The 57,517-nt window shown below is 41.6% G+C and overlaps 3 protein-coding genes across 5 annotated transcripts; 2 read left to right on the forward strand and 1 right to left on the reverse strand.

Moving 5' to 3' along the window:
* The first annotated feature begins 659 nt into the window (after positions 1-659).
* psmd14 (proteasome 26S subunit, non-ATPase 14) lies at positions 660-4,353 on the forward strand. The gene is made up of 11 exons (XM_085280884.1): positions 660-818; positions 1,600-1,662; positions 1,911-1,982; positions 2,072-2,191; positions 2,356-2,426; positions 2,629-2,779; positions 2,936-3,043; positions 3,592-3,666; positions 3,750-3,875; positions 3,985-4,047; positions 4,177-4,353. The coding sequence occupies exons 2-11, from the start codon at positions 1,615-1,617 to the stop codon at positions 4,273-4,275; spliced, it is 933 nt and encodes a 310-aa protein (XP_085137010.1). The 5' UTR covers positions 660-818; positions 1,600-1,614; the 3' UTR covers positions 4,276-4,353.
* A 24,557-nt stretch (positions 4,354-28,910) lies between these two features.
* On the forward strand, positions 28,911-47,864 carry fn1b (fibronectin 1b). Of its 3 annotated transcripts, XM_085272642.1 has the most exons (46): positions 28,911-29,259; positions 29,472-29,597; positions 29,804-29,935; positions 30,178-30,309; positions 30,643-30,780; positions 30,864-31,010; positions 31,109-31,276; positions 31,472-31,654; positions 31,830-32,006; positions 32,394-32,549; positions 32,659-32,787; positions 32,923-33,066; positions 34,268-34,389; positions 35,136-35,304; positions 35,394-35,570; positions 36,210-36,338; positions 36,429-36,518; positions 36,608-36,802; positions 37,606-37,884; positions 37,993-38,256; positions 38,360-38,454; positions 38,689-38,857; positions 39,074-39,160; positions 39,328-39,519; positions 40,223-40,501; positions 40,713-40,904; positions 40,989-41,078; positions 41,629-41,895; positions 42,018-42,134; positions 42,223-42,384; positions 42,472-42,627; positions 42,740-42,856; positions 43,037-43,306; positions 43,400-43,587; positions 43,666-43,753; positions 43,847-44,026; positions 44,112-44,201; positions 44,774-44,962; positions 45,060-45,149; positions 45,534-45,970; positions 46,052-46,190; positions 46,283-46,444; positions 46,531-46,656; positions 46,753-46,859; positions 46,952-47,044; positions 47,176-47,864. In XM_085272642.1, the coding sequence occupies exons 1-46, from the start codon at positions 29,118-29,120 to the stop codon at positions 47,251-47,253; spliced, it is 7,359 nt and encodes a 2,452-aa protein (XP_085128768.1). In that variant the 5' UTR covers positions 28,911-29,117; the 3' UTR covers positions 47,254-47,864. The 3 variants fall into 3 exon arrangements, with proteins under 3 accessions (XP_085128768.1, XP_085128752.1, XP_085128759.1); XM_085272626.1 differs by lacking the exon at positions 40,223-40,501 and having other exon boundaries at positions 28,912-29,259; XM_085272633.1 differs by lacking the exons at positions 29,472-29,597; positions 40,223-40,501 and having other exon boundaries at positions 28,912-29,259.
* Positions 47,865-48,223: 359 nt separating this feature from the next.
* On the reverse strand, positions 48,224-55,810 carry atic (5-aminoimidazole-4-carboxamide ribonucleotide formyltransferase/IMP cyclohydrolase). Its single transcript, XM_085272654.1, has 15 exons — positions 55,628-55,810; positions 55,312-55,438; positions 55,045-55,188; positions 53,695-53,783; positions 53,437-53,588; positions 50,924-51,080; positions 50,719-50,844; positions 50,520-50,627; positions 50,329-50,414; positions 50,149-50,238; positions 49,767-49,892; positions 49,601-49,693; positions 49,337-49,519; positions 48,709-48,864; positions 48,224-48,588 (listed from the first exon to the last, which is right to left on the reverse strand). Exons 1-15 carry the CDS (start codon positions 55,644-55,646, stop codon positions 48,469-48,471), a joined length of 1,776 nt encoding a protein of 591 aa, XP_085128780.1. The 5' UTR covers positions 55,647-55,810; the 3' UTR covers positions 48,224-48,468.
* Between the last annotated feature and the right edge of the window lie 1,707 nt (positions 55,811-57,517).

The raw sequence follows: 57,517 nt of genomic DNA on the forward strand, positions 1-57,517 counted from the left end.
AAGTGGATGGAAGAATAATAATGAAGGGCTACCTCCAAATTCTTCCACTTCACCTCAAATCAAATAGCATCAAAAACAGTGAGACAGTTCAAACTTGGTTACTGTTAGTTTGGGTTGACTTGATGACTAGCAAAAGCATCTGGTCAAGGTGCTGCTTGTTGATAGACATTTTAATATAAGTTGATGTGTATGTTTATATCTGACCCTGTGTGACTTAGAGAAAATGCAAAATAAATTCAAGCCTGTACACCCAATTATTGTTTCTTGAGTCACTAAATGTGTAACCTGTACAATCATTCCTCCCTGGAAAACTATACAGCATACACAAGGGCCGAGTTGTCCAAAATTAACATGACAGTCATGTCCATGATGAGGGTATGTAAATGACTTCAAAATATGTATATATTGACAGAAAGAGCTGATATATAAGTACCCATAATTCAACTGGTTAGATTAACAGAAAAGTTAATACAAATAATAAATTATAAAGACTTTTGATATAAATCTGGTTCTTCTTCTTCTTCTTCTTCTTCTTCATCTTCTTCTTCTTCTTCTTCTTCTTCTCCTTCTTCTCCTTCTTGTCGAATTCTTTACATAATCGATTTGTTGTCCTAAATGACTTAACATACATAACTGTGGCTCCCTCTAGTGTCTCAATGTTGCAAATGCCAGTCGGGCTCCACCAATATACGTCATTAGTGCGACAGTTACTCTGTGGAAAAAAGACGATTCTGGCTGATTCATTGTAGCCGGGTGGTTTGTTTCGGCTACGACCAGAAAAACAAACTCTTCTGAATACCACACAGGTCTGACAGCAGGTAAGTGGAGGCAGACGTTCAACACAGCTCACAGAAGTCATTAAATCTGATGAAAGGGGATTACTGTAAACAATTTGTTAATCATTTTCTTGTACTAAACGGTGCAGGCTAAGTTAGCACAAACAGGCTAGCGCTAGCATCACGCTAATTGTGTCCGTGAACTGAGCTAAAAGCAGCTCAAAACAGTAAACAAGCTAAAACTATAGTCATCAGCCACAGGCATGTAATGATACATTAACTAAAACATACGAGCCGATAATGTTTTATCAGGCTTATGATGTTACCGTATTGCGTTTGACGATTATGGGTGAATTAGCACATTGAAGCTAACTGTCATTAGCCTTTCTTTGGAATATGGATATTTGATTAATTAATGTAATTTTTTGTGTTACTGGAAGTGCAGTTTAGCTCATTTTCTGCACACAGAGCTTAGAAATAGTCCGAATTTTCTACTCGAGTTTACTCGTTAGGCCTACGTACACTGTGACTACACATAACGTCTAATCTCATAAAAACAAAATATAACCAAAATATTAAAATAAAATATGCATAAGGTACATTTATTTTAATGTTAGCAGTTAAATATAATTTTAAATAATGTATAGGGTGATCTTATTAATTTGGAGATTGTCCAAACAGAGTAAAATCTGATCTCTATAAGTTTTCTTTGAATAAATGTGGACTGAAGGAACTATTACATATAACTCTGTATCTTCACAAACCATGTCCTGATCACGAGTTTAACAAAACTTTTTTTTGTTTGTTTGTTTCTGTTTCACAGTTAACACATCTCAGTATGGACCGGCTGCTTAGGCTCGGAGGTGGAATGCCAGGTCTTGGCCAGGTAACCTAAAGATAACCAACAGTATAACTACATTACATAAAAAATACACTTGCTAAAGGGGAGTGCTTGTGTGCTGCAGGTTTTATCAGATGGTTACTGCCATTAAATAAATATTAACAGAAAGAAATATAATGCTTATGCACATTGTATGCTCTAAAATTCTAACTGATACCTGGAATGTGGTGATTAGTAAAAGCTGCTGCTGTCTTACAAAAGCCTGAACTAATAAAAAAAACACTGCTCCTCAGGGTCCCCCAACAGATGCACCTGCTGTGGACACAGCAGAGCAGGTGTACATCTCCTCTCTTGCCCTGCTCAAGGTAACACCTCTGCACCACATCATCAGCAGTAAGTATGTGATGTCCATAAAAAAAAAAACATCTCGATGACTTTTCATGCTATTCCTCAGATGTTGAAACACGGGCGTGCTGGTGTACCCATGGAGGTCATGGGATTGATGCTGGGAGAATTTGTTGATGACTACACAGTGCGAGTGATTGATGTGTTTGCCATGCCGCAGTCAGGAACGGTAAGTTCATTTGTCCCAATCTCCTCCTGTAGATTACCAAGGAGTGCACAGTTGGATAATAAACACCTTGTTTGTATCATGATATGACCAATTTTGAAATAAATTTGTGATGATTAATGTTGACTTTATACTTTTTCACAAAATCACAATTTTGTGCCTCACAGGGTGTGAGTGTCGAAGCAGTGGATCCTGTGTTTCAGGCCAAGATGTTGGACATGCTAAAGCAGACCGGCAGGTAACACTTGAGACTATATAAAATGAATAAAAACTCATTTTCAAAAGGATAGTTTGATCAAATACCTGCTTAGCTAGTAATTGATGCATAAAGTGAAGGCTTAGAAGAGAAAATGAAAAGTTTTTATGAAAAAATTTACGTTAAATGTCTCTAAAATCATATTCACATATGTCTGCTGTCCTCTTCCTGTGCTGTTTAACAGACCAGAGATGGTGGTGGGATGGTACCACAGTCACCCTGGGTTTGGTTGTTGGTTATCTGGTGTGGATATCAACACACAGCAGAGCTTTGAGGCTCTGTCAGAGCGAGCTGTCGCAGTGGTCGTTGATCCAATTCAGAGCGTCAAAGGGAAGGTAGGGATGAGTGGGTACCAAGGAGAAACCCTCTAATCAGCCTCTTATTATTTCAAGTGCAGCGCACAAGATCAGTTATTAAGTGAGAATTCATAATGAATTAGTGATGATGATCGTTTAATTGTGAAACGGTTTTTCCTCCACTGTCATCTTCAGGTTGTTATTGATGCCTTCAGATTGATCAATGCCAACATGATGGTGTTGGGTCATGAACCAAGACAAACCACATCCAACCTGGGTCATCTGAACAAGCCTTCAATCCAGGTAACCTGCTGTTTGTGTTCTTAGAACATGGGTTTTTTCTTAAAATCTCCTAACAGATGGTAGCAACGTGTATTGTTATCTCCAGTTTCTGAACATCATATGCAAAGTAATAGTCACTCATGCTTCTCCATAAAATTATGTTCAGCGTTTTCTTTGAATATTTGCAGACAACACCAGCTGTTTGTTTTGTTGTTAGTGTTCAGTTAGCCTCAACAATCAGCTTGTTATAACATGAACAAACACAATTCAGTTAACTTTATTTACATGCAGTTAAATCGTTGCATAACAGCATATACCTGAGGCAGTTGGCACTAGTAAGGTTGCATTCAGAGAGACGTGAAGAACAGGAACAGCTGTGTGCCCTGCCATTCATCACACTTCATTTCCAGCCATTGTATTGAAACTAAATCAGTGTAAAAGATCTAAAGAGGATTTTTTGTAAAAATTCAAAACAAATCCAGTGTTAGAGATTTTTTTTGTGCAATGTTTGCTGACATTATCCAAAAAGGAAAAAAAAATGCTAAACTTGATGTTTCTTGTGTTTTCAGGCCCTGATTCACGGACTCAACAGACACTACTACTCCATCACCATCAATTACAGGAAAAATGAGCTGGAGCAGAAGGTTTGAGTCTCACAACCTATTAAAGAGTTAATACTTTTGTTAATTTGTGGTAGAACATATGACACATGACTTTTCTTATTCAGATGCTGTTGAACTTGCATAAGAAGAGCTGGATGGAGGGTCTGACCCTGCAGGACTACAGCGAGCACTGCAAGCACAATGAGACCATCGTCAAAGAAATGTTGGAGCTGGCTAAGAACTACAATAAGGTGCGACTTGAAATAATTCAGCAGCAGATAATTTTTTTTAAATTTTTAAATTATTTTTTTTTACCATACTGTTCCACAATACTGACATACTGTCATATTTCCACCTCAGGCCGTTGAAGAAGAGGACAAAATGACCCCTGAGCAGCTGGCAATCAAGAATGTTGGAAAACAGGTAGATTTTTGTTTGTATTTATTATAAACTTTATTGAAACCAGGGAATTCTCAAAAAGGATCTGAAAATCTTGACCCTGTGTTTTACATTTTTCATCTTTTTAAAACTTTTTTGTTATTTAATCTACAGGATCCCAAGAGGCATTTGGAGGAGCACGTAGATGTTTTAATGACATCCAACATTGTACAGTGCCTAGCTGCCATGTTGGATACAGTAGTTTTCCAGTGATTGGGCTGTGTGTGTATAACTGTTAATATTACAACCCTTGTTTTCTTTTATATAAAATAAATGTATGTATGACAGTAATTCCTGTGCTTGTGTCTGGACTGACTTGTAGTGAACTGAACTTGTTAACAGTTACTGGAGGAAGTTGAACCACAGCAAATACACCACAGGGAGAAATCTAGTTTAATTAACGCAGGGCACTTGGAAAAGCTTAATCCAATACAATGTTACAAATATAAGAACAGTAACCTGTCAGATGACGCGACGCAAAAAGTGCCCACTTGTAAATAAGCAAAAACATACCCGACTATTTATTGGAAAGAACCAGAAACGTCAGATTAGGTTTTATAGCTGATGTAATCTGTCAGAAACTGGAGTCCGGTTGACTGTTTGCACCAAGCAGTGCAGTCTATTAATCAGTTATTCTAAAACAGATTGTAAAAACAACTCTGAACATTTGATAAATAAGTGCCAGCACAATATACATGACCACCTTACTCCTGATGGTCAACTGTAGCTTTTACAGAACATTCAAGTATTAGCAGCCAGATGTTTTCCGTTGTTGGAGGTTTCAGTAGCTTAAAACAAAAAGTGGAAAAAAAAGCTACCATGAAGTTACCGCTTTTATCAGAATATATTTTACAGACATCGCAGAGAGCAAACAACTTTGTTCTTTTGTGCCAAAGCTTCTAATATCACTGAGCTGACTCAGCAGGGACTCTCTATGTTCATGTAACGCCTCTCTTGACCATTAGATGGGGACAGGGTTTCATGCCACAGGGCCAATAGCCCCACCTTCAGTATTACAGTTTTTCTCGATTGGTTTGGCTCATTTCTTGAAACCGAGATGACATTCTCAAAATAACATGGACAGATCTCCAAACCACCTTGCAATTGTTCACAACAGAATGTCATTTCTCATTGGTTTTATCAAATTGCAAATGCTTTAGTTCATGTCTCAAGTGACTCTGTGCTTCTTTTCAAAGGATTATGTACAAGTAGCTACAGTTAGCACAATGAGCCCACATTTACGGTGGCACGGTGGTTAGCACTGTTGCCGCACAGCAAGAAGGTCCTGAGTTCAATTCCAACATCAGGCCGGGGTCTTTCTGTGTGGAGTTTGCATGTTCTCCCCGTGTTTGCGTGGGTTCCCTCCGGGTACTCCGGCTTCCTCCCACCGTCCAAAGACATGCAGCTTGTGGGGATAGGTTAATTGGATAATCCAAATTGCCACTAGGTGTGAATGTGTGAATGAATGTGAGTGCGAATGGTTGTCTGTCCCTGTGTGTTGGCCCTGCGACAGACTGGCGACCTGTCCAGGGTGTACCCCGCCTCTCGCCCTATGACAGCTGGGATAGGCTCCAGCGCCCCCCGCGACCCTGAAAAGGAGAAGCGGAAGCGAATGGATGGATGGATGTATTACTAGACCTTGGTATGAACTGAGAGGCTGCTCGAACTGTAAAGTTTACAAATTACATGGCTGAACATATAGCATCTTGACAAAGACCTCATTCTCAGCTTATGCAAAGGCATGTTTATGTGTGGGAGAACTCATTTTCTAACAGCAAAAGCTGAGCCTAACAGCCGATGCTCGTCTTAGTTCATTAAAAAGGGAAAAAAGACACAATGGGTTCACAGGATCTCAGCCAGCCAAACAACATATATCACATCAACTCAAGTGATGGCGAAGAACGTGGAGCATATGGTCTCGCTCCTCTCCATCTAATATATACTAACTGGACAGATAGTTATGACAGACACGGTCTCCTGCCCTTCTGTCAACCTTAAGGTATTTCAGGCTACGTCATTTTTGCTCCTCACCAAAATCTCTGCAACCCAAAGCTGTGAAAAATGATTTTTTTTATAAAAGGGCTGTTCAATTAAACAGCACACTCAAAGACATTTGGAAATGACAGAGCAAGCCCACACATAATTCAAAAGAGTTTGATATCAAAAACATAATATTCCAAGATATATTTTACAGCTGTGCAGATGACTGGAAAGCATCTGTTTTCTCAACTGCTCGTCCAGTTCATGGTTGCTGGGAACTGAAGCCTCGTCCAGCTGTCATACAGTGAGAAGCATGGCACACATTGGACTGGTCACCAGGTCATCATAGGACGCACGCACGCACGCACGCACGCACACACACACACACACACACACTAGTTGACCTAACTGAATATCTTTGGATAGTGGGAGGAAGCTGGAGTACCCTTTCAAGATCTTTGACCTAAATTAATGAAAAATTAATGAAAAGCCAACAGGAAATCAGTAAAAGCCTGGCGTTCTTAATAATTGATAACGACTCAAGCTGTAGCTTTGCGAACATCAAAATTATCAGTAACATTCTGTAAATGTATAAAATTATAAACATTTCAAAGTGTCAGTTTATGTAACAATGTGGAAGGATGATAATCCCTGGTTATAAACGTTACCTTGTCATTCCCTTCCTGAAATTCTTCATGGGGTTATTTTGATGCAATCACACACTCAGCACTCTATTGAACCGCTTGTTAATGTAAATATCAAGTTAGCCGATCACATGGCAGTAACTCAGTGCAGTTGATTTAAGTGACTTTGAACGTGACGTGGTTGTTGGTACCAGACCGGATGTTCTGAGTATTTCAGAAACTGCTGATTTACTCAGATTTTCCATCATCTCTAAGGTTTACTGAGAATGATTTTAAAAAGAGAAAATATCCAGTGAGAAGCAGTTGATGAGGGTCAGAGGTCAGAAGAGAATACCCAGACTGCTTAGAGGTGATAGAAAGGCAATAATAACTGAAATAGACAGAAGCAGAAGCAGATGCCATGACCATCTCATTATGAATGCAGATTATACATATTGATGGCTGCTTCCCATAGCATAGAGCATCCCATGGGTGCAGTTGACACACAGTGACTGTGTGATGTTGTCATGTCAATATGGACATGGATATGTTACCATCACCTTACTGAATCTATGCCTATCTATCCCTTTGCAGAAATTAGGCTCCATAAATGCTAAAGAGGTAAGTATTATTTCTCAGTTACAGTGAATAGATAGAAAATAAACGGTAGGAAACTAAACAGAAGAAAGAAGAAGAGAAATAACAAGTTAACATATACCAGTGACACAGTCCAGGGCCTGATCAACCCTGGCAGGGCCTCCTTGGATGAGGGTGTCTAGTGACAATGGTCGAAACACCCGATGAATACAATGTCCACTACTGACGATGTGTCCCAAATTTTAAAATGATAAGCTAGATCAGATCTCTAATCCCTAATCCTAACTAAGGAAGGAAAATGGCAGATTAGCCTGGGTAAAAGACTGAAAGTTGAGGCACACAACAACGTGCGCTGCTGGTAAAGTTTCTGGGCTGCCTTTCCTCATAACAGCCATCCCTCAAGAGTCTCTCCATCTAAAGCAATGCATTATCAGGGACTGTAATATCTAGTTTTTTTTTACTGAATGTGTTTGACTCTCACGCTTTCATGTAGTGCACCATTTTTTGGAACTCAACCAAACATCTTGACAGCTTTAGGGTGAAAGATTTCAGTTGGTAACTTCCTTAGTGCTTGGAGGATGAACCGTAACATTACATCAGTGATTACTGACGCAGATTCTCTCAGATCTTTGATGTCACCAACAGGCCAAAATGTTTACTTTTTGTGAAAGATCTCCGTAAGAGACCTCCGATGTAAGCTACACTGTGAGGTTCATGTTGGTGAGCTTTTATCTTTCATCAGCTATTAGACCAACAGAGACCATCTTGTAAAAATATTATGTTTCCACACCCAATAAAGACATAGTTATAGTTCCAGATAACAATGTTGTAAACCACAGTGTATTTACACCACAACGTACATTCAGAAACAAAAATACAAGCCTACAGAAGTAGCAATAAAATGCCTAATTACTATTTATATAAGTCATAGAAGCATAGCTTCTTTTGTAATATTAGTTCAAATGTATGAATATTGCATTATTATCACATTGTAATAACATGTTTGCATTTCAGTGGAGTTTATTATAATGGATTCTCTTGTATAAACAGATGGATATCACCATATCTCAAAAATAACTCATGCTTCACTTACCTAAAAACATAGTCAGCATGAAGGGCCAATTCACATGCAGCAAGTCTGTGTATTTAGGTACAAAGTGTACCTTCATATTTCTAGTGCTGAATCATGCTAGCTTGCACTGGAAGCATTTTCAGACATATTCTTCTGCAAATGTCAGGAGATGTCTCCCTGAGATTACAGCACAAAACCAGTCGTGCGCACGGAGCAGCAGCCATAACAACAACACAATGTTATCTTCACCCTCCAGAAACTTCCAAACTTCAAGTCTGAGCTGAACGTATTTGTTGTTGGACACTTTTTCTGGGAATGAGAAAAGTCTGCTTTCTTTTTCTTAGAAGACTTGGGAAGTTTGCTGCCTCTCCATGTTTGAGTATTCATGCAGCTGATCCTTCGTGGTCAGACATCATCTTCTCTGCCTCCTCAAATCTAACAACATCTTCTCCTGCAAGGAAACTGAAAAGACACCATCTTTTGGTATCTCTCATAAAAAAGTGTTTTTCTCCCTGCTTCCAAAGGACTTCCAAAGAGATGAGCTAAAGAGGGAGGCGTAAAACAAGGCAGGCTCTTTAATAAATGCTGGAGCTGTTTGGTGCGGTTCAAGAAAACAGATTACTCCCATGGGGCCACGGCCAAGCACACAGCACTCTGCTCCACCTTAGTGGACCGGAGCCAAAGGATGACAGAGTTAAAGCTTTTTAATTGCCCGGTTCTGCCGGATGGACAATTTAAATTATAGCAACAAAAAAAAAGTTTTTGTGAACAGTTTAAAAATTCTTAAAATGCTGTTGACAAATAAATCAATAAATCACATCTCATAACTTTTAACTTTTATTAGGTTTGTGGAGGTTTTCATCATCTCATATGATCTTCACCTCGGTTTTTTTTAGCCATACTCGTGAATGGCTCTTAGGATTTTTGTTCAGTTACTCACCGCTTTGATCCAATCAGAAATATTTTGACAAATATTTGATTGCCATAAAACTTTGCCAAAACCATCTGCAGACGATGACTCCAGGGACTTTTCATCCAGCCAATATCAGGTCGAATGTTTTACTGATTCTGGAAAATTGGGAAAAATCTTGATGAATGGGCAAAAACTGTGATATGGACATATTTGGTTTCCAGATAATAAATCTGAAATACCTTTTTCTCCAGCACGACTAAGAATTTCTAGTAAAATATCTCACCAGCTTGGCTGCTATTAAATTTAGTGCACACATTCAACAATAAATTGCAATAAACTTCTTGGGCTTTTGATCTCATGCCAGCATTGGGGAAGATTTGACTTTGCTTAATACTTTTAGTTTTTCACTGGTGCGATAATGTCTGAGTGCAGCTGTTCTGTTTAAATGAAATTATTCAGTTCATGATCTGAACGTGTTTCTTTTCGATAAATGATCATATTTTATATGTTTTAGAAACCAAATAGATCGTCTCAGAGTTTATATAACATTATTGATTTATGTAAGCAGCATTTCTTGCACTTGTGCCGCCTGAGTTTGGCAGCTGTTTTCAATTTAAACATGATTTTACTTGGACACATGTATTAAGGCTCGTGACTGGCAGAAAGAACACACAGATATTTACGGTAAGTTGATGGTTTCCCAGATTTACACTGCTTCTACAACCTGAGAAGCAGCAGGGTATTTTTTTTTAATCCATATTCACAGAGTTCTCTCTATGATTTTTTTTGTTTGTTTTGCTTCATAATAAAAGTCTCATGTTTATGGTTGTGCCACCATGACATTTGAGGACATACAGTGATGGTCAACATTAAATTATCTCAATATCTTTAGAATTAATATTAGTTATAATATGGGACTATTTTAACAATAAAAAAATCTGAGAAGCAAAGTTAATTTGTGATCTTATATTTATGGTTTTTAGATAGCAAAATATAAAACAATATACATTATTTGCACTGAAAATATTTTACACGTTTTAGAACCTATATAATTATGCGTTCAGACACAAAAATATCACATTATTGATCCATATATACTGTGTACATGTGTACAGGTTTATTGAGTTAATTCCTCCTATATCACATGCTGGTATGTTAAATTGCACAATCAGTTAGCACGGAGGTTGTGACTGTGTCATCTATTTTGAAATGTCCAGTTATTTTCAAACACTGCTGAGTTTGCACCAATGTGAAGTTTTAGGTCTTTTTATGCCTGGAAGTTATACTTCTACCACCTCCACTGTTACACAGTGAAATTCTTTTAGCATCATACAGACATAGGCTGCCAGGGAATTCCCATGATGCATTGAGTTTTTCCTTTCCAGTCACCTTTCTCGCTCACTATGTATTAACAGACCTCTCTGCATTGAATCATATCTGTTATTAACCTCTGTCTCTCTTCCACAGCATGTCTTTATCCTGTCTTCCTTCTCTCACCCCAACCGGTCGCAGCAGATGGCCGCCCCTCCCTGAGCCTGGTTCTGCCGGAGGTTTCTTCCTGTTAAAAGGGAGTTTTTCCTTCCCACTGTTGCCAAAGTGCTTGCTCATAGGGGGTCATGTGATTGTTGGGTTTTTCTCTGTATCTATGAAGCGCCTTGAGGCGACTTATGTTGTGATTTGGCGCTATATAAATAAAGTTGAATTGAATTGAATTGAATCATGTTGCTTCTTTTGGTATTAGGCTGACATTCAGCACAAAGTGTTGCGCAGCCTTTGTAAAACCTCACAGAGCTGCTAGCACTAAGCTCTAAACTGAGTTACTTTAAGTGCTCGGACAGAAAAGCATCATTTTCCTTTTCATGACAAACAAGAAAAACTCCAGAACAGCCAGCGATTGAAGCTTTGGGTGATATCAGGGCCCTCTCTCTGTCTTCCACATGTGGAGATCTCCACAATATGCTGAAGGTGTGAATAAATATTTCTACTTGTTCGTTATTGCACGAAGCTGTGAAGTTTGGCCAGTGGTCTGCACATCTGGAGGAGCGTCTCTTTGAGGCGATAAGGACCCGCCCGTGAACCCAGATCTGATTTTCCAGAGTCTTCCTAGAGCAATCCCAACTGTATTTCCATTTTCATCTTTTAAATGATTCAGAGTAAATGTGAAACATTTGGACGTTTTAAATGCAATGCAATCTGTCAGACAGCTGTGGTACGTCAGCTTGGTGTCTGTTCTTGTGCACCCTGCCCCTCCAGGCAGAATGCCCTTAACCTGCAAAGGTCCTTCCCTTCTCAGCAAATCTGTTCAGCCAAGAAATAAACAGAGCCTCACTCTTAAATCATCCTGTTTAGTTCAGCTCAGGCTGCTTTGTACCTGCAGTGTTCTCTCTCAAACATATACAGGATGTGATAGATGGTACCTGCCACTGTTAGAACAAGGCATTACATCTCTGGGCTATACTTTATGGACTTTAAGCAATAATGTGACACAATAGGCAAATAAATAAATTAGATCTTTGACTCTAATGCGTCAGTGAAAAGAAGCAGAAGTTTGAACCTGGCTTCATCCAACATTCTGACAAAGCAGACATCAGTGACTTCTGCTAGTGAAATTTCAGCCCTGTTTATCTTCCTCTTAAGCTTTTAATTAATCAAAGTCAGAGAGAAAATGATCATAGTTTAAACCATCAGTTACCACCTGCCTTCTAGCCTCTTTCACCAAAACGCATAAGAGAGATCAAATGAATTGCAAAGATGGAAGCAAGTAGTTATTCTACCTCTAGGGATTCATGTTTTATGACTTTATTCGTCCCTTATTTCTTCCAAATTCTGACCTAACTATCCAAATGTTGCAGGGGTAACCCAGACTCTTCAGATCAGCCAAAGTTTTTCTAATGCTCAGTTGAAAAATTTTGCTGAGTCTGTGTAAATTGTAGCCTCAGTTTCCTGTTCTTAGCTGACATTAGCAGCCAGTCTGGTCTTCTGCTGCTACAACGCATCTGCTTCAAGGTTCAGTGTGCTATAAGTTCAGAGATACTGTTTCGCTTTGCTTGGTTGCAACAAGTGGTTATTTGAGTTACTGTTGGCTTTGTATCAGCTTGAGGCACTCTGGCCATTCATCTCTGTGTGCTTTTAGGGTCATTGTCCTGTTGGAAGATGACCCTTCACCCCAGTCCAAAGTCCACAGTGCTCTGGAGCAGGTTATCATCAAGGATGTCTCTGTATATTGCTGCATTCATCTTTCCCTCAACCCTTACTAGTCTCCCAGTTCTTGCTGCTGAAAAACATCCCAACAGCATAACGCTGCCACCACCGTGCTTCACTGTAGGGGAGGAATTAGCCAGGTGATGAGCAGTGCCTGGTTTACTCTAGAAATGATGCTTCACATTCGAAAGACTTCAATCTTTAGTTCATCAAACCAGAGAGTTTTGTTTCTCATGGTCTGAGAGTCCTTCAGGTGCCTTTTGGTAACCTCCAGCTGGGATGTGATGTGCCTTTTACTGCTTCTGACTGGCCACTCTACCAGGCAGCCCTGATTGGTGGAGTGCTGCAGAAACATTGGTGACTGGAGCTCTGTCAGTGTGACCATTGGTTCCTCGGTCACCTCCATGTCTGACACACTTTAACTTTAATCACTCATACTGGAAGAGTCCTGGTGGTTCCAAATTTCTTCTATTTACAGACTGATGGAGGCCACTATGCACCGAGACTCTGGGAGACTCTTCTCTATACACTTCCGCAGATCTGCACCTTGATACAATCCTGTCTCAGAGGTCTACAGAAAATCCTTTGAACTTCATGGCTTGGTTTGTGCTCTCACATGCACTTTATGTAGACTTTTCAAATCATGTCCAATTAACTCAATTTACTATGGGTGGACTCCAGGCAAGTTGAAGAAACATCTGACAGATATCAGTGGAAACAGGATGCACCTGAGCTCAATTTTGAGTGTTGTGGCAAAGGCCATGAATTCTTAGGTAAATGTTATATGTTTGTCTCTTGGTTTTAATAAATTTGCATTATTTCAATCTAACATTTTTCACTTTGTCATTATTTATTAGTATTTTGTGTAGAATTTTGAAGTGAACAATGCATTGAGATGCTGCCGTTTGATTGGCTGATTAGATCTTTTCATTAAGGACTGTGAGTGCTGAATGAAATCAGATAGATTTGCTTGTGCTCCTGGTACTATGCAGAACATTGGTTAAAATAAGAAGGAAAGTAAGGCCATAGTAGCAAATGATGTGAATGTTTCAAGGTTTAAAAATATAACATAAAAAATGCTTCAAGTGTTATGCCAGACTCAGTGTAAACACTGAATTGTTTGAATTTGTTCTCTTTTTAAATATACTTATCCAGTAAATGAAGCTTCTGGTCTGTATTTAGTGAAGTGGTGTAACAGCAGACCAGACCAAAAGGCAAACATGGTAATTATTATGTTTAACCATCTGTGTTAGAACTACGTCACATTTAGAGACTAATTTTTGGCTTAAACTTTTTGTTACTGTCCCGATTTGTTTTCGTTCTACTTTGATGGGGAATGCTTTGTCCTCTGGGCTTTTTTTAAACTGCCAATTACCTGGAAACGGAAACACTGACTAAGACTTCATTTGTGTTCAGACATGTGCAAAATAGATCAGGTTATACTCATAAGATTAATGGCCAAACTTAAAATTCACAAAGGGAGCCTACATACCTACTCCTTCTTCTAATAACGTGAAGTCATTTCTCCCCTTGATTACCTTCTTTGTCAGCGTTATGCAATGAAGCCATATGCTTCCAATCCACAGGAGAGAGCGAATAAGTGCAGGAATTTACCAGAAACTGTTATCTTTCAAGGCAGATAAACACATCAGGGAATAGCTCACCCCCACCGGAGTGTTTGTTTAAAGGTGCCTCTCGAGATACTGGATGGACAAATGATTGTTAGGGAGGGATTCGATAGTGAACAAGTACACAAAAGCCATCCGGAGCTGTCATAAGAACATGCAATTAAAGCAGCAACGATGATTCGTTTCTAGATGGTTTTATCATGAAGCAAGAAGCAGTGAGGACCTTAGAGGCTGCATTTCTGCACTTTGTTTGTGTACGCTGGTCCTTAGGAGGACGGTGGGTGGGGGTGGGGTGGGCACGTGATTGGTGCATCTTGCAGTCTCTGCTTCCATCTCTGTGGTACAGCAATGACAGTAACCGTAGTGTGATGTCGTTGCCTGGGACTATATTTCCACTCTCTGTCTGTAATGTTCCTCAGTGGTCTCGGAGTGATGATGTCAGCGTCCACAGAGTTTCCACCACAGCACAGAGCCTGCAGAGGGGAAGTGAGTGGGTGTGCGTGGGTTTTGTATGTGCAGTCGGACCAGCTGCATTTGCACAGAGAAGAGGGTCTGCCGAACAGAACCACAAAACAGAGGTGCTGTTTTTCATTGGTCTAGCCTTCAGGGACTCACCGTCTGGGCTGGTGTTATTTAAGTCAACAATGAACTTGTGACATATTCCCGCATATTCCTGCACACACACACGCACACAAGTTTCTCTTTTAAGATATCAGTGGAAGTACAGCCAAATAAAGAAAAGTCCTTCTGAGTTAGATGCATGAAATATTGTAGTTTTTATTATATAGCTACAACACAAATGCTACGGCAAGGAGGAGTCAGGACGCCAGGTCAGGGGGGAGATATCATCACCCCCACCCGAGATTGGGTACATAGCCCCAAGTGCGATAGGAGAAGGATCGTTGAGTGCGAGAGGAACTGACCTGAAAAATAGGATCATGGCCAAGCTTGAAACCTGGATCCCCCGTAGCCGGTTACCAAGATTACGTGAAGTTCCCTCAGAAGGTCTGCTAGATGATGTTAATGCAGCACTACGGGCAATACCTACAACCACGATTACCGACACTAACAAGCTGATCTACAATACGGCAACAGTGATCAGTGAGATGCTTGGCTACAAGTTGAGGGCTGACCACAGCGACCTCCCTGAACAGGGTCCAGTAACCATCACAGTGGCAGATATCCAAGAAAGGGTCTCCAGTATGAAGAGTTGGACAGCACCAGGGCCCGACATGGTTCACGCCTACTGGCTGAAGAAGCTGACTGCACTCCACGAGCGTCTGGCAGCACAAATGAACCAGCTGCTAGTTAACGAGAGACACCCGGATTGGCTAACTGAAGGCCGGACGGTCCTGATCCCCAAGGACCCCAAGATATATATATATATATATATATATATATATATATATATATATATATATATATATATATATATATATATATGCTGCATGCATATATATATATATATATGCATGCAGCAAAGATGTAGTTTTCCATTTGCAACTTCAGCAGTGTTTAGGTCAAATGTAGTTCAGCCTGAATAACTGTGTCGATATAAACACAAGGACAAAAGTTTCTTTTACATGTTGGAGCATGTGCTGATCACTTATATATGACTTATTACCTGGATCCATGCTTCACACCAGTCTAATGTGTGAGAAAGTCAAGATGTTCCAACTTTTCACCTTGAAATAAATAACATGACTCATGGTCAGATGATGTTAACATCTGCTGCTTGTCTTCAGGAGGTACAAGAGCTGTAATTATAGGAAGTAAGAAAGGGAGAGAGACATCAAACCGGTGCAAACAAACGAATGCATGCGCATACACGGTGAGATGATGTCACGCTTTTTCCGAGCTCCTATCTTCATCTGTTTAATAGCCTTCAAAGCTGTGCAGTGGGACAGACTGTGAGTTTGTATTGTGTCTGAAAAATAATTGCAAAGTAAGGGAGGGTGGATGTGAGGCAGGGTTCAGATGTTGTTAGGAAGGCCTCTATTCGTTTGTTCGTTTGATTCATTGTGTTGTTGCTTGTTATAGTTTCATTATGAAAGAATTTCCTTTCCAAGAGAGTGAGGCTTTTTAAAGGGCTTGTAACTCCACTCTGCTGTGGTGAAGTGTAGTGCTGTGTCAAACAGGGAAAGCTTTAGGAAACTCTTTTCATTTCATTCTTAATGTTTTCTCCATGCAAAAAATTATTCTGCTGGGAAATAATGTAATCAGGACCGTCAATGTGCCCGTCCACAGACTGTGAGTCATTCTCCCGCAGCTTGGCTATGATTTTGCCATGCTGCATTGCCATACACGTGAGTCATAGCAAACCTGCTGCAGCTTATCGTTACCCAAATGAAAGTTTATTATTACAGTAAATTTGGTTTATTTGTCTATTTAGGACATCAGAAAATGTGCTCCGGTAAACCAACTAATAGTCACAAGTACAAAACATTCTGTGAGCTCAGTGTGTTGTGGTTAAAGAGTTTGGGTCTCTGTGCCACAGACAGTAAAACATTCTGGCATTTCCTTCAGACAACAGCACTACGGCAAATGGTCAGAGGAGCGGTGCAGTCAGTGAAGCCAAATGGAGAGGAATACTCAGACTGAGACCAAAAAAGGTAAGTGAAGAAGGGAAGAGGAGAGTGGGGGATGGTGAAATTGGCAAAAAAACAACAACAACAAAAAAAACAAAACAAGGAGGGATAAAACACGAAAAGGTGGAATGATATCTCGCCCACATTAAATTATTCCCTGATGATGCTGCTGCTACTGCGTCATCACTTTCTGTTTGCTTTAGCGCTATTTGAACCATTGATGGTCTGAAGGACCATTTAGGTCGAACACTTTTCCTGGCATGTGTCTGCGTGGGTTCCTCCTTCCTTCCTCACACAGTCCAAAGACATGCATGTTAGGTTAACTGGTGACTCCAAATTTTGAATGTGAGCATGAATGATTTTCTGTCTCTCTGTGTTAGCTCTGTGGCAGACTGGCAGCCTGTCCAGGTTGCACCTTACGACAGCAGGGATAGGCTTCAGCTCCCCCACAACCCATAATAGGATAAGATGAAGAAAATGGATAGATGGATTTAAATGTCAGAAAGGGGCAACTTATGTGGCTGAAAAAAAGAAGCTTGTGAGATTGTTTACATCACTTTGACTATAATTTTCTTTCCCCCCTTGTTTCAGCCAATCAGCCTCCACTCTGTATACTTTAAATCTCTCTGCTCTTCTGTCATTTTCCCTTTCAGGCTCTCATTTGTTGAACCCACCTCCTCTCCGCTTCACCCTGGTCACTCAGAGCGCCATCCAGGTCTCTTTCTTCATCTTCACCACCACTAGCGCCTATACTTTGAGGGTGTTGTCCTAATTCCTGTCACCGCTGGGATTCTGTTCTGATGTGATGGATCATCAGTTTAATTTTTTAAACTGATGAATTTTTTATGTCAATAAATCATGCCCAGTTCTTCCGAAGCGAATCCAGTAAATCCAGTTTTCTTTGATTTAATACTTCCAAATATAAACTCAGAATCAACTTTCGGATCACTAAATCACTACAGTTATCATTACTGTTTCCCCGGGAATGTAGTTGCCACACAAATGTACGAAATGGATGAAATGGTGGTCTTAAGCCCGCTCAGCAAATATTGTTAATACTGTTGTTAGTACCAACATCTTCAAACAAACTTACCCTCTTAAAATATGGACCGATAATTTCTTAAAAGTATTCACAAAAGCACATTTCCAAAAATTACATGCATAATTATAAGTAACAGTAAGTTGAAATCACAATACAAATAATTTGAAACTGCAAAGAAATCCCTGACTCAAAAACAAGTTTATAATAAACTTACATGCAGCATGACTGCCCCACAAAGCAAACGTGAAACGTACAGCAGACCAAGATGCACTTGGTGAAATCTTAAGTATCTACCAGCTTTCATAATGTTGCTTTTTTGTGATGAAAGCTTATAACATCAGGTGAATCGCTGGCAGGACATTTAATCCTAACAAATCAACAATATCATAACAAATCAATCAATAAATAAATAACACATTTCCTTCCACCTCCAACATCCCATTAAGCTATTATGGAAAGAAATTATGTGTTCATCACCTGATACCTTATCATTATCTTGATAGTGATAAGGTATAGTCCTCTTAGAACCTTATTGTTGCATTCATGATAAATCACACATTAAGAACATGAGATTTCAGAGTGTTCTTTGAACTATTTGACGTAACGAAATTACAAGAATAAAAGCCTGGGAGATTGCTTTACGTCATATTCCTTTTGAATGTGTAAGTTAGACAAAACATGGGACAAATTACTTTCTGCTCTATAAATGGGACTTGAACCACTTCAGGGAAATGTGAACAATCTTGCCGTCTGCTTTAGTAGTTCTTTGTGGAAAGTTTTCCCCTCAAATGATTCCAGTTTCTACTCTAATTACTGAAAGCAATTCAGACTAAAAAAAGGTAACAGGGGCAATTTGTAGTTGGTGTTTAACACTGTTCCTTGTGTTGATAAACAATTAAATATTAAATACATAATTCCTTTAAGAATCCAATTAAAAAGCAGAAGGGTGGAGGCTGGGATGGTGGATAAGCCTCTATCTTCGAAGGCACCTTCTAATTTCCCTTAATCACAAACTTTCTCTGTGCATAATGCACTAACATTAACCAAGCTCACCTAAACCATAGCTCACAGCCATAATTCTTCTAGTTTAACACTACCCTAGATGCCATATCCAAATACTGTAGAAGAAAGACGTTCAAAAGTGGTGGAAATAAATGCAATAGAAATGTAGAACTGACCAAATCCGAGTTTGCTTACTCCTTTAATATTGACTTTCTGGTTTAGAAATAGGATTGTGATTCTCTTTGCATGAGAGGTCACAGTTTACAGTCCTAACATCCTCATGACCCTACCAAAGCTGAAGAGATGCCATTATATCCCCACTGTTAGCCACTGGTAAAATCACTGTGTGGGTGTGAACTGTGATCCAAGCTTCACTCACCAACTACAGCAGACTGCTCATCCACACCCTTTCTGCTCTCACCTCTCTTTAACATCTCTGAATCAAGCAGCCCACGCTGGCACTGCAGATATGGAAGCCAGTGAATTATTTCAAGTAGTGGTGTCAAAACAGAATGCAAACACTGTGTGTCTGCACAATGTGAGACATGGCTGTAGCTCAGGAGGTAGAGCAGGTCAGCTGCTGATCAGAAGGGTTGGTGGTTCGATCCCTGGCTGCCCCAGACTGTGTGCCAAATATCCTTGGGATACTAACTCTCTGATGCATTCATTGGAGTGTGAATACTACATAGAAAGCACTTGAAGCATAGAAGAAAGTGCTTGGGTGGATCAGGGAGGTTGTATAACATCCTCTGGGAGAGTAGTAAAGAGTCAGAAAAGTAAGATTACTTCAAACTAGTCCAGTTTTTGATCCTTGGGTGCAGAAATGTGAATTTATTTAGAATTTTCTCTAATCTAGGGTAAGGAGTAGACATAGAGGCTCAAATATATATGCACTAGTTTCAGTCTTTTAACAAGTGCTGCTGAAGGTTCTACAGTATCTTTTAACTTGACAAGGCCAAGGATACCTGGTAGTTTTTATTTGCCAAAAGTACAAGGTATTCTGATGTGTCACCACTTGGCCAAGGTCTGGAAAAAGACACAAACTTTGATTGACACATTTGAAATTGACTGAAATTTGCAGTTGCCCACAATAACAAGGGGTTTGTCTGGAAGAGTAAAGGCGAGGCTTTTCAATCTTAAAATCACCATACATGGTCAAAGATGGCGGTGGAAGCCTCATGCTCTGGGACTGTCTTGCTGCCAGTAGTACTGGTCCTTGCACAAACTGGATGGTATAATGAAGAAGGCATACCTTGAAAATTTTTTCAACTTTCCTGCGTGCTGCACAACAACATTGAATATTTAGTATTTACTGCTGTTTACACTTAGCTAGATTAATGCGATGGTGTTGTGTTTAGTATGTTGCTTTGGGTTTTTTTTGCTTGTAAATCCATGGACCAATACGGCAATGCCACTGCCGTATTGGTCCATGGATTTATGGACCAATACCCAATGGATTTATTTTGCCAATGGCAAAATAAATCCATTGGGTATCCTTGTTGGTCTTCAGACAACAATTCTGACAGCTAAAGAACCAAATGGGACAGGCAAAAAAAAAAAAGAAACAAAAGAAAAATTTTCAACTTCATGCCAAATCAGCATGAGACGGTTAAAACTTGGACACAGTTGGGTTTTCTAACAGGACAATGATCCCAAGCACACATAAAAACTCGTGCTTTTTGAAATGGAAAAGGCAGGTTAACATTAGGCCTTTGGAATTATGTTCTTGACCTCAGACCTATTGAAAATTTGTAGACTATTATTATTATTATTAACCTTTATTTAACCAGGAAAAGTCCCATTGAGATTAAAAACCTCTTTTTCAAGGGAGTCCTGGCCAAGAGGCGACAACACGTTGAAATTACAAAGTTACATACATATTATAAATAACAATTACATTTTAAAAACATTTTTCTCTGGCTCTCTCAATCTGGACTTAAAAGCATTTAATGAAATAAGATCTGCTATCTTCCAGTCTTTTTGCATCATGTTCCATGTGAAAGGGGCAGCATAAGTAAAAGCCCTCTTTCCCAGTTCAGTTCTGGCAAATGGAACATTGAGCAAAAAAAGATCGCTTGAACGCAGGCTGTAAGAAACAGTACTTCTCCGTGTGAGCAGATCGCAAATGTAGGTGGGCATTTGTCCAAGCAGGGCCTTATAAATAAAGATGCACCAGTGAGCAAACCTCCTGGAGGACAACGAAGGCCATCCCACTCGAGCGTACAGATCACAACAATGGGTCAAGGCCCTACAGTTTGTAATAAACCGTAAAGAGGCATGATAAACTGAGTCAATCTTATGAAGACACTGGGCGGAAGCATTCATGTACAGCAGATCACCATAATCTAAAACAGATAAAAATGTAGCATTTACAAGACGCTTTTTTGTCTCAAAAGAAAAGCAAAATTTGTTTCGAAAGAAAAATCCCAATTTTAGTTTGAGTTTTTTCACAAGATTGTCTATGTGAGGTTTAAAGGTCAGAGAATCATCAATTAAAAAGCCAAGATATTTATACGTATGCACCACTTCTATGAGGTTTCCCTCAAGAGTGGACACCAAGGGGACAGTTTGAGGAAATCTCTTCATGTTTGAAAACAACATTAGCTTTGTCTTTTCAGCATTGAGAACCAATTTCAGCTCCAGAAGTGTGTGCTGAACCACGTCAAAAGCTTTCTGCAACGATTCTATTGCCTTTTCAAAGTTTGAGCCAAAGGAATAAATAACTGTGTCATCAGCATAAAAATGCATACTAGCATTGGACACATTTTGTCCCAAATCATTTATATACATGATGAACAGCAGAGGTCCTAAAATTGAACCCTGTGGCACCCCAGTGTGAATATTCAAAAATTCTGAGCACAGATTTTCACATTTAATGCATTGAGTCCTGTCACTCAAATAATTAGTAAACCAGGAGACAACATGTCTAGACAGCCCCAAAGAAAGAAGCCTATGCTTGCAAAGCCAACCAACTAACTTGAATGAACTCTACCATTTCTGAATTTATAAATTTTGCCAGAAGCTTGTTGATGGCTACCAAAGTGTTTGATTGAGTTGCAACTTCCTAAAGGGCATTTAACCAAATATTATTATATTTGAGCCTGTATGTATAGTTTTGATCCTGTGTGGATCCCCCCTAAATTAACTTGTTCACTCGATTCTTATTTTTAAGGTCATGAAAGTAAATGTACAATCACTCCACTTGGAAAAAAGAACAGTTCAAAGAATTTATCAAAAGCCCAAAATTACCATGACATTCATGCCCATGGCGAGTGTATGTAAAGTTTTAACCAGACTTGTAAGCCAAGTTTTTGGAGCAGTGGGCAGTCATGGAGAACAGCTCCAGCACTGAGCGTATGCCTTGGTCAGGGGCACTTAACAGGCCAATTTACCTGTCATGGTTTTGATGGATACCAGAACAGACAAGGTGAGAGCATGCAAACGCCAAACAGACATACCTTCCACTGGTTGTACTTGTTTCTGTGAGCTGATAATGTTATGAGCCACAGTGCTGCATGTTATATCATGATGTATGTCGTACATTTTCCTACGTAGGCTGACTTCACCTGGGATAAAGCAGGTAGTCCTGCTTCGCCATACGGCCCCAGGTGAGCTGGCATGTCCCCGCTGTCTAGACAGGAGAGTGACTAATGGTGATGCTTAAGAAAAGGAACACAGTTAATGACATTTCCCCTAACAGGATTGGAAAGTGTGTTTGCATCATCATGGTACAGCTGAAAAAAAATCCTTGATGTTGGGTATTTATTGCACACAAAGTTGAGGGAATAGTCATCTTTATGCATTAAAATGAACATAGGCAGAGAGCAGACAATGAGAAAACACACAGAGGAAAGAGATCTGATAAGATTGAAATACTTTGTTTTTAACTTATGAAGGTACTGCAAACCTTCCTTTGGCTGCCCTGTGGGGCTCACACTGGGAAAAGGCTTTACGTGGTGGATGTGGAAAGCTTCAGGATGCAGACAGGAAACCTGGATCACTCTAAGGTGCTGAATGTTATGTATGCACCACTGGCCTACTCCGATTTAGAAAATAAAACCCTATGACTAGTAAAACACATTGTGAAACAGAAAATAGTGGAAATCTAAAGGTTTTAAAAGTAAAACAATCAGCATTTGAGCAAAATGAGCTTTTATTGCAGAATGGAATAACTATATTTACTCATTAGCAACAATGCCATCCTTGTGTTTGCCTGTGTGTGTTTGTGTGTGTTTTTTTTTCTGTCTCAGCAGCACATCTGAATCTTTCTTGGTCTGTTCAGACACTTTTCCAGGAGGTCAGTAAAAGTCCTGACCACTCAAAGCACTTCTTTGTCTGCTTCCTCCAGCATCTTCTGAGGACCTCCTTCTCCATGAGAGATGACGAAGCAAGCAAGCTGCGGCAAGCGGTGCGCACACAAACGCACATTGCAGACACACACCAAACAGTGTGAGTAACTGGTCAGGCTTGAGTGACTCTCTACCTCGCTGCCTTTAGGGCTTCCTGCAAGTCTTTTGGAAATGTGCCCTGTCCATGTGAAGATCATCACCTTTTCAGTGGCGGCAGAATCACGAGTTCATTAATGTGATGAACAAATTAATCACTATTAGCTGGTGTGACAACAGGAAAAGGGACAGACACTTTCGCATGGGTCACAAATTCTGTGCCTGTCTGTGAAGCTCATTCTTGCAACCCTAACAAAGTGGCTATTTTTTCACTCCAGTGGGTAAACAAGATGCAGACTTTTCCCATCAGCCTTATTAAAATAACGGGCACAGTCTGGGCAAATTAACCCCAAAGGAAGTCAGCTTCTCCTTTCTACGTGGAGTGATTCACATTGGCCTGGCTGTGGATGGCGTGCATGAGGACACAGGTTAAAGAAGACCACAGGTCCTCTTGATCAGGCCCAGTTTGTCTCTTACTCTCTCACACAAAGACACCAACTCACTGCCGAAATGGAAACAGACATTTGCTGCCCTGTTAACGGTGTCCTTATTTACATCTGATGTCATAGTGTAAAAAACACAGAAAAGGTTTCCACGCTCGAAAGAGAGCTATCAGGAAAGACTGCTGCCCTGCAAATGGCGGTACAGATAGGATTAAGTTGGAATTGTTGTATAAACGGTGTCTGGCCTGAGGAAACACAGCTGTCTGGAGAAGGGGAGGTGATAGTTAATATTTTAGTGAGAGTAGCAGAACGCTGCTCTTAGATTGAAACAGACCCTAAACATTCATCACCAAATACAAACTGCTTACATTTAAATGGCATCTGTTATGCAGGTTCCAGTATTTTAAAATTCATTAATCCATCGAATTTTTCCTGACTGTCAAAGCCCAAATTGGGTTGACAGATTGGGTCCACTTCTTAGACCTTCTTTGTCAAAGCTGTCAAGAGCTTCCCTCACTTTTAGCGCCTTTGAGCACAATAGTCTGATTCTTTTTTGCCCCCTTTAAGCAGAGTGTTATTAGCATTATAGGTTGTTATTGGTTGATATTTGTCATTTATGCTAGCGTGCTTGCTAACTTAGTGACAAAAATGAATGAATGACAAATGATAAATGCACCTTGCTAAGTTAGCAAATACTTTAGCATTAATGTTAGCATACTTGCTAACTAACTACCAACAAAGCTAAGTGGCCAAGTTCCTTGTTTTCCACCAGCTTAGGTGAAACACAGTAAACAGCTATCAGTTATAGCTACCTATACATGTTTTTATAATTGAATTTTTTTTGGTGTAAAGCTGAAAATCTTCACATAAGAGTCTATGGGGGTGACTCACTTTAGGAGTGAGTCTCCAGTAACCACTTGAGAAACTAGATTGTGGCATGTCTTGATGCAAGCCCTAACAGCCAGGTAAAGAAATCCCCCAAAAGTCAACTTTTTCGGACAGATTCTGGCATGTTGGCATTTTTCAGCCTTGAAGTTGAAAAAGTAAGAATGAGAAAGCATTAGAAAAAAAAGCCATTGTAGCATCCAGAAGGCTGACAAAATTGCATTTAAGTTGTCATTTGCTTATAAACTCAGTTGCTTTTTGTGATGTGTCCAACATTTTGCCTGGTCTCTTTGCTCCTCTGGACTCCTGACCATGAAGTTAGCTCATTTCACGGGCGTGTGACTTTCTTGTGTGACTCAACATATAATTCAGGCAATGAAGCGAAGTTATTAGTACCCCTCACATGTCAAATCCAACCCTCACTGTCACTCTTTAAATGACCCAACCCAATCTGGTTTCCACAGTAACTTTGCTTTGTAGCAGTGTGTTGTGGAATCTTTGGTAAGTGCTTCGTCACAGTTTGCATTCACAACCACCATCCCTCCTCACCGACCTCTAACATTTGTTCCCAGCAGTGCAGCAGCTCTTCGCATCCTGTGCAGAAAATTCTGACTGATTCAGACGTGAGCAATGACGAGGATCATTGAGAATGCTGACAACCTTAGATTATGTTGCTCAACTGTCTTCATCCACTGACTGTCTGCAGCATGAACTTCTGCATAACAACTTTGTTTTCTATGTTTCTTATATTCCTCTAGAAGAGCGGCGCCTTCTTCATGTTCAGATTTTCATTGCATTTCTATTCCAGGCAGAGAGCTGAAGGCAAACAGTGGAAGAACAGCCATAAGTGGGTGTGACAGTCAGTCAGTCAGTCATGGTTGCTGCTCATCTCCTCCTTCACTCTTCCAGTCTATAAGCCAGACATATTACCCTCCAGCTTTCTCTTTCCAAACACTTTCCATTTTCGTTTCCATCTTTCTCTATCATTTCACACACACCCCTATGTATTTCATCTCTCCAGTTTTTCCATCCAGCTGTGGCCGTTTGGCTCTCTTTCTCCAAACTGGCTGTACACAGTTTGGTGAAGCCAGGATGGAGAACCCCGCATTACAAACTAGAAGGCTGTACATATGTTACCGATTGGCACACCTTAAAACAAATTTGCCTTCCAGATTTGGAGGAGGAAACTCCACACAAAACACTTAATTTCACATTTTATACCTTTTAGTTTGAGTAGTTCACCAGAAAATAATTAGATGAGGAAATTAATAATGAAATTAACACCAGCTTTGTCTACTTAACCTAAGGCTACAGAGCAATTAACTGATAAGCTTAGCAACAAATAGTTCACAAGCTGTTGTTTCTACCCTTTGGATTTTGTATATATTTGTCAGAAACCTTCAGGACAGATTTGACCAACTCTGCACTGTGGACCTTTAACAATCACTGCCCCCTTCAATTAATGCAGTAACTCAATGCATTTAGACATGCAGACATGGTCACGACAACCTGGTGAAATTCAAACTGAGCATTAGAATAGGGGAAAAAGGTGGTTCAAGTGACTTTGAAATAGATTTTTGCGCCAGATGGACTGCTCTGAGTATTTCAGAAACTGGTGATTTGTTGGGACTGTTGTGCAACTATCTCTAGGGTTTAGAGAGAATGGTCTGAAAAAGAGAAAATATCCACCAAGTGGCATTTCTCTGGGTGAAAATGGCTTGTTGATGCCAGAGATCAGGGGAAAATGGCCAGACTGCTTAAAGCTAAAAGGAAGGCAACAGTAACTCAAAAATAGCGACTCCTTTAAACTAATGCAGAAGAGCATCTTAGAATGCGTGGCGCATTGAACCTTGAAGCAAATGGGCTTTAGCAGCAGAAGACCACACCAGGTGATACTTATGTCAGCTAAGATCAGGAAAGCAAGTCCACAATGGCATAAACGACATGAAATACAGATTTATCCTGCTCTGTATCAACTTTCAGGCTGGTGGTTTAATGGTGTGGGAGATATCTTCTTGGTGCACTTTTGGCCCGTTAGTACCAGCTGAGCATTGTTTAAACACCACAGCCTACCTGAGTATTGTTGCTGACCATGTCTTTCCCTTTTCAACTACAATGTAACCATCTTCTAAGACCAACGAACATTAACGAATAGTGTTGAACATATTTTAACGAATGCTGGCTTAACTTGAGTAAAGCTAAAAAGTATTCCAGTAATTCCAATATTGATCAACTTTCGGTAAATGTGGCTATAAGGATGAAACATATCACTCCAACAATGACTTGGGGCAGATAGTGAACAATTTTCTACCATGAAAGAGAAACAAATTCCCACGTCTTCTCACAAACTCTTGGGAATAAAAATACAAGTGAAAAAACTGCAAACACTGTTTAGGAAAGCTCAACATTTTATATTTTACAATATTGTGCAGTGCATACATCAAGGCGTACATACTCGTTTAGGTGATCTAAATCTGTGGGCTTTTTTGATAACTACAGGTTTGTTAGGATATAATGCAATGAAGATGTTCCACATCCCTCTGTCTTGCTTTCAACTGTATTCCTTTGTGTAAGAAAGTGTTGTTTTGATATCAGTGGAAAAAGATGACAGACACTAAATTAAACCAATCATACTTTAGAAAACAGTTGCAGCAGTTCCAGCTTTCAGAGATTATGAGGTATCCAACTAAGCTTTCAAATACAAATCATTCTGGGAACAAAGAAATCGTTATGAAAACAACCAGTGTGAGGGATAAATCTTTGCTGCAAAATAGATCTTATGTATGGAAAACAGAGACAGTGAGCAAAGAAGAGATGATATAAGCCAGGCAGCCTTCCAGGGGCTTTGACAGAGACAGCTCATAAATCTGACAGAGATATAACAACCCAAGAAATTAAGTCATACCCAAAATGCACCACTCTATGGAGTAAATGTTTCTCTCTTTCAAATATTTATGCGTTCTTTTACACCAGGATCATCCTCCCGAAAATGCATGAGTGCACATTCAGGAAACCTGTTGCACAGCAGTGAATATGGAAGTTGATGTTAAGTAACACTTTAAGGCTCGCCGCTTGAAACTCTCTGGTGTTTCAAGTCTCCACGCTTTGGCGCTGTTGCACATGTGGAAAGAATTCAGAGGCTTTTTTCAAACAGGGGAGATTGGTGACTCAGTTGCACTCACTGTGCTTTTGGCTTTTGCTGTTTTTCTTCCTCTGTTTCCCAAAAAACATCTGCTTGCTGTTTAATTCTTCAGTCCTCTGGTATAACTTGTTCCTTGAACCTGAGGCAGGAATTATTACAGTCCGCAGTCGCGCACACAGTAGCTGCTCTCCTGACCAGACCCATGAGTAACAGCTCATGCAGCAGGACATGTCCAAAACAGCACAATGTGCTCTGGTTTACTGTTTCCGCCCACCTTGGAAATGTTATTTCACTTCATTTTTGAGATATTTAATATGAATATATATATTTTATTTCATGTCATGGAAATTAACTAATATATATATATATATAAAGTAAAGATACGTGTGTTTTGATTCCCCAGGATCACACCAGATTTGAGGTAATTTGGTAACATTTGGGTTAACATGATTTCATTAGGTAAAAGAATGTGGTTATAAAACACCACATGTGCATCCAATGATGAATGTACTTCTTAACATTTAGAAGAACATAATTTTTTTTTTTTTTAAAAAGAAAAGAAAAATAGCAGTAGGCTTATCCATTTAATCCTTAAAGAATTCTGGTATTTTAAAGTTACTTACTTTTAAGTATTTTCGAAAAGAAGCATCAGTTTTAGGAATAAAGATAAGATTAAAACAAAATCACGTAACATTAAAGAAAAAATGATGATTATACCAGATGTTATAGCATGGACAAAAAATATACATCTGTGAACTCCGTGAGCAGACATGGTGGAGGCATAAAGTTCCACTTTTTGTTACTTATCGACTCTGTGCCAAGCTGGGTAAAATTCACATACTGCAGTTTTATTTTTTTTTAAATTATAATTTAATGTAAAATATGTTCAATCCGTAGTTTAGATCCATAGGTCCCAATAGCTGCACAAATCCATGTAGGAGAGTGGTGTGGGAATTATAGAAACTATAGCATGAGGCCATTACTGTGTAATTCTGGGATTACAGTATAACAAATGTTATGGGCATTTCTTTCTCCTTCTTCTTTTTTTTGCGGTTATGTAAGACTCGCACTGAATTGTTGCGCCTCAACGTGACTTCCCAACCCTACACAGGGCAGCACGTGTGCAGATGAACAGATTACAGAAGCTTATTTATCTTCATTGCTTGATGTTTTTTCTTCAAAATGAGGATTATAAGTATTGCTCACACTTTGTCGGGCGGGTCTTCCAGTCTCCCGTTAAACCCCTCCTCTGCTGCTGTGGCGGTCCCAGTATATAACCAGCGCGCAGCCCTCTGCTAGGTCTGGCGCACCAGCTGCGATTCGGCCAAGTGAACTGCCGAGAAGGAGCAGCCGAGGTAGCTGAGAATAAGGGGCAGGAACCAGCTCTCTCCAAGCCCTTTAATACTTCACTTGCTTTTTTTTACTTTTTGCTATTGCTTTTTTTCCCATCATCTAAGTTTTTTCTGCTTTTCATTGAAATATCCGTTCCATAAGATGAAGGGTAGCCCGCTCACAGGGTTACTGCTTGCGCTGTGCGTAAGCAGCGCAGTTCACGGCTTGCCAAAGAAGAACAAAAGACAAACTGGCCAGTATCAGGTGTATCCCGAGCTTCACGATACATCGGCTATTAATCCAGGTTGGTACAAGAACTTATTCTTGAATTCAGGGGGCCTGACTGTGTAACTTCATGCATTAGAAAGGTATTTCTAGTGCGTTTTGTGTTAAATGAAAACAACAACAACAAAGAAACACGTGATTTCGATATGTTTCTTTCCATGTGAGCCAAAGCAAACAAAAAGATTAATGTTCATTCTACTGTTAAAATGTTTAATAATATATTATTTGTAGTCGGCTGTGAGGAAAACGGTCGCTCATACAGAGTGAACGAACAGTGGGAGAAACGTTACCTTGGTAGCACGTTGGTGTGCACCTGCAGTGGAGCAGCAGGCATCAAGTGTAAAACTAAGCCTGAAGGTTAGTGCGTCTTTGTAGTGCACTATCACTTGTTTCACGACTCTTGTGTTGATCCCGACAAGTGAAAAACAAAACACACACAAAAAGCAACGAATACACGGAGAAAGGCACAGATGTTGTGCGTTTTTACGCAGCAAGAGAAGACTCTAGAACAGCTTCTCGGTAAGAGCCTCTTTAACTTTGTGCTGTTTGTTTTTTCCTCTCAGTGGAGGAATCCTGTTATGATAAGTACAATGACCGGACATACCAGGTGGGTGAAACCTATGAGAGATTACATGAGAGGATGACTTGGGACTGCACCTGCATTGGTTCCGGCAAGATCAGCTGCACAATAGCGCGTGAGTTCCTAGAATACCAAATACTAACCTTGTTGAAACAGCATAATGTGCTGGAGTGGTATGTCTTAGCATGGTAGTTTTTTCTTTGTCAAAGTGCATGACACACATGGCAATACCTCTGCATGGTTCAGTTTATTCCTGAAATTAAGTTTTAATTATTGAACCAGAATTTGTATATGTGTGCCATCTCGCATATACAAGAGGTCTTTGAAATCAGCAAGTTCACATTTTGTCATTCACAGATCGATGCCACGATGGTGGGAGGTCTTATAAAATCGGGGACACTTGGCAGAGGCCTCATGACACCGGTGCCTACATGTTGGAGTGTGTGTGTCTTGGAAATGGCAAAGGAGAGTGGACATGCAAACCTCTCGGTGAGCAGGGCAGAAAAGAAAATTTCACAAATGAACTATGAAAAGCAGACAAATGTAAAATATTGCAAAAGATCAAAGTTTATATATTCATCATACACACAAACATGGATGCACACACACACATTTCCCAGAAGCGTAACTCTTTGATACCACTGCAAATATTTGACATGAGTCCAGTCAAACAAGATAAGCGAGTGAGACAGCATGTCCTCTGATTTGCTCATCTTTCACTCCAGCTATTGATTTTTGTTTGGTTTATGTCTAATACAAATTGCCCAGTGTGATTTAGATTCTGCATATTCAGTAAATCAAAATTTGTTTATTTTTCTGCAGGGGAAAGGTGCTATGACAATAGCTTAGCTGCCACGTATGCTGTAGGAGACACCTGGGAGAAGCCATACCAAGGCTGGATGATGCTGGATTGCACCTGTATGGGCGAGGGGAATGGACGCATCACATGCACCTCAAGAAGTAAGCAGAATCCAAACATACACAAGCACAAATGCAAGCTTTTCTTCAGGGGCAGCTACTAACCACTGTTGTACACCAACCAGACCGCTGCAATGACCAGGATACAAGGAGGTCCTACCGTATTGGAGACACATGGACGAGGACTGACACAAGCGGACATCGCCTGCAGTGTGTGTGCCTAGGAAACGGCAGAGGAGAATCAAAGTGTGAAAGACACAGCTCAGGAAGAGGTGAGACTTGTAAATCAGAAACCAGTGCTCAACAAGAGCTCTGAGCTTGTCGCTGTTAACAGACCTGACGTTGGTTGTTTTTTAAAATGTGTTTACAGCCAGAGTTGTGTTGACCCCAGTCCGGCAGCTTGAGCTTCCCGCTGAGAGAACCTGTCGCACCGACTCTGGAGCCTACTACTACGATGGACAGCGCTGGATCAAAAACCAGGGCAGCAAACAGATGCTCTGTACCTGTTTGGGCAATGGAGTCAGCTGTCAAGAATGGGGTGTGTACCAGAAGCAAATAAAATTGGGTATTTTAATACAGAAGTCTTGAGGCTGGCTCAAGTGGCTCTTGGAGTCAATCCCAGAGAAATTGCAGTCTTTTGTAATTTTCTGTTGGTTCCATTCAGCTCTGCATGTTGCTCTTTGAATGGTATACTGAAGTCATTTTTCCCACCCTCCCTCCCCTTTTCCCACAGAGGCCAGGAACCAGGTGTACGGTGGGAACTCTGATGGCCAACCCTGTGTATTCCCCTTTGTCTTCATGGGGAAGACCTACTACTCTTGCACCTCAGATGGACGTTCAGATGGGCAGCTGTGGTGCTCTACAACCTCAGACTATCAGAGAGACCAGCAGTACTCTTTCTGCACTGAAAAGAATGGTGAGACTCAGGAACATAGATGTAAACGGCAACTTTGTCCCAAAAATTGATGTGCAGTTACTGTTGTCTAGCATCTTTAGTTTATCCACTCACATAATAAAGATTGTGTGAATAATTGTGTGGTTAGAGCCAATTAAGCATGCATTAACTTGTATGTGTACTTTCTTGAATCCAGCAATTGTGACAACACGGGGTGGGAACTCCAATGGGGCCCTGTGCCACTTTCCCTTCCTCTACAGCGGTCGCAACTACACCGATTGCACCACCGATGGGCGCCGTGACAACATGAGATGGTGTGGCACCACCTACGACTATGATTCAGAACAGCGTTTTGGATTCTGTCCCATGGCTGGTGAGTGTGTTTGCTGTTTTTCTCATTTGAAGGTACTGAACTGGTATATTGTTATATAACACAGCTGGGCATTTAAATACTTTTGCCATTTTTGTTCCGATTGCACAAAATGCTTTTTGTCTTCTTCTCATCAAGTCGTTTCTCACAGACGATAATGATGATTTGGTTGCAAGGTTCACTTGTAGACAATTGGGGAGTAAATAATTGGCACTTAAAGAGGTCATGGGAGAGTGATGATGCTATTAAGGCTGTTACGTAACAGTAACATACAAATTCTGGGTTGAAGTGGACCAAGAAAAACTCTGTGTCTGGACATACGCAGCACCATGTGAATGTATACATGTACCAACACACTGATAGCTTTTTTATGTTTCCTTCTGTAATTAGCTCATGAAGAGGTATGCACCACCAGTGATGGAGTGATGCGCCGTGTGGGCGACAAGTGGGACAAACGCCATGACGTCTTGGGTCACATGATGCAGTGCACATGCCTGGGAAACGGCCGTGGGGAGTGGAACTGTGTTGCTTACTCACAGCTTTTAGGTCAGAGGGCTAAATCTAACAAAACCTTTTATATTTTGTCTTCAAATACTTTGCGAATAATGTGAAAGTTTAAATAATTCATCTTCCTGTCTTTTCTCTGTGCATCCAGATCAGTGTATAGTTGATGGTTTGACCTATGAAGTTAACCAGGAATTCACCAAGCGCCACGACCAAGGCTACATGATGAACTGCACCTGCTTCGGACAAGGACGTGGATACTGGAAGTGTGACGCTATTGGTACGTTCACGGCTCGTTACTGATTGGCTTTTTGGGGACTAAATACTGAGAACTGCTGCAGCTTCAGAAAAACAACCCCGCTGTCGTCTGTCCCATCTGCTCCACTCTTTTGTCTCCTTGTGTTTTCTGCAATAGATCAGTGTCAAGAACCACAAACCAGGACGTTCTATCAGATCGGCGAGACGTGGGACAAAGCCATCCATGGCATCTACTACCGCTGTTATTGTTATGGCAATGGGATTGGAGAAATGAGATGCGAGCCCCAGCAGACCTACCAAGGTAAAAATGCACAGCTCTGTTTTAAAAGTCCACATGTTCTGAGTCATAGAGAGTACATGAAAGATGGGAGTAGCTACTTTTGATACCCTTTGATTTTTTGGACTGCCATTCTGAATGCTTAGTTTTGGCATTTTAGGTGTTCCACCGTGGCCAGATCGACTTATTCAAAATAGTTTCTTCAGCATCTAAGGGACTTCTGTGGTCAAAAATGAGCCAGAATGTAAACAAACAGGTAGAAAATTTAGCCTGAAGAACATCCTAAACCTAAAGCTTTTCTCATTTGTAACCATTGGTCTGAATGTCCTTTCTTTTAGCTTTTCCACCGACCTATATGGATTTTGGTGCTCAGTTAATGTTTGCTGTACTAAACCAACTCCCATTAATTATTGACTTCCTCCCACTTAATCCTAACCTTGCCAGACAGGTGGAGGGAAGTGGGAGTTTGTGGGGTTTTTTTTATTGCGTAACTTTAAAGTCTGCCGAATGTTGAAATTTTGGCAAGCTGGAGGCACCCTGTCTGTCTGATGCTGAGTGATGTTTTGTTGACTTGCTAAGCTGGAACAAGGTGAATTGCTGAACAAGGGAGAGGGGCTTAGAAGGCAGTCACTTCCTGCCTGGGGGAATTTGTACTGCTTTGTGAGCCTTGAATCAAACAACACTGACCTTGCTAAATGAATCTCACGCAATCAGGAAGTCCTATATCTATCTATCTATCTATCTATCTATCTATCTATCTATCTATCTATCTATCTATCTATCTATCTATCTATCTATCTATCTATCTATCTATCTATCTATCTATCTATCTATCTATCTATCTATCTATCTATCTACCTATCTACCTACCTACCTACCTACCTACCTACCTACCTACCTACCTGTCTGTCTGTCTATCTATTTATGGGTGTGTGTGTGTTCTCTAGGGAACAGAGACGAGATAAACCATGATGAATATAGTATGCAGACGTTATATCTGACTTGAAAATGTCTGTGGGTGTTTGAGCTGGTTTAGCATCGTCTGGTGGTTTGATTCTGTCCCCGAGCAATGACGCCCTCTGACAGAACTCACCGAAAAGTAGCCAACTTTCACCCACACTCCCTACACACAATGCTGTTAAGTTATGTGAAAAAAAATCTTCTCACTTCCACCCTTTCCTTTACTCCTGATGTCTTCTCCTAAATCTTTTTTTTTTCTCCTTAGATGGCCGCAGACCAATCCAGGTGATCATCACAGAGGCTGGGAAACAGTCCGACTCTCGCCCTATTCAGTGGAACGCCCCTTCATCTGTTCAGATCACCCAGTACATCCTGAAATGGAGAGTTGTGAGTCTCACTTTCGCTTCCCTCGGTTACAAATTGCCTCCAGAAATGAAAGCGAGTCGTATTTCTTTGCTCAAAATTGGGCTTTAATTTTGCTGAATAGTAGCATTTAGTAAAGGCGGATACATTTGTGTTTGAGGGTGAGTGCCTCTGGTGAAGTCTGAAGGTTGAACAAACAAAGTGATTAGAGGGTAAACTTACTTGCCTTTGCAGTCTGTACACGCAGACACCGGTTTTTAGCAGATTCCCAGATAAACATCCAGTGTTGTTGTTTTTTCTCTTTGAAGACCTCAAAGACGTCTTGAGGCAGGTTGAGATGTTAATGAACTTCAACTGAAGTCAAACTTGCTTCCGCTTTATGGGTTTGGACTGTATTTCTTGGACAGCAAAGCCACTCAAAGTCTAAAACCTGCTTGAAAAGTTTATATTTTTCTAACAGTTCAAAGCCAGTTGACATACTCCTAATGGAAGAGCTGACACTGAATGGCTGCCCAGTCTCCAATATATACAGACCACAGGTTTATTTCCCAGAGCTAATTAATGACTCCACTGCACACCCTTTTGATTTATTTAGTCATAACTGTCTTTGCCCACAGGTGGATTTTACCTCATTATAAAGTAAATATAGATGTTTAAATCTCTATTTTTTCCCTAAGCGCTTTTGAAAAGTTCTTGTTGAGTACCTCTTCTTTATCTTCACAGATTAAAAGGTTTAAACTTGTCAACCTCTCGTTATCGCTAATCTGCAGAAAAACACCCGTTCTCCCTGGAGAGAGGTCACCATCCCGGGCAACATCAACTCCTACACCATTAGCGGGCTGCGTCCAGGCATCACCTATGAGGGTCAGCTCATCAGCATTCAGAACTATGGACGCCGTGAGGTCACGCGCTTTGATTTCACTACTAACCTTGGCTCCTGTGAGTATGCTGTACAGCTACATGGCTACACCAAAGCAGCACATCTAAAGAAATATTTAAAATAACGCCATGCTCCTTAATTTCAAAAGTGGAGACATATGAGGGAGAGACGACTGCACCTCCACCTGTGTTGGACACCTCCGAGTCTGTGACAGAAATCACCTCAAACAGCTTTGTTGTATCCTGGACATCAGCTGATACAACCATCTCTGGCTTCAGGGTGGAGTATGAGCTCAGTGAGGAGGGGTCCCAGCCTAAAGTTCTAGGTGAGAGCCTTTGACCATCCCTGAAACCTCCGTAATGCCTCCATATTTCCTGCAGATCAATTCAGTTTTTATTAGATTAGATTAGATAAGATAGAACTTTATTAATCCCTCGGGTGGGTTCCTCTGGGAAATTCGATTTCCAAAAAAAGCACAGCACCGACAGAAGTTACAGAGTTACAGAATATTATATATATATATATATATATATATATATATATATATATATATATATATATATATATATATATATATATATATAATACAGAGACAATATAAATAAAATATACGAAGGGGATAAATAGAATAAATAGGAATAAAAATAAAAATACAAGTGAATTGCACATTTCAAGTATTGAGTCTATTGCACCGTTGACTATTTACAAAAGTGTTGCACAGTGAGGTGAAGAGGCACTACAGCTTAGTTGTCCCCCCCTCCTTTGTCCTCCTGTTTCCCCTCCCTCTCCCCTCCAGAGAGGAGTTAAACAGTCTGATGGCGTGTGGGACAAAGGAGTTTTTAAGTCTGTTAGTTCTTGTCTTTGGGAGAAGCAACCTGTCACTGAACAGACTCTTCTGGTTGTTAATGGCTCTGGGAGGCTCTGCCATTATTATACAGAGTTCTGACTTTTGACTGTGTTCCAGATGTTCCTCGCACATCCACCTCTGTCACCATCAGTAATCTCCTGCCTGGACGCAGATACAACGTCAGCGTCTTCGAGGTCCCAAGTCGGGGGCAGCCCAACCTCATCCTCACTACCTCACAGACCACAGGTAGGAGAAGCTCTCTTCTCCACTGTCGTGATGTTACACTCATAGTCACCAAGTGCGTTTGAAAGAATGATCCTCTCATCCTTTGGGCAGCTCCTGACGCACCTACTAGGCATGTTGTCAATGAAGTGGGAGAAACCTCCATCCAAATCAGCTGGTCCAGACCTCAGGCTCCTATTACTGGTAACAAACCATTTATTTTGTATTTGTTTGAGATATAAATCCTTTTTCTTATCCTGGCTTTGTGTATAACTGTATACTTGTGCCTGCAGGCTACCGTGTGGTTTACACACCATCAGTGGAAGGCAGCAGCACAGAGCTGACCCTCCCAGAGTCAGAGACGTCCGTGACCCTGGTTGACCTTCGCCCCGGTCTGCTTTACAACATCAGCATCTATGCCGTGGAAGAGGACCAGGAGAGTGAGCCTGTTTTTGTACAGGTCAACACTGCTGGATCTCCTACGCAAGGTAGACATAATATGCCTTTTAAACAGAATCAATTCACGAGTTAGCACTGTAAAACTTAATTTTTCTTTTTGTGAAAGATTTGAACAATATGCTGTTCTTTAGATCGCTCAGGATTCTTTTTAGTTGATTCTTAGCCTTTCGGCTGTCTGTGAAGGCTGAACAGATTCAGTTTATACTTGCAGCTGGAGATTCCTTGTAGGGCCTTAGAAAGGGCTTTTCACTGCTCAGTTAAGAGGGCTTGTCAAAACATGGCTTTGTCAAAATGTGCTTTTATGGTTATAGCCGTGCCATTGTAACATTTTTCTTCCTGTCTCCTTAAATATTATGGACCTCAGACTTCTTTTAAATCAGACTTGGCCGCAAAACAGTGACCTCTTTAAACTTAGTTTAAAACACTTAGAAAAGCAAGGATGCATTCATAAATCATTCATAAATCATTCATAAATCATTCTAATATCTTTGAGAATATTTTTAAATGGATTTCCATTTTAGACTCTAAGCTAACAGCATCTATTTTATCTAAGCCAAGTACAATTAAATTAAAGATTTTTAAAAAGCAGCAGTAATATTTGCACCCAATAATGCATATTTAGCTCTGTATACTTATTATATATAACTTAGGTATGAGTTTTATTTTTTTTTAAAGGTTATGTTTTTACCTATGGGGCCTAATAAATGTAAAATAAATATTAAGTTCACATCTGTCTCCAAACATAACCAATGACATAGTAAAAAAACTCCTGAGGAGACTCTAAGGTTTGACTGTGACCCTTGTTAGTCAACTAGCACTCTCCTCTCCACAGAGGTGGTCCAAGCCCCCACAGACCTGCAGTTCTACGAGGTTTCGGATACGAAGGTCACCATCACCTGGACCGGTCCACCCAATGAGGTGTCAGGTTACAGAGTCACTTTCTCCCCCGTTGGGTCTGATGGCACTGACGTAAGGCCCCTGGGGCTGCCTGTCTCCACCAGTGCATACTCTGAGATCACCCACTTGCAGCCAGGCACGCTTTACCGCTTCTACGTCTATGCCATCAACGGCGGAGTGGAGAGTGAGCCTCTTGTAGGAGAAAAGGCTACTAGTAAGTGCCACTTTGGAAAAAAGCCCAAATACATAAACGCAGGGATTTTATCCAAAACACAACAGATCTTTTTTGCCTTACATGTGTTATGCTTTCTGCCTCCTCCAGAACCTGATGCACCCACCGATGTACGCTTCACTGAGATCGGCCCTGACAGCGCACTGATTGTCTGGGAGGCTCCTCGTGCCATTGTCAGTGGTTTCCGCCTTTACCTGAGCATCGAAGGCTCAAGTCCCATTGAAAAGAGGATCCCAGGCAGGGTCACCCAGTACCTACTGAGGAATCTACGTCCAGATACGGAGTACACTGCCACCCTTTACTCTGATCTCGAAAATGAGCTCAGCGAGGGCGTCACCACATACTTTACCACCGGTCGGTATTTGGAGAAACCGAACACAAGTAAAGATGGGAATAAATTGCTCCAATCATTTTAAAATATTGTCCCCCCCCCTTCCCTTTCTTCCCTTTCTTACAGCTCCCCAGATGGGAAATGCTCCCACTTTCAGTACTGAGGTTACCGACACCTCGATCATCGTCACCTGGATACCCGTCCACAGGTTCAGCTACAAGGTTAGCTCATTACATTAAAGGAATCACTGGAGCTGTTCACTAACTACTTATCTCCAAGCAGTGCCCAAGCACATTTAGAAGCTAACTGGTGAACATAGCGGAACCGTAAAGATCCAAAGAGTCTAATATTTACTCTCTGCTGTGGGCAGATTTTAGGCCATTGCTAATTGTTTCTAATTTTTTTTCTTTTAAGCGTATTCTCCAGTTTTTCTCATGTCCGTTTTATTTCCCCAGCTGTCTGTGCTGCCCAGCGAGGAAGGCGAGTCTCCCAGAGAAGAAACCTCTTCCTCTGGACGTGTTTATGTAGATGGTCTGACTCCAGGAACTCAGTACACCTACAGCGTTCAGCCCATCTACAATGGACAGAACCGCGGAAATCCCATCACCCGCAATGTTGTCACTTGTGCGTATCTGTTTTAATTTCACAAATAAAAAGCCAGGCACTGTGGTGACTGCTGAACAAAACCAACTGTAAAACCAGTTGTGTGACCGATCATCCGGTCTGCTCTGAGCTGACAGAGTGCCGTTAAAACCATTTGGCGTGATTTTGTGCCAGATATTTTTTGCTGCGCTGAAGTTTTTTTTTCAATGCGTCATGGTCTGCTGTTTCTTGTTGCAGCTCTATCTCCTCCCACTGACCTCAGACTTGAGTCCAACCCGAACACAGGAGTTCTCACAGCCTACTGGGTAGCCTCCAAAACACCAGGTAAATATTGACTTTGCTCCCCACGCACTGACATCACAGAAGGTCTCTAGACCTTGGCCTTCAAATAGTTTTTTTTCTTTTCACTAGAACAAAAAGCTGTTCCTGGTATTTCCTTTTGATTTCTAATATTAATTCATTAATTTGTTATATTTCCCGTCTCTCTGCAGGTATTACAAGCTACCGAGTGACAAGCAGACCAACCAATGGCCAGAGAGGATACTCCCTTGAAGAGATTGTTGCAGTTGATCAGACCTCAGTTGTTCTAGAGCACTTGACTCTGGGTATGGAGTACAACATCAGCGTGTTCGCTACCAAGGACAATGTGGAAAGCAGTCCAGTGTCCACTATTGTCACAACAGGTAGGAGCCAGAGGAAGTCATTTACACGTGGTAGAAAGCCACAAAGACTAGTGTGTCTGGTTCATCGTGAGGAACAAATGACATAATTTTCCCATTCAATGAAAATGGACCCTGCTACTCCCATCCCCACAGAGCTTGGCCTAGTTTCAGAAGAAACTAAAGCTGCATTAGTTAATTTTTACCCACTAGATAGAAGAATAATGTCATTATGTACAAAAATACACTTACATTTTGAAGTTAGCGAAAAGATTACCCATTTGCACATTTGGTAGCCATGGGACTGTGTGCTGGAGCTCACTATTTGGCAACCAATTTAAATCTAAATGTCAGTGTTCTTTAAGCTCAGTTTTGGTTCAAATGTCTAATGCAGCTTTTTTTTACTGCTAGCATGATTATTGGCTAACTGACCATTTGCATGGAAATCGTGTTTATCACTTGGTAGGGTGAATATTTTTGGGATTTTTTTGCACGTCCATTAGTAGTATTATTACTGCCTTATATTTACCTTTAATTATAATTTTAATTCTGAATGTTTTCCAATCCAGTTATGTGTAATTGTCTTGCATGGTTACTGTTATACCCAGGTTCTCTGAACGCTTCATCGGGAATTAAATGAATGTTCTTGATTTAACCAATGAAATAATTGGGGCTTTTCTGTCTGTCTAATTTTGCTTGCGCTTTGCAACATGCCTAACCCTTTCAGACATCCCCGCTCCAAGTCAAATTGACTTTGTCGACGTTACTGACACCACCATTGGGCTACGCTGGATCCCTCTGAACAGTACCACCATTATTGGTTACCGGATAGTGGTAGTAGCTTCAGGCCAGAGCTTGCCAATTTTTCAAGATATGGTGGAAGCATCTGCTGGTTATTACACGATTCGTGGTTTGGAGCCCGGTGTGGACTATGACATCAGTATCTTCACTGTTACAGAAGAGGGGGACAGCGAGCCGGCCACACACACAAAGCAAACGCATGCTGGTGATTTATTCTTTCAGTCCATCACTGGGGAGGGGTTGGGTCTTGATCTGAGGCACCTTTATTCTTTTTTAAGTGTGCCACACTGCAGTAAATATCTGAATTTAATCATTTCTCTGATATTTTCTTTGTGCCACTGGAAGTCGTCCGTTATTTTCTTAAACTCATTGCGTTACCAGTGATAGCTATAGCTTATAACTCCTCATTTTTACAGCCATTCCAGCTCCCACCAACCTGCAGTTTGGAGGAGTGGGCCCTGACCACATTAGGGTGACTTGGTCAGTCCCCAGAATTGCCACACCAAACGACATCTCTCGGTTCGTTATCCGTTATCACCCTGTATCCACTGATAATGACATCAAGGAGGTCAATGTTGGAGGAGCTACCAACACCTACTTGCTGCAAAGTAAGAAGAACTCAGAGGCTTGAAAAGGCAAAATGACTTGTGCTCCATCTCGAACAATACTAATTGTACCAATCATCTTCACAGACCTGCAGCCCAACACTGACTATCGTATCAGTGTGGTGTGTGTGTATGGTGAACGAGAAAGTAGACCAGCCACAGGGACTCAAAAAACCAGTGAGTATCTACACAGGTGGCCTCACAGAAGAACCAAGGGTGTTGCAAATAAAAGATGGCTGTAGCCCCCGAGTCTGAAATGTCCATCATTTTTCTAATGATGGGCGGGGGGAAACTTAAAAGAAGCATACGAGTCTATAAAGATCCCAATTCTCACTTCACTGGTATTAGTTTATTATCTCAGTCACTAGTTTCTTGATGTGATGTTCATTAGGGTAAAAAGGGTGTTAAACGAGAGTGTGAATACAGTGTGATTGACAAGATGTACGAGTGCGTAATATCCTGCAGAATAAACTACAACAGAATAACTACAATGCTACTATAAATAATATCAACAATAAATATTTGGTCTCTTATTCCAGAGTTACCTAATCTGTTTAAAGCTTGCCTGCATTTGGTGACTTTTTGTTTGATTTTTATTAATATCATAATACCATTTCACATATTTTACATTAACGTTTGCTTATTTCTACTAGAAAGACTGTATTTGGCATTATCTTTGTATATAACTGAAAATGTATCTCAGTTTTTCACTACATTTTTCTTCCAGCGCTGGATTCCCCGACTGGCTTGGACTTCTCCGACATTCGGACCGACTCCTTTACAGTTCACTGGCAAGCTCCACAGGCTAGAATCACGGGCTACCGAATCCGCTATCAGAAGACCAGTGGTGGACATGCCAAGGATGAGAGGCTCCCCCCAACCAGAACCCACTACACTTTGACTGGACTGTCACCTGAAACCGAGTACATGATATATGTGTATGCTGTGAGCAGCAGCCAGGAGAGTCAGCCTCTGACTGGCACACAGGCAACAAGTGAGTCCCACCTATTCTTTTAGTTAGTGGGCGTGATCATTCCTCATCTGTTTTAATGTTTTTTTTTTCCTCCATAATTATCCTCTGTGATTTTCTCTATTCTGTTATTTAATGTTTTTCAGTCTCTGATTCGCCCACTGACCTAGTGGTAACAAGATCCACCCCAACCGCCGTCACCATACGCTGGGATGCTCCCTCTATCTCAGTGAGAAACTACAGGATCACCTATGCAGGAACAAGTCTGTACATTTTATTTTTGAATTCTTGGTTTCCTCTAACGTCAGCCACACAAGTTTAACACTTGGGCCTTCTTTACTGCCCTCTCAGGTGGCGAGACTCCTCGGGAGATTAATGTCCCAGGCACTCAGACCACTGCCACCATCACCGGACTGAATCCCGGCACTGAATACACCATCACAGTCTATGCAATTAGCGGACGAGGCGATAACCCCGCCACCAGTGTTCCCGTCTACATAACACACAGGACTGGTACAGAAATACGGGAAAATTTTTGGAAAAGCAACTTAATGTTGAGTGTTTATGGTAAATCTAAAGCTTTATCCATTGTTCCTTTAGATATCGAGGCCCCCCCTGACATGCGGGTGGCTGATATAAGTGACAATGCCATCACAGTACGTTGGTCTCCTGCTCGGGGACCAATCAGAGGCTACAGAGTCACAAGTATTCCCAAAAATGGCGTGGGACCCTCGTACTCGGAGGATTTGGCTCCTGGTAAGGCCTGCAAGGAATGCCAGATGCTCACAATCAGATTGCCATGATGATTTAATTTTTCACACACAACACTCATCATCTTATTGGCTCCTTTTCTGCTCTCCTGTTACAGATCAGACCGAGGTGACTTTCACGGGTCTGATGCCCACTGCTGAGTATCTTGTGAGTGTCTATGCCCTGGGAAATAATGGACAGCCGTCTTCCCCGCTAATAGAAAATGCAGTCACTGGTTAGTCTCACTTAATTCACTTCTCTTTCAGCTCTAACTTTATTTGTCCGGATTCCCTTGCACTATGTTAGAGCTATACTCGGCAGTTTTGCTACAGGAAATTCAGGTAAATTTCCTCCAAAGCCAACAGGAAAAATCTATTTAGCACTGAGGAATCTTCCTGTTCCTCTTTTTCTGCAGCTATGGACCGTCCGAAGGAGCTCACCTTCTCTGACATCGACTCCACCTCCATGCGCATCTCCTGGGACAGCCCAGACGGCGCAGTAACGTCATACCGTGTCTTGTACACCAGTGCAGAGGAAGGTGAGAGAGAGCTGCGCCCAGCACCCAGAGGGGACCAGGACAGTGTGGTGCTGAGAAACCTTCGCCCTGGAACAGAGTATACTGTTAAGGTCATCGCCCTCCATGACCGAGCACCCAGCTCACCGTTGGTGGGAACTCAGGCCACAGGTAGCGCTAAGCAGAAATACACCAAAGCATTTGTCTCCATTTGATATCCCCGTCTTAAAACTTTGGCCTTGACACTGTGTCTTTGTGCTTCAGTAATCCCTGCTCCCACCAACTTGGCGATCTCTGAGGTCAGTCCTTCCTCCTTCACTGTGTCATGGCGAGCTCCAGACGCGCGCCTGACCGGCTACCGTGTAGTCGTGAGCCCCAAGAACATCAACAGCCCTCACAGAGAAATGAACGTTGCTCCGGACACCACTCGTGTTGTGGTGCCAGGGCTCATGGTAAGCAGAGTTCATGTGTGAATCTTTACATGGATCCACAATGGGTCAGTGAGTAAATATGAACGGTGTACTGTGTAGGTGGCAACCACATACCAGGTGCAGGTTTACGCTCTGAAGAACACAGTCACAAGCAGACCAGCGGAGGCAGAAGCCACCACGCTGCAAGGTAACGTGCTGCGCCATAAATGGACACATCTGCAGACCTCACTCGTGGTGTAACTGATCCTTTTAAAATTGCTTCTGTTTCACCTCAACGCAGCTTTGAGTGCTCCTCGCCGCGTGCGCGTCATCAAAGTAACGGATAGTTCTTTCACACTGACCTGGCGTTCCAAGCTGGAACCTTTCACTGGTTTCCTTATTGAAGCCATTCCCCAGAGTGGATCGTATCCCACCATCACCAAGACCATCCCAAGTGAAGCTTACACCTACACCCTCACCGGTACGCCACACTTTAACGCATTTAAGGTCTTAAAGAGTGATTTTGGAGCTTCAGTCTTGCTTTAAAGTGTGTTTTTGTGTTGTAGGTTTGCGGCCCAACACTGTTTACAATGTTAACATGTACACTCTGAGTGGGAACACAAGGAGCGACCCATTCACTCTCAGAATTCAAACAGGTAATGCAAAAATCCAGGTTTAAAAACTGCTTCTTTTTTTTTTTTAAAACAAATGTTAATTTCAGTGTAATATTCTGGTTTTTGATTTCTGTCATTACATAATGTTACAGTACACTGATCTGCACATCACAGTTTGCTGCCAGGTTTCCTTAAGTTATGTAATTCAAGAGACAACTGCAACTAGAAGAGGCAGAAGCATGCGAGGTTTCCTGACCTGTTTGGGGCTAGCAGCTTGAGGTCACCTAAATCTCTGGCAGTTTTGCATTTTTAATCTGATTGCGTACATCAGTTTTTCAAAGATTAAAAAATCACACTCGTGATGTAGAGGTCACAGAAATGCATGTATCAGATATGATACTTCTGGCATTACAGCGTTAAAGTGAGAAATAATTTGTAATTTTACAGCCAAAATTACAAAATAAATCCAGGCTGCTTGTATGATCTTACATCTTGATAATGGGTTAAGTGACAACAAATGCAGCTTCAGCCTCACACAAGTCACATCCTAGTTTGCACACACAGAGAAAAAAAATAGCATTCGGGCAGTTTAACAGCCGTATTTGTCCTTACAGTTGACCCGCTGGTCCAGGCGCCCACCAACCTGCAGTTTACGTCCGTCACCCCCTACTCCATCTCCTTCACCTGGCAGCCACCTGCCACGCAAATCACAGGATACTATGTCACCTATGAAGAGTCAGGAGGAAGACCACAGGAGCTTTTCCCAAGACCCCACGCTGGCCAAAACTACGCCACCATCGATGGTACGTACTTTTATTTGACATTTAAAGCTTCACGCAGGATTATCCTGACACACCAATTACGTGTGGAAAAACAACAGTTTTCCTTTTCTTTGCTCAGATCTAAGACCAGACACGGAGTACATCATCAAGATCATCGCCATCCAAAACACGCAGAGAAGCACACCTCTGGTGGGCAGGAGCAGGACTCGTGAGTACTTATACTGATACTTTTTTCTCTGTATGGTGACAAATGTGAAGTAAAAAGGATCCATTCAGAGTTCGAGTCAGTTACTGGTAAGATTAAGGGGTGAAACGGCAGCTTTCATCTGCTCAGCTGGAGCTGTATGAAGCTTTAGCTCAAGTGTGTTTCCAAAATCTAAAACGATAATACCCACTTTGTTATTTTGAATGTCCTCGCAAATGTCATTCAAAATATCTTGTGTGTTTGTAATAGTGCATTATGACACACTTTGCAGTGAGTTGCATTGCTACGTATCCGTCATCCCTTTTGGCTGAGATGTGTTAGAGCTGCTCTGCTTTAACTCCCCCTCGTCTAACCTGCTTGCTTCCGTAACCTCGTCTCTCCCGCCAGCTCAAGACCCCTTGCTTCCTTTGCCTCTGCCCCAGCCTAACCGCCCTGGAAATGGCAGGCTGGATGTGCCTGAATCTCTGGACAACAACGTCCAGTTAGTGGGCACCAATAGCCAGGATGGGTTTGGTGATCAGAGCCAGCATGTGGAGTACACAGAGTACAACAACAATGGAGACAACGGATATAATCGGAATCCACTTTCTCCCTATGGCCAAGTTCGTGAGCCCCTGGTGTTTGTGCCCCTTCCTGATGCAGAAGGCCGCAGAAAGCCCATTGTGAAGCTAAACATGCCCATTGGACCCATACTCTTTAACGAGACAAGTGTGCCGCTGGAGGCCCAAACTCAGACCACCGTCTCCTGGAAGCCTTATAGGCAGAGCAATGCCTACCTGGTGTCCTGTCATCCCATCACACAGCTAAATGAGAAGATGTTCCAGGTAAGGGGCCAGTCCATTATTCAATTATTCTCATTATTCCCATTTATGAGAATAAGCTATGATTTCTTCCTCTCTACCCAGGTCCGCCTGCCAGGCACAGCCACTACTGCTACCCTGCTAGGACTCACTCCCGGAGCAGACTATAACGTTATTGTGGAGGCACTCCTGGGGGCCCTAAAACACAAGATTCTGGAGCAGACAGTGACTGCTGGAAACACAAGTAAGCTTCCAGCTGTGATGTATCTGATTATTAAAGGAAACTGAATGAAGCCCATCGTGGTTAATTTTTCCCCCACTTTCTTCTTCCTTCAGTTACAGAGGGAGATTCCTCAAATAAAGACACGTGCTATGATGCCTTTACTGCCACCCATCACGACGTCGGTGCTGAATGGGAGCGGATGTCTGAGACAGGCTTCAAGCTGTCGTGCAGGTGTCTGGGCCTGGGCAGCGGCCACTTCAGATGTGATTCATCAAGTAGGTTTTTAGGGTATCTTTCCCCAATACGTGTACATGGATGGAAATTGAATAAGTTTCACTCGGTTACTGTATGTTCTTCTCAGAGTGGTGCCACGACAATGGCAACAACTACAGAATTGGAGAGAAATGGGACCGTCGCTCAGAGAACGGGAACTTAATGAGCTGCACTTGTTTAGGAAACGGCAAAGGAGAGTTTAAGTGTGAACCGCGTAAGGCCTCTTTAACTTTTTAATTGAAATGTTCTGTGGCTGTTACAAAGTGAATGAGCTGCGTGTCATTTTTAACCCAAATATCTATTCACGCAGATGAGTCCACGTGTTACGATGATGGCAAAACTTACCGGGTGGGCAACCAGTGGCAGAAGGAGTACCTGGGTTCTATTTGCACCTGCACGTGCTTTGGAGGACAACAGGTAAGACACGTGAGCCTTCCTCGTGTTCTCGTTACATCATACGGGATCATCCAGAAGAGGGCGTGGTTAAATGCTTTTCTTGCCTTTATTAGGGCTGGCGATGCGAGAACTGCAGGAGACCAGGTGGCGATGTCGATGTCGGTCTGCTGCAGCCAATCAGATATGGAGACAACACACTGCGCAAAGTAAGTGAAATGTATTGAAAATCAGGAGACATAATACAAACTGTAAATATCAGTTTTCAAATTGGAGTAATCTGTTGTGTAACAGTCTGCACGTGTCAAAGTTTAAAACTGTGCCACTGTTCATCCTCCAGAACATTCACTGCCCCATCGAGTGCCTCCGGCCTGAACTGCTGGCAGATGCACACGTTCCTCACAATCCTCGGGAATGATGAGCTGGTCATCTGACATCTGCTTTGCTCCCTTACCGTCAAGTTGCTGCACTGTCTCACCTTGTAGAAGCCACGCTGTCTGCAATGAAACAAACTAAGTGCCTTATCACATTGCTGACACATTGCCCTGCTGCCCTCATCATTAATCTTCACTTGAGTCTATTCACTGTCGACTTCCAGGCTTGTGATGTATTAGAAACAGAAACCCCCAACTTTCTAAAGTTATTTAGAACTTGTCCAGTCAGATTTACACATCTGTCAAGTTGGCATTTGTTTCCCATTTAATTTTTTTTTCTTTTCCAATTATATCCTGACCAAAACCCATAAAGTACGCACTGTGCTAAAAAATGTAGTTGTTACCAGTGTTGCTGAAACTGTCCTCAAAAATGTGCTTCTCTTTTCTGTAGCCCCTCTTCCATTACAGAGGGGTCGCACTGTGTGTGATTGACACATTCTGAAGTTCTGGTAATTTATCCCTTTGATCTCATCGTGTGAATGTGTTGAACAAGGATGTGAACCGTTCTATTTTTGTACTTTGTGCCAAAGTGTTTCTACCGATGACAAATAGAAGTCCCTTATTTTAATAAAGCTGGAGAGATTCTTAAACATTACCACGGTGTTGTGTTTTCTTATTAGGGTTGGGGGGTGGGTTAAGGTGCCAACAATAAGCTTACAATGGCAAGAAAAAATATTTGCCCTCTTCCTGTTTTCTGCATATTTGTCACACTTACATTTTCAGGTTTTTGATTATTCATATTTTGCATTTATTCATTTATCCAAATCTGGTTGGCCCCATGTGAAAAATGTATTGCTCCCTTTGCTGAATCGTGATTTAACTAACCACTTTTTCACGCTAGTTCAATTTTGCTGAACGACTCACTGCAATCCCAATGAAGCACTGTGACCTTGAGTCTGGATTAATGCAATGGACTAACAGTGTCACGCAGTTAGCACAATGAAAGAGACAAAATAGTCAAACTCCAAGTTTATTTCATAGTGTTGCAAGACTGACCTACAAGGATCAGCTGCAGTTACAGTATTACACTCTTGAACATTTTGATCACAAGTCAGGAATGTATTTAGTGTGTTACAAAATTGTGCGTCTGTTTCTACAGTTCAGCTAAATGTAGGAATGTCTGAAGATCAGCAATGTTGCACACGTTTATTTCGTCTTTGTAAAGACACAAAACAGAGCGAACTCAACGCTTAGTGAACTCAGTGGTGGAAGAGTCGCAGGCTGGTGTGCACCAGAGTAATGCCTTGCTCATTACAGGCATTGATCACAACCTCATCAGCAGCAGAGCCCGCTGGAGCTGCGATGTATTGAACGCCGCTCTGGAGACAGACACACACAGGAAGGAAATGTGAGTTATGACAGGAAGACCAGGGTTTAAGTTGCAGTGAGATTGACAAGGTGTGTGCAGCATGTACACGTTCTTCGTGCAAGGCACTTACCCTTTTGGCCCGATCTATGTTATCTCTGAAAGGGAAGAAGGCGTCAGAGCTGACAGCCACAGCCTGCAGTGAGCTGATCCAGTTCTTCTTTTCAGTCTCTGACAGTAGCTCAGGGACCTCTTCATACATCGACTTCCAAACTTCCAAGTCTGGGCCCTGCCGGCACAGGACAGAATATACACAGGACACAGGTTTTCATTTACTCACACAGTCTCAAACTTGGCATGCTGTTGGCTTAGACATGACATTGAACATCAGAGGTGGGAACATCTTAAATCTTTTGTATACAAAAAGTCAGAATCTATTAACGTAATAAAATAATCTGCTGCTTTGTGCCTCAGTCCTCAATATGCACAGGAACATTGGATGTGTTTACATCTCGCAAAATACAGTAATTCTTCATCTATTGTACAAAACACTCTTAAAACTGCATATTTATTTGTGTCCATGTCAGAAGCTGAGTTCCTCTTTGCATTTAAGACACAAAGGGTTGCATGTACGCATTTTAAATATTCACATAAACACAAATGCAGTCTTGAAATGTTTACATCCAAACAAAATAAAAACACAGTTGTACTTTTTCCTCACTGGTAACTACAGTGCACGTCTCCAAATGTTACTCCCTCACCTCTCCAATGGTGTCGCTCACATACTGGTCGATTGCGTTGGCCATCTCTGCTCTCTTCACACCACTGCGAAACTTCATGCTCAGGACTCGAGGGTGGTGCCTGAGCCACCAGTTGTCAGCTTTGTCACCCGCCAGCCGAGTGCAGTGGATACGAGACTGCTGCCCTGCACCAATACCGATAACCTGGAAAACACAGGTGAAGAAAGATTGGGGAACAACTGAGGCTCCTCTGGATTCCTTCCTCATTTATGCGCCACCTCTTACCTGTCCGTCTTTAGCATAGCACACAGAGTTAGACTGCGTGTACTTGACGGCGATGGTTGCCACGGTGAGGTCACGCACAGCTTCCTCAGAGAGCTTTAGGACACAAGAGAAGAATCTGTCAGATTGGATCGAGTCAGTAAAACGTTAACACACTTCAGTGTCTTACCGAGCCTTTGGAAACAACGTTGCTGAAGAAGTCCTTATTGATACGTCCTCCATTCCTCTTTTGTTTGAGATAGAGACCAAACAACACTCTCACCTCGGTGTCATCGGGCTCGTAGTCAGGATCCATCTGAGACACAAGCACGGACATAACCCATAACCCAGTTTACATAGCATGCATGTACTGTACACATTTTTATCTTCAGTATGACTTGCAACTACTTCAGTTACATTATCTGCCTAGAAAAAAAAAAGAAAAAAAAAAGAGCAGGTTATTCAATCTGCATGTGTCTGAGAATTATGAGGTTTTTAAGCTAATCAGTACGTCCAAAGACATGCTTCCAAAACCAGAGACAAATACAGACGTGGGGAAACAGCGCCCTCACCTGAAGCACACAGTAGTTGCCATTCTTCTTTTTGGAAAGGATTTTGAGTGCCTCCTCATCATAACCAGGAGCAATGATACCGTCTGAGACCTAAGAATGTTACATCACAAAAAATACTATTATTATTATCTTTATAATTTTAATGATTAAAAAAAATAAAAAGCTTGCTCTCTTATTTACCTCTCTTGATATGATCTTAGCAGTGGGAACGTCACACACATCTGACAGAGCAATGAAATCTCCAAATGAAGACATCCTGTCTGAACCTGGAGGCACAGAGTAAATGTATAACATATTAAAAAAAAGAAAAAAAGAGAGCGCCCAGCACACAATCATTTTCAGGGCATCAGCTATACAGGTGACTTTTTAACCTCTTGCCCTTGCGTAGGCGGTGGCGAGTGGGCTGAGGTCCTTCAGCATGTCGTGCACCATGCACACTTTGGCCTCTTCCTCGGTCAGAGGAACTCCTACTGCGGCTCCTTCAGAAACAAGGTGACAGCTTTCATTGTCAGATCTATGTGGACACTGTTAACTGTAAGAGTGCGTCTGAATGGGGTCTCTCTTTCTTACCAGCAGGGCTGACGTGTTTGAAGGAAGTCGCTGCAGCCATGCTGAGGGCTCTCTTCAGCTCCCTAACGAGCTGCCACGCGTTCAGAGCGTCGCACAGGTTGATAAAGCCAGGAGCACCGTTGACCACTAAGAGAGGGAACGTTAAAAGGGGATGGGTGACATTAAAGGACAGATTGCGGCGTGGCATGGCGTGGTGTGAGGGTACCTGTGAGCGGCAGAGCCGCGCGCAGAGTGTAGATTTGAGCGGGTGCTTGGTGGGGGTTCATGCCGTATCGCAGAGGCAGCTGGGACACGCCGCGGCTGTACTGCCCGCGGAAGTAGTCGGATATAGCCTCATCATACTGTGCTGTGTGTGTGAAGGCCTGCACAGGAAGCAGAACGAGTAGAGAAAGGTTAGGAAGAAAAAAAAACAAAAAAACTGCTTACATCACTTTCTGATGTTTTAGGAAAGGAACCATCTCTCCACAAGAAAAAAGGGCTGCAGGCAAAGTGGGACAGTTATCAGTATTTAACTCAAAGCTCAGTGCAGTCAGACTGTGAGGTTAGAGTTCACTGCTCCTCAAATGTTAAACACATTTCATCACTCTGTGATAAACAGCCTGGACTTCGACTCGCTGACCCTCATCTCTGAGCAAATAGCAAAACCAGAACAAATAGTCACGGGGGGAGTAGCAACTCCTTAATGATCACCCTCAAGCTTTTGTTTTTTTTATTTTTAATCATAAGCCAGCTTAAAATAGCACTGGGTAATACAATGTTGTGATTATAAAGGATTGATCAAAAGAAAGCAAACTCCCTGAAGTCCCCACACATCAAGACTCCAACAGCAGCAGCAGCTATTTTGGCAACGATACCTTATAAAAAAGAGCCGGAGGCTTGATTTCCCCTCTTACTCCAAACAAAAAGTCTCTTTTCAGCATGGAGCTTAAAGTGGAACAAGTCTGAACAGAATGGATGGATGCTCGAGGCTCATGTGATCAACTCTGAAACGGCACTTTTAAAATTCTCCACGCAGGATTATGACTAACCCCATCAGGAAACGGTCTTTGACTCAACTGGTTATTAAAATTTAAGTTTAAGCAACATCGTTTTGAAGGCAACTAGCTGTAACATATGGTAAATGGCCTGCATTTATATAGCGCCTTACTAGTCCCTAAGGACCCCAAAGCGCTTTACATATCCAGTCATCCACCCATTCACGCACACATTCAACATATGGCTCCTTCAATACATGATCAGGCATTAAAGACACCCCCCCCAATAGGGCTGGGTCATATCATACCGTTCACTGTAATACCGGTTTAATGTTAGGCAATGATAAGAAAATGAAATATGGCGATAGAATATGGGGAAAACGCACATGCTTTGTTTTCATACGCAGATGGCAGAAAAAGCATGGCGGTGACGGAGAATGAGGATCGTTGAATGAAACAGATGAACCAGAATTGGTTTGTAAAAATGCTGCAACTTCAGTGGTGTGGAACTAGTTTGGCTTTTGCAAGTCAGATACACACCAAAGGACAATTTTTGGTAGAGCATGCTAGCGGGCCGTCGTTATTACCGTGTTTTTCGGAAAATAAGACGCACTTAAAATCAATCCTTTGTGTGCTCCTTATAATCGCGTGTGCCTTATGTATGAATTCTGGTTGTGTTTACTGACCTCGAACCGATTTTATGTGCTACACGGCGCTCGAAAATCTGTCAAAAAATGTTTTAGTACGACTTTGCTAAGCTACGAACCCGCACCGCTTGATGGACTGTCGGAGCATTACGGCAACCGCAGGCAGGAGCCTGGCGGAGTGATACGTACTGTGCTTCAACATTATATTACCGTATTGTGTGTGTATAACCTCTTTTAAGTTTTGTGGATATTATACATGGTTATGCTGAGGATATGTCGGCCAATTTCCACTGGAAATGCCTTTTGGTTAAACTGTCAGCAAGGAATTTGCATTTGCACTGTTACATTTTTATATAACTTTAATGCACATAAAAAACAGCTGCTTGTTTAAGTGAAAATACATTGATGGGGCTTTTTTTGCACTAATAAAGTTGTGGAATTGTAAGGTATTTATTTTGTCTCGCGCCAATTATATCGTCCGTTATATCTTTATCGCAAATTTTCAAATATATTGTGATAAATAGCAATTTATAAAATATAAAACGTGATATGTGAATTTCTGAAACTGCAGTATGCCAACCAACATGCAAACATGTGACTTCATGTGATCACCTGGTCACGGCTGATAGCCGCCCCTCCATGAGCCTGGCTCTACTGGAGGTTTCTTCCTGTTAAAAGGGAGTTTTTCCTTCCCACTGTCACCAAGTGTGCGCTCACAGTGGGTTGTTCAATTATTGGGATTTTCTCTGTATTACTGTAGGGTTTTTATCTTGTCTAGTCTTATCTGGCGCTATATAAATAAAATTGGATTGAATGACAAACTTTAAATGGCCTCCCTCTGACAGGTATGATAAAGCAGAAACGCATAAAGAAATTATGCGTTTGGAGAGGTGACAGCTTGTGCCCTTTTACCCCGTTTTCAAAACATAATCCAAAACCAACCCTCACCTTAACCCCGCCCCCCCCCCCAAAACTGCATTATAACCTTAAAACCCTTAAATCTAAAAGCCCACCTCAAAAAGTCTACAAGTTTGTATTTTCCTAAAATTCCTTTCTCAGAAAAATCAGGTCACACGCTTGCAACAAAACAGACTCACTTTCAGGGCCAGAGTCCGGCGAGTTTCCAGGGTCGTGTCTTTGTCCGCCGAATTCTCCATCTCCTTGGCAACCAGCAAATAGTCGGCAGGATCGCACACAATGGTGACCCGAGCGTGGTTTTTGGCTGCTGCTCTGAGCAGAGTTACACCACCTGAGAAGAAAGAACAGTTTTTATCAATACACGCAGAGTACACAAATAAATAAGTGTTTCATCATTAGTAAGACAGGCAAGCAAAGAGTGCACTTCTATGCATTACCGATATCAATCTGCTCTACGGCATCCTCCACCGTGACATCCGGGTTAGAGACGGTCTTTATGAATGGGTACAGGTTGCACACCACCACTCTTGAAAAGGGCAAACAAAGGAAAATCTTTTCATACTTAAAAACTTTCAAACACTGGAGTACAATAATGAACTGATGGCCCTCACATTTTAAATGCAGGTGCAGTTTTCTAGCTAAACAGCTGCTTCTTACTGATCCAGCTGTGCAGGCACACTACACAGCAGTTCTGCCAGCTTCAGATAAGTTAAAGATGGAGATCAGTTCAGTGGGAGATCCTACATAGACCTAAGGTGTTCATGGGAATCCACATGCTCAAAACAAGCTGTTCACAGTTAATTCTCTTATACATGCATAGTGTTTTCAGTCTATGCATTTAGGCATAATAAACTCGAACTTATTGCAACTTGTCTGAGAGAAATCCACGTATTTCCTCGGATTCTGTTGAGCAGAAGTGTCTGACATACCGGTACTTATGTGAATGAAATTACCACAACTGGTTAAACAGATCGTTTTATCAACGTGCTGGTGCTTCCCTTTGGTTCTGGATAAAACATCTTTGGTGGGCACCGAGCATTTTTCGTGGTAGGTATTAGTAAGCAGGGTCACCTGCTGTTTGAAAAGCTCTAATGTTCAACCTGTAATGATCAAAATCGTGTTTTGCAGCACGGTGTTACAAACTGAATGGGGTTAATCGTGTGTCCATGCAATACATTTTTGCGCTTCTTCATTTGAGACCACTACCAAAGAAAGTACAAAGCAAGACAAGCTTTGCTCGAGCGTGTCTTATGACTACTTGTGTAAACAGTCAGTAAATGAAATCATTAAATCCATTAACTTTACTGCAGTTTCAGCATTTTTTCATATGTTGCCAAACATTTTAAAAAAATCCGACAAAAAAAAAAGAAAAAAAGCAAGTATTGCACACCGACAACAGGATCCACTGATTTTCTTGTCTTTAAAAGAAAAAAAAAAAAGTTGTTAAGAAACAGTCATCTGCTAAACTTCAATCACGTGTCGTTTAATCTTCCACTGAGGACACAGTGAAATCGAATCATTCTTCCAATGAACAGGAGTCACAGGATGAGCATGCACGGGCAGCAGGTTTCCAATTATCCAGCAGCCAAATCAACTCGACATGCTTCTTGATTAAAAAGCACGTGCCTGCACTCCACATGGGTCACATGTGCACAAGGGTTTCATTTCCACTCAGCCTTCTCTTTCTACTGCAAGTACACACAAACATCCAGCATACTGTACACATCAGAGTATTTTACATGCTTGAGAAAGCTTTTGCCCATTTCTGTTTGCTGTGTTTGTCTCACCTTACCAGGCTGTAGCCCAGCTTCTCCATGTCAGCGGTGTCACTGGGTGTTTTTCTGGCCAGGATACCTCCATGCACTGCAGGATGCAGGGTCTTCACTCTGCCGCCCAGCATCTCTGGATGTCCAGTCAGTTCAGACACATCCCTGACACAAAGCAGAGACTCTGAGAACTTAGAGAGGGCCTCACATGCTGCAGGTATCTACAGTACTGCAGTAGTACATGTGGACGCCTATGGCTTTGACTTTAAGGGCTAGTGGAGCACCCACCTGACGGCCAGTCCAGCATCCCGCAGGGCTTTGGCTGTGCCCCCTGAGGCCACCAGAGACAGCCCCACACCCACCAGCCTCTTAGCGAAGTCCAACAGTCCAGTTTTGTCAGAAACACTCAGAAGTGCTGCAAAGACAGATGAGCAGAGCTTTAACCCAGGACTTGTTGTCATTTTACAAACGCAAACGAAGAATAAATGCCCGTTTTTAGTGAAGTGGAGCTAACCACGTTGGCTAATGTTAGCCAGTCAGCTAGCAGCCTGCATGTCGCAACACCAAAACTCAGAAAGTTTGTTTCATGCTCAGAGAAACTCACCAAGCTCCGAGGAAGCCATGTTCACGGTCACAGTGTTCACAGTGGGCAGTCTGTCTGTCTGAGCGTCGGCTGGCTCTCTGCTCACGCTTCTCCCAGTTTCACAATTAGCAAACGATGCAGAGGAGGCTGAGGCAAAGCTGCAGGCTGTTCACGGCTTCATCATGCGCTTCAAAACTACGAACGCCCGCCCTTCTGAAGCCGGCCCGCCCCTCGCACACAAGCGCACCCAAAAGAGCAAAACGGCGCAGAAAATGCGCATTTACATTAGAAAAACGCAATTAACACAAAATATTACTACAACAACAACAATAAGTACTACTGCAAATAATAAGAATGACCACACACACTCACTGATAGACAGCAGTATTTCCAATTACCTTTAGATTTATGTCTTGAAATGTGAGACTGTGTAAATTATGAATTTCACATTCATATCATCAGTACAGCAGTAACTAGCTATGTTGTCTTGATGTCATTTCAAAATTACTCTTGCTTATTTTATATGAAAGTGTAATACTGGATTTGTAAACGTGTGATCATCAATTTTGAGTTAATTTGAGGATTTACCAGCAAAATTACAATCATAAGCCGGGGAGGGGCTGCAGCTAGTAAGGCCACCCAGACGAGGTGTCATTCTTGGTTTTGCCACAAGAGGGCAGACTTGGTCCTTCTTCGTACACGTGTCAGCGTGTTTCTGTTTTTTGCATTTCATATATTTTATTAACAAATAATCCGAAGCTTGGCAAAGTTCACTGACATCATACACCTGGTGACACGAAGAGCGCTTTCTCCTAATAATAAGTTTATCCTTGATTTATAGATTTAATTAAAAAATACTAATAATAATATGTTGTTTTTTAATAACATTAAAACACAACATATTATTATTAGTATATTCCTGACCAGCATGAATTTTAGTTTAAGCTACAGAGTATATAAATTAAAGAGTGGTTGGGAGAAGTGACTGAATGAAACAGTACCTAAACAGGCTTTATTTCTTACCTGATGACAGAAAATTAAAAATTCTTCTTCTTAATTTATTTTACCAAGATCATCTGTAAAAACATGAAGTAAAAATTCCTTGTTGTGACAGGTGGGTGTCAACCAGGAAGTTGTTCGCGAAGGCATCATGATTCAGTTTAAGTTAAGTTGTTGTAGTTTATATATTCCACAAAACACTGATAGAAACATGAGTGTGATGTTCTACTGCAACAAAACCAGTAAATATGTGTTAATGTGATGTTTCTAGTATTGGGAAAAAACTAAATTGCTTTATCAGTGAACAAAAATATAAAAGACGCATATATTCTGCATATGCTCTTCATGCAGATACAATCCTTAGAGGTCACGGCAGCAGATCATCATCCCCTCCATCTAACCTTGTCCCAGCATCCTCCTCTGTCACACCACCCCTCCGAGTGTCCTCCTTGGATTCCAGCGAGAGTAGATGTGGAGTCTTCCCATGCTTCTGTTAGCGATGCTCCATCTGAATGGATGATAACAACATTCGGAACAAACTAGCAGGTGGAGATGGCCCCCTATTGGCCCATAAATATGGGGCTGATTTCTGCTAATAACGCCCATTTTATGGACTGATAACATCTGAAGCGGGTGTCATTACACCCATGAACTGCATGGCAAACTGTGGTCTTCGTCTTTTCCTCCTGCCTGGCAGCGCCATCTCCAACATCCTTTGTCCAATTTTTTCACTAATCCTTGAACATGTCTGAACTATCCCAGCCTTGCCTCTATTTCTACGACTGTCCCTGTGATAGACTCATTTCTAATCCTGTCCATGATGGTCACACCAGTGACAATATTAACCGTGTCAGCTCTGCAAGCTCACTCCACCTACATTTTGTTTCCTGTCTACACCAGAGTGGAACAGGC

This window comes from Mchenga conophoros, linkage group LG1 (genome assembly GCF_057382185.1).
Source record: "Mchenga conophoros isolate Kocher_MC1m ecotype Shallow Benthic linkage group LG1, M_conophoros_male_GT1.1, whole genome shotgun sequence".
NCBI lineage: Eukaryota > Metazoa > Chordata > Actinopteri > Cichliformes > Cichlidae > Mchenga > Mchenga conophoros.

What these genes read in the sequence shown, in the direction of transcription:
- atic (XM_085272654.1), bottom strand. An exon ending in GCCGGACTCTGGCCCTGAAA is followed by an intron (nt 51,081 to 53,436) that starts GTGAGTCTGTTT and finishes CTTCCTGTGCAG; the next exon opens with GCCTTCACACACACAGCACA. An exon ending in CTAAGATCATATCAAGAGAG is followed by an intron (nt 50,239 to 50,328) that starts GTAAATAAGAGA and finishes TAACATTCTTAG; the next exon opens with GTCTCAGACGGTATCATTGC.
- fn1b (XM_085272642.1), top strand. Translation starts at nt 29,118, where the DNA reads ATGAAGGGTAGCCCGCTCACAGGGTTACTGCTTGCGCTGTGCGTAAGC. An exon ending in AAGACACAGCTCAGGAAGAG is followed by an intron (nt 31,011 to 31,108) that starts GTGAGACTTGTA and finishes ATGTGTTTACAG; the next exon opens with CCAGAGTTGTGTTGACCCCA. An exon ending in CGTGCTTTGGAGGACAACAG is followed by an intron (nt 46,860 to 46,951) that starts GTAAGACACGTG and finishes TGCCTTTATTAG; the next exon opens with GGCTGGCGATGCGAGAACTG.
- psmd14 (XM_085280884.1), top strand. Translation starts at nt 1,615, where the DNA reads ATGGACCGGCTGCTTAGGCTCGGAGGTGGAATGCCAGGTCTTGGCCAG. An exon ending in GAATGCCAGGTCTTGGCCAG is followed by an intron (nt 1,663 to 1,910) that starts GTAACCTAAAGA and finishes ACTGCTCCTCAG; the next exon opens with GGTCCCCCAACAGATGCACC. An exon ending in ATGCTAAAGCAGACCGGCAG is followed by an intron (nt 2,427 to 2,628) that starts GTAACACTTGAG and finishes GCTGTTTAACAG; the next exon opens with ACCAGAGATGGTGGTGGGAT.